The 72,089-nt window shown below is 38.8% G+C and overlaps 2 protein-coding genes across 3 annotated transcripts; one reads left to right on the top strand and one right to left on the bottom strand.

The window, feature by feature from the left end:
* The first annotated feature begins 51,226 nt into the window (after positions 1-51,226).
* Positions 51,227-53,802, top strand: LOC127083936 (U3 small nucleolar RNA-associated protein 18 homolog). Its single transcript, XM_051024307.1, has 2 exons — positions 51,227-51,393; positions 51,941-53,802. Exon 2 carries the CDS (start codon positions 51,955-51,957, stop codon positions 53,620-53,622), a length of 1,668 nt encoding a protein of 555 aa, XP_050880264.1. The 5' UTR covers positions 51,227-51,393; positions 51,941-51,954; the 3' UTR covers positions 53,623-53,802.
* Positions 53,803-57,537: 3,735 nt separating this feature from the next.
* On the bottom strand, positions 57,538-60,216 carry LOC127083919 (probable cinnamyl alcohol dehydrogenase 1). 2 transcript variants are annotated; one of them, XM_051024297.1, is made up of 7 exons: positions 59,970-60,216; positions 59,536-59,631; positions 59,182-59,295; positions 58,855-59,085; positions 58,470-58,755; positions 58,222-58,372; positions 57,538-58,129 (listed from the first exon to the last, which is right to left on the bottom strand). In XM_051024297.1, the coding sequence occupies exons 2-7, from the start codon at positions 59,622-59,624 to the stop codon at positions 57,927-57,929; spliced, it is 1,074 nt and encodes a 357-aa protein (XP_050880254.1). In that variant the 5' UTR covers positions 59,625-59,631; positions 59,970-60,216; the 3' UTR covers positions 57,538-57,926. The 2 variants fall into 2 exon arrangements, with proteins under 2 accessions (XP_050880254.1, XP_050880246.1); XM_051024289.1 differs by lacking the exon at positions 59,970-60,216 and having other exon boundaries at positions 59,536-59,650.
* Positions 60,217-72,089: the final 11,873 nt, after the last annotated feature.

The following is a 72,089-nucleotide window of genomic DNA, read 5'->3' as shown; positions in this document are numbered from 1 at the left end:
GGAGCAGTTGGAACAAGAGAACCAAGGTCTAAGAGAAGAGGTCGCCAGACTTGGCGCTTTGATGGAGCAACTTCTTGCTGCTCAGAATCAGCCTGCTCCACAGCCAGCAACTCCCGTTCAGCGGACGGTTATTTCTGAAGTGGCTACTTCAACGGTGCCAGTCAGTGCCCATCAGCCCAATGCCATGCCTCCCAGTTTTCCTTGGGGGATGCCTCCAGGCTTTATGCCTGATCTGCCAGCTCCTACCTTTGCTCAAATGCCGACATCTAGCCCGGTCCCTGTTCCCGCTCCTCCTGTCGTGCATACCATGCCTAGGGTAGACGACACCATCTATCACTCTGAGGCTTCTGAGGGCTCAGATGTTCATGAAAAGATGGATGCAATGAACGATCAATTCCTTGAGCTGAGAAAGGAATTGAGGACTCTCCGTGGCAAAGATCTCTTCGGCAAGTCAGCAGCCGAACTTTGCCTAGTTCCCGGTGTGAAGATACCAGTCAAATTCAAGGTCCCAGACTTTGAAAAGTACAAAGGGAACACCTGTCCATTGGCTCACCTGGTCATGTACGCCAGGAAGATGTCAACACAAACTGATAATGATCAACTCCTGATCCATTATTTTCAAGACAGTTTGTCTGGTGCCGCGCTCAGATGGTACATGAGCTTGGACAGCGTCAACATCCGGTCTTTCAACGATCTTGGCGAAGCTTTCGTCAAGCAATATAAGTATAATGTTGATATGGCGCCTGACCGAGATCAACTCAGGGCCATGTCCCAGAAAGATAAGGAGTCGTTCAAGGAATACGCCCAGAGATGGCGTGAGCTGGCAGCTCAAATCACTCCACCGTTGGAAGAGAAAGAGATGACCAAGATATTTCTGAAGACTCTTGGTTCATTTTACTATGAACGAATGGTGGCAAGCGCTCCCTCTGATTTCACCGAGATGGTGAACATGGGGATGCGTCTTGAAGAAGGTGTCCGCGAAGGACGGTTAGCTAAAGATGATGGTTCTTCCTCTAAGCGATATGGAGCGTTTAAGAGGAAAGAAGGCGAAGCGCATGCCGTGCAATCTCAGCCGAAACATCGAAAACCCTCTGTTCAGAGGAAGCCTGCACATCGTGCCAGTCATCAGCACCAGGTGGCTCATGTAGCGCCTGTGTTCAAAGATAATGCTCAACAATATCAGCATCAGCAGCAATATCCACAACCGCAATATCAGCAACAACAGCAGCGTCCACAGCAACAGGCTTACCAGCCTCGTGGAAGTACAACCAATCAAGCTAACATGAATTATGATAGGAAGAGGGTCAGCTTCGATCCAATCCCTATGACATATGCAGAGCTTTATCCCTCCTTGTTGGAGAGGAAATTGGTTTCTCCCAAGGATCCTCCTGCTATTCCTGCAAACCCGCAATGGTGGTACAAACCAGACCAGCATTGTATCTACCATTCCGGTGCTCCGGGCCACAATGTAGAGAACTGTTTCCCGCTGAAGAATAAGGTTCAAGACCTTATGAGAAGTGGAATCCTGAGTTTTGAGGACTCGAACCCGAACGTCACCAAGAACCCATTGCCTGCGCATGGGAAATCTGTCAATATGATTCAGGAATGCCTTGGGAAATACAAGGTTAAGTATGTCAGCCACATCAGGCAGTCGTTGGTTGATTTACATAAGATGTTATGTCAGTACAGCTATTTGGAGCATAACCACGACAAGTGCCGCGTTTGTTCGGTTAATCGCTTGGGTTGTGACCGGGTCCGCCGAGAGCTTCAACAGTTGTTGAACGAAGGTATCATTGAGATTCTCCAGAATCGCAATGTTGATATAGTTGAACCTGAAGTGAATGTCATCTCGCCGGTGTTCAAGCTACCAGAGCCCGTTATTATTCGCTACAATAGCAACAAGCCCAAGGCTTCACCTTCTTTGATCATTAAACCGGCAGGCCCTGTGCCTTATTCATCTGATCGAGCTGTGCCATTCCGGTACAATCCTGTTGCTGTCCAGGATGGGGTCGAAGTGCCTTTGCCTTCAACTTCTGTAACCACTATTGCTGATGTTAGTGGGTTGACCCGAAGCGGTCGTGTGTTTTCTGCGCCTGCTAAGGCTACTGTTTCTGATACTGTGGAGCGCCCTGTGGGAACCGCTGTGAATGTTCATAATCCGGCACTTGATGTTGCCAAACCCTCCTCATCCGTACAAAAGACTCCTGTTTCTTCAGGTGGCCCAAGCGGCATTGTTGATGAAGAATCTGATGAGATGCTGAGGCTCATCAGAAAGAGTGAGTACAATATTGTAGACCAGCTTCTACACACGCCCTCCAAGATTTCTATCCTTTCTTTACTGCTGAATTCAGAACCTCATTGGGAGTCTCTGCAGAAGGTCTTGGACTTGGCGTATGTTGATCATGACGTCACCCTTGAGCAATTTGATAGTATTGTTGCAAACATTACCGCCTGCAACACTTTGAGCTTTTGTGACGCTGATCTCCCTGAGGAGGGAAGAGACCACAACATGGCTTTACATATCTCAATGAACTGCAAATCTGATGCAATGTCCAATGTATTGGTGGACACTGGATCGTCTCTTAATGTATTGCCAAAATCCACACTCTCTCGACTGGCATATCAGGGTCCTCCTATGAGGCAGAGTGGGGTTGTTGTAAAAGCTTTTGATGGGTCGCGCAAGACCGTGATTGGGGAAGTTGATCTCCCAATCAAAATAGGACCAAGTGATTTCCAAGTTACTTTCCAAGTAATGGATATCCACCCATCATACAGCTGTCTCTTAGGCAGACCATGGATTCACGAGGCTGGCGCCGTGACATCCACCCTACACCAGAAGTTGAAGTTTGTCAAAAACAAGAAACTGGTTGTAGTAGGGGGAGAAAAGGCTCTCCTGGTCAGCCATCTGTCTTCTTTCTCGTACATTGACGCAGAGGATGAAGTTGGAACTCAGTTTCAAGCTTTATCTATTGACGAACCAATCGAGAAGAAGTCTCCTTCATTCACTTCCTACCGTGATGCAAAGCTGGCCATTGAATGTGGTGCAGTTGCTGGATTAGGGAAAGTGCTTGAACTTGAAGACAATCGATCCCGGGCTGGCATTGGCTATGGTTCTGGGGCATGCAATGAGCAAGGTTTGTTCACGAGTGGAGGATTCATCCATGCTGATCAACCTGCAGAAGAGGAAGCTGCTGCTATCATTGAAGAAGAAGATGCAGAAGATCTGAACAATTTTGTTATTCCTGGTGGTGTCTGCCACAATTGGGTCGCTGTGGATGTTCCTACAGTTATCCATAGATCAGAGTAATTGTTCACTTTGTTTGAAACCCTTCTCCCATGCCAAAAGGAGAAGTGATGACATTGTTGGCAAAGCATATATACAATGATGTTTTCATTCAATTTTTGCATTGTTAAACATTTGTTTTTCCTTTGTTTTCACTTTTTGCTTTTCTTTATGAAATCAGTGATCACAAAAAACCATAAAAACAAAAACAAAAATAAAAGCAAACATTTTTCATCTGCATAATGATTTGCTTGTTCAAATTCTGAAATTTTTCTTAACTAAAATCATTATGCAGGTTGATCCTAAAACCCATTGAACATAATGATCCAACGCCATCTCCCAATTTTGAATTCCCTGTATTTGAGGCAGAGGAAGATGATGTTGAAGGGGATTCCTGATGAGATTACCCGCCTTCTTGAGCACCAAAGGAGCTCATTCAGCTGTATCATGAGAATCAGCAAAACAGTCAAACTGGGGCGTTGCAAATGCAATCAATCAAAAAAAAAAAAAAAAAAAAAAAAAAAAAAAAAAGGGGAGGGTGAAAAAGAATGAAAAATCAAAAATCAGAAAAAAATTTCAAGATTTTTCAAAAGAAAAAAGAAAAAGTATACCCTCAAAGTCCCTAGTTGACTGATGCTGAATGGATTCAGAGTCGTTATGACCAGTTGAATTTGATCAAAGAGAAAAGAGATTGACTGCCATGTGTCATGGTCAATTATATCAGCAGAGAATGAAGAAAGCATTCGATAAGAAGGTCAAGCCTCGTGTGTTCCGAGAAGGTGACCTTGTGCTCAAGAAAGTTTTGTCTTTCGCGCCCGATTCCAGGGGCAAGTGGACTCCAAACTACGAGGGTCCATATGTTGTTAAGAGAGCCTTTTCAGGCGGTGCTTTAATGCTTACAATAATGGATGGGGAGGATTTCACTCGTCCTGTGAATTCAGATGCAGTCAAGAGATACTTTGCATAAAAAAAAAAGTATATGCAAATGAAAAAAAAACAAATAAAAAAAAACAGAATAGCTCGCTAAGTTGAAAACCCGAAAGGGCGGCTTAGGCAAAAATGAGCGTCTCGGTGGAGAACCCGCAAGGGTAATCCAGGCAAAAATTAGAGACTTGAAAAAAGAAAATATTTGCATCCCGCTAGATTGAGTACCTCACCCTGGGGCAATCTAGGCAAAAATTAGGGATTTGGCAAGTAACTGCATCCTGACAAGACTTTCTGTTCATCAGTCGTCATTTCGTCAGAAGATTCTCGATTCGTCGTCAACTGAAGCTTCGGATACATCGAGATTCAAATTGGTAGAGAAAGGATCATTATGTTCAATGTAGCCCTCTTCCAATATATATCACTGATTTCAAATTTGTACAGATCTATGAAGTCTTGCCATTTGCAGACTACCATTCCATCAAATCAATTTGAGCTTTTTATCCAATTATTTGCACTCTTATTTGTTTCAATTCAACAAATGTTTTGCATGTTTTAAATTGATAAAATGTCATTGTTTTAAAATCAAAATTTTCAAAATTTGTTGTTTTAAACAAAGTGAACATTCACAAGATTGAAAGGATACTCAAGAATATCTCAGTGCTCTCCCGAGGGTGGCATGATTCCCAACAGGTAAGACATTCGTTCATTTTCCTGGTTTGGTTGTATCTTCTTTCTCCAGATCTTTGTTGAGGTTGTTCCTCCAACAAAGTTGTTGGTGGGGTTGTTCCCCAGTATAGTCGCAAGCAGAGTGTTGTTGAAGACTTCGTTTTCTCCAGCAGCAGTTCCCCCAGCATGGGTGTTTTCTTGTAGAAGTTTCGGTGGTTGATGGTTTGTCATCTTGGTGCCCCGTCACTTTCTCCAGTGGGTCATATCCCCAGACTTTATTTGTCTCCTCAGCGCAGTCATGAATATAACTGATTGATTGATATTCCCCTCTGAGTCGCAAGTAGAGTTGTTATTAACATCCCCACCAGGGTCGTGAGTAGAGATGTTATTGATATCCCCATCAGATTCGCGAGCAGAGTGGTTGTCACTCTTCCCAGTGCAGTCGCCAGCGGAGCTGTCTGTTTCCTCAGCACAGTTGCTTTCTTTTTTTTGAAGACCCGGTAAGTCAGTAGTTTGATACCCAGTACTTTACCTTTTCCCCGGCGAAGTCGTCTGCGGATTTGTTGCTATCTCTCCATCAGAGTTTTTCTCTTCAGCAGAGCAGGATTTATTTTCCTACTCAGTGGTTGATTCGGGTTGACATCCCAGTATTTGCAACCATCTTTTCCTCAGCTTAGTCTGCAGAGTATTTGTTGTGGCAAGTTTGCCTGCTGATTGCTCCTTCAATCCCCAGTATGGTCGGATGATGGCTCTAGCCTCCAGTGAACGGATTGATTTCCTGACTGTTTGTGATCCCCAGTAGAGTGGCTTTTATTGCAGAATCTACTTGTTGCGATCAGTTTGCTATGTATATTCTCCCCAAGTGGAGTGGTTCGTTGCAGAATCTACTCGTTTGATCTGTCCTCCCTCAGTGGTTTGTTCCCAAGAGAGTAGCCGACAGTTTTCCCAGTAGAGTTGCTTATGCAGTTAAATTCTATTTGGATGATATCATTCTCCCTCAGTGGGTTATTCCCCCAGCGGAGTTGTGTGGATTTGCTTCTACAGCAGTTCGTGCTTGCTTATGCACCTTTGTTTCTCAGTTGACACTGGGATCTCCTACAGATACTTTGGGACTTCTCTTGTTCCCTTACAGATTCATCTTGGTGGTTGTTTTGCCCGTTGTGACTTTCTGTACCCCCGATTGGGTTGTTTCCTGATATCTTTGATCCTCTGCTTCTTCAGCAGTACCCGCAGATCTTTGCTTTACAGCATGTGGATCTCCGCAGATTGGCTCTCCAGCTGGTTTTTCCCCTGGAAGTATAATACCGGGCGTTTAGTTCCTGAACCTGTTTGTGTTAGAATTGTCTGTTTTGTCAGCATTCATCAAACATAAATCACGCATATTCATGCATATTCATAAACATTCAGATATTCATGTTGCATTTCTTGCCATATATCTTTTGTTTGTCGTGTCTCCTGCTATGGTGATATAGATCTCTTTACAGATCTCCCCAAGCAGATGTCGGGTGTTATAAATCTCTCCATATAGAGTCAACCCCATAAGCAGAAAATGTTGTCTTTCCTTCTGCAGTTCCCCACCGAGATATATCCTCGTGGATGACGGTTTCTTCCGTTTCCTCCCAACACATATATTGGGATGGATTTTCCTATTTGAGTTATATCCTCATTAGGATGAGTCTTGATTCAGTCTGCCTTTTCGGATTATTCCCGAATTGGCTATTTGTCAAATGTCTTGTGCTTCCCAGTGGGTTGTTCCCCAGCGGAATGTTTTTGGGCCTCTACCCTCATAACCGGTAGTTATAAGTCCTACTTTTCCTGGCTTTCTTGACAGAATTTGTGGTTATACACCTTTTATTCTCCAGCCAGAGTTTTGGTTTTCTACCTACTACCCGGTAGTTGCAAATCCTATTTTCCTGCTCTTCAGCAGTTTGTGGTTTGTTATAAACCCTATTTTGGTTTCCCGTGTGGATTTGTGATTTGTTCTATCCCCACGCAGAGTTGTTGGTCTTCTACCCCGTATTCGGTAGATGTAAACCCTAATTTTGTGGTTATCTTCATCTAGTTCTTGATGTTGATTTTCCTTTGCTCGGATAAGTTGCTCAGATCAGCACTTATATCCCTAGCAAGTTTTTTGTGGATAATTGCCGTATGCTAGAAATTTTATCCCCAGTGGGTCTTTTCACCGTTTGCTAGTGATTTTGTTCCCCGGATCATTGATTGTTCATCAATGCATCCCCAGCTAGTCCCTGTGGATAATTGCCGGATGCTTGCAAATTATCCTCAGCAGATCGCCTTTCATTTACCCTTTTGTTGGTAATGTCTGTTGCTCCTTTTGATTGGTCATCATTATATACCTAGTTTGGTATCCCGATGCCTTTCTTTTCGGTTGATTTATCCTTTATTAACCCAGTAACCGGTTGTGGATAATCTTCCATGCGAGTATATTATTCACGGTCTGCCGGTAATGAATAATATATCTCATGCACTCTTCAGTCGAAGCCTTTCGTGTTTCCCTGGTCGAGTAAGATTCGTTATTTCCCTTTGTGGAGTCGAATATTTCTTGTTGTTGGATAATTGCCGGATGCTTGCAATTTATCCCTTTGAGTTGTCTTTCGTTTACCCGGATGCTTGGTATCGATTGTCTCTCTGTTTTGGATAGTCACCTATTATATACCCAGTAACCGGTATCTCTGGTGTCTTTTCCTTTCGAGTGTATTATTCACGGTCTGCCGGTAATGAATAATATATCTCATGCGCTCTTTAGTTGGAATCCTTTGTTGATTTTCCCCAACTGAGCAAGATTCGTATTCTTTGTAGAATCGAATATCCATCCTTTAACCAGTTTGTGTTTTGGATGATGAGTGTTTTGGAAGTGAAATCCAATTCACGTTTTCGGTAGATCACCTATTATATACCCAGTAACCGGTATCTCTGGTGTTTCTTACCATGCGAGTTTATTATCTACGTTCTGACGGTAATAGATAATATATCTCATGCGAGTATCTTATCCACGGTCTGCCGGTAATGGATATTATATCTCATGCACTCTTTGGGTTTGTGTCCCCATTTGAGTAAGATTCGTTTTCCCGTTATGGATTCGAATGCCCATCCTGTAAGTCGATTTGCTTTTTCAAGCCCTCCTTTCGGATGATGAGTGTTTTGGAAGTGAAAACCAATTCACGATTTCGGATCTTGTCCTTAAACAACCCAGTAACCGGTTCAGGATAATTTTCCATGCGAGTATATTATTCACGGTCTGCCGGTAATGAATAATATGTCTCATGCGCTCTTTGGTTGGAGTCCTTTGTTGATCTTCCCCAGTCGAGTAAGATTCATATTCCTTGTGGAATTGAATATCCATCCTTAAACAAGTCTGCTGTTCTAGCTTTCTTCAGGGTGATGAGTGTTTTGGAACACACACCAATTCACGTTTTTTGTCCATCCTTTTAACAAGTCTGCTGTTCTAGCTTTCTTCAGGGTGATGAGTGTTTTGGAACACACACCAATTCACGCTTTTTGTCCATCCTTTTAACAAGTCTGCTGTTCTAGCTTTCTTCAGGGTGATGAGTGTTTTGGAACACACACCAATTCACGTTTTTTGTCCATCCTTAAACAAGTCTGCTGTTCTAGCTTTCTTCAGGGTGATGAGTGTTTTGGAACACACACCAATTCACGTTTTTTTTCAGCCATCCTTTAAACAAGTTTGCTTTTCTAGCTTTCTTCAGGGTGATGAGTGTTTTGGAACACACACCAATTCACGTTTTTTGTCCATCCTTAAACAAGTCTGCTGTTCTAGCTTTCTTCAGGGTGATGAGTGTTTTGGAACACACACCAATTCACGTTTTTTGTCCATCCTTTAAACAAGTTTGCTTTCGCTCTCTTCAGGATGATGAGTGTCTTGGAACACAAACCAATTCACGATTTCGGATCTTATCCTATAAACAACCCAGTAACCGGTTCAGGATAATTTTCCTTTCGAGTATATTATTCACGGTCTGCCGGTAATGAATAATATGTCTTGTTCACTCTTGGGTCAATCCTTTGTTGCTTTCCCCTCAGAGTAAGATTCGTATTCTTTGTAGAATCGAATATCCATCCTATAAACAAGTTTGCTTTTCTAGCTCTCTTCAGGATGATGAGTGTTTTGGAAGTGAAATCCAATTCACGCTTTGGTCGGTCACCTATTATATACCCAGTAACCGGTATCCTTGGTGTTCCCTCCTTTCTGCTCCCTATTATGACCTCGGTCCCCCTGTGGAGTCAGATTTTCCTGAGTTTGTTACCCTTATGCCTGGTAACATCTCATTTTGTTTGGTGCTTCCTCAGTGAAGTTTTCTTGTTGCTTCTCCCCCAGGAGTCAGCTTGTGTCTCTCCAATGGATTTATTTTCCATTTGGAAACCTTTTCCCCAGTTTGAGTCCTTCACTCCCCAGTGAGTTCTCCAGTCTGTTTTCTGTTGTTTCCTAATCAGAGTCGTGTCTTGTTCACGCTGTGTCAGTTTTGTTTATTCCCAACTAGAGTCTTGTTAGAGTCTCTGTTCCTGGTGAATGTACTACTCCGATGGATCGTCTTTTCTTCTGTGTGAATCATATTCTCCCACAGAATTTGTGTCTTTTGCATGCATACATTTGCATCATGAGGTCTCTTAGGAACCAAAATTTGTCTCATTACTGTTATTTAAGCCCATTCTATCGCGTCGAGATGAAGATTTCTAAACTTCACTTCTCCGGATAGAATGACCTTAAATAGGGGCATCTGTAAGACCCCAATTTTGGGCCCTAAGATCCCTCATGGCCCATATCATATCATATCATGGCCTCAAGGATCATTGCATGCCCTGGTTTCCCTCCTAGTGGGTAGGTTGCTTTGTGAGTTTGGTTCTTGATCACCAAGCATGCCTTGCACTTGTATATCTTTGCTTTTCATATGTTTACTAACCAAAAAGTACAAAAATATTGTCAGTCTAACCTTGTTGCTTGCAGTTGAAGCAATCATCAGCAATTAGGTCAAAGACAGTCAACAGTCAGTCAAAGCAATGGATGGTGGCCATTCTTGCAGAATTTGGGCACCATGATCAATAATCAAGAGTTCATATAACTTGGGACATCATTTGGAATCAAGATCTCAAAGAATTAGGGTTTGGAATTCATCAGAAGTGGTTCAATCATCCAAAACCTTAGAAAAGTCAAACTTGGTCAACTGTGGATTTAATCAGTGATTTGATGGATAGAATTGATTTGAAGGAGCTCATTCATGCTTATACAAGCCTCATATATCATGTCCAACCTCATCATGGAAGAATTTGAAGCAAAATCAGAAATTTCCCAAAATAGAAAGTGGACCTGTAATTTCAACTGCCAAAAATAGTAACTTCTTGATCCTCAACTTGCATCATGATACAAGCTTCAAATGAATTTTTGCCCAACATGAAAGTTGAAGATCTTGTTCTCCCATTTTCAAAAAGTCCAAGAACTCCCAAATCCCATGTGTGGTTTGCAAGATATAATCAATTCATTTTCACCAATTTTTGAACTTCAAATGAGCATATCTCATGATTCCTTTGGCCAAATTTGGTGGGATTTTTTCCTACACACTCCATTTAACACCCTCTTTCCAAAAATTCATTCATCATCCTCCAAAACCCTACCATTCAAAATGGCATTTTTGGCCTTGACTTTATTCATTTCAAGTTTGACCAACCATTGACTTTTTGAATTAAGACTTTTCACACCATTTGGCCAATTGGGATTTGTTTCATATGGTATTTGCAATTTGCTCCAAGCCTAAAATCATGCTCGTGCTATCATCATACTACTATTTTGACCAAAGGTGCAAAGTTGGCAAATTTTGCAAATGACTTCCTTTCAAACAAGGCAATGTTAGCAATTCAAGAGCAGACCAAAAACAGCATACACAAATGTTACTGGCAGCCTGTTTGAGGCCCATTCGTGCAGCCATACACCCTCCATATGCCTTGTGTCAAAATTAGCAACTTTTGCAAATCACTTCATTTAGCATAAACAAGTTTAGCACTTCCTAAACCAATGCTAAACAGAAGTATAAGAGCATATTTTCTGCTCATTTTCAACCCTAGAGAATAGCAGCAGCCGACCAGAAAACTCTTTTCTCTCATTTTGCATTTTGGCCATTTTGAATTTTTCTGCTCAAAGCTTCAAAGTGTTCGAGCAACCCTTGATCCCTTCATCATCTAATCAACATTTGGGAGCATATTGAACCAGAAAACCTCACCTGTGCCGCCTCTCCAAGTTCTGTTTTCTTCAAGAACCAACAATGGCCATTCGAGCTGTGAAGGCTTCCAAGTACCATTAAGCTTACTTACCTCAAGTTTTCATCATTTCAAGGCATTGTGAACTCCTGTTTCGAGCTGCATCCATCAGAACAACACTGTTTCAATTTTTCTTCAAAACCAAGTAAAGTTTCGAATTCCTTCTTTCTCTAAATTATGCTATGTTTATGAAAGGTCTTTTGATGCTGATTCTAAGGAACTATGCCTTGCTTGAAATGGTTGTGTTATGATGGAGAAATCTGGATTTCATTTCTTGTACTCAAATGTATTTTTGCTCGGTTTGCCATGCTTGCAGTGATTTAATGAAATTTGATGTTATATTTGTGATGCTTGATGTATGCTGATGCTTTTGATATGCTTACATTTAAATCCTTGTGCATGAATTGAACTTGATGGATGATATAAACATGAGACCAAGGATGTTTGCTCTTGTTTGATGTTAATTTGATGTTGGATGGTGGATACCTTGCTGTTTTAACTTTTTTCTTGCTTTGGGACCCTAGGCTTGGCCTAGTGGTCTAGTTGCTAACATTTGCTTGATTTTTCAGGATCAAAAAAGCAATGTACATGGAGAATGATACAAGTTGATTTTAATTGATGTTGTGGATGTTTGTACACTAACATAACATTGTTTTGTAGGTGTTGGAGCTTGGGCTTAAGCCTTGAGCTTGCTTTGTGTTGTATTGTTTAAACTGTTTGATTGTTTGCTGTACAATTTGTCTGATTGAATACTGACTGAGTTTGATTGTTTCCAGGTACTTTAGTTGCTCAGTTCCTTGTGAACTATTGCTTTGCTTTGCTTTGCATAAGCAATTTGCATTGAGGTAACTTCTTAAAACTTCATGTAGTCTGGAGACCCGGCTGTTACCGGGCCGGGCAAATTGTCTGAAGTCCTCCTTAAGAGGCAATGATTGTGGTTGTTTATTTTTAAGCCCAAGCAGGTGAAAGCCCTTCAAGTAAGGCAATTGGTGGAAGGTAGGGACAAGCAACCTGTCCCCCACTATTCAGTTGAGTCTTCTCCTTGCTCCCATTACATGGTTGTAGCATTGAGATCAAAAGCCCAAGATCTGTTGTGTCAGAGTCATCGAGTATAGAAGGGTTCCCCTATTCTGGACCCATGCTCATTTGTCAGCTCTCCCTGGTTAGGGATAAGAGCTGTGAGGTCTGATCCTCACTTCATCCTTTCATCTGCTTCACCTTAGCCTCGTAATGGCAAGGTTAAGAGCAAACCCAGCCTGTACAGACGACTCGCTTCGGCGGTCAAACCCCATTGATTGAGCTTCTTGTTTGGTTATAGCGTGTGATATGTGGATATCTGATTGACATGCTTGTTTGAGATGCCTGTTCTCATTTGATGTATGATCTGATTGTATGCTTGTGTGTTAGCTTCTTTCCTGGTTAGGTTAGTTTGCTTATGCAAGTAGGATAGAAAACCAAACTTAGGGTTAACGATGCATGACAACATTAGGCTCGAGTCTCAGCTCCCTAGTCGTGTATCTTTCCCCGGTTTCTGGTTAGCAATTTAGTCCCTTTCAGGGGAACTACATCGCCCTGATCCTCGTTCCAGACGAGGTATGTAGGCAGGTGGTCGTGCGAGACCACTCCGGGCAACCTTTTTCTTTTTTGCGTGTGTTTACCTGTTATCTGATTGTGTTTGGTTCGGATGCCGACGTAAGCCCAGTGATTGGCTGTCGGGCTCCACGTTTGCCGTTTTGAGTGTGTTTTGGTTCGGATGCCGACGTAATTCCATCAATTGGTTGTCGGGCTCCATGTTTGCCACCCTTGCTTGTTTGTGCGTTTTGGTGTTGTTTGGCGTGTGTAAGCCGAACTACAGTGGCTCTGATTCTTGTTCCAGACAAGATATGTAGGCATAAGGTGCGATACCTTATCGAGCCCGTTCCTCTTAACCCCACATGCGTTCCCCTGTGTGTGTGTGTGATGTTTAGCAACCTTTTCTTTATTCTAGGACGTGGATCCCTAGGAGTACCTAGGACGTGAGGGGTGCTAATACCTTCCCCTTGCGTAACCGACTCCCTTACCCTTTCTCTCTGGTCGCGAGACCATGTCTTTCCAGGTTTCTCTGAGCGTTTCCTTTCCCTATCTTGGGATAAATAACGTTTAGTGGCGGCTCTGTGTGTTTTATTTTTGAGTCTCGCCGGTTGATTTTTCGCAGGATGAGACAGAACCAACAATGGCCATTCGAGCTGTGAAGGCTTCCAAGTACCATTAAGCTTACTCACCTCAAGTTTTCATCATTTCAAGGCATTGTGAACTCCTGTTTCGAGCTGCATCCATCAGAACAACATTGTTTCAATTTTTCTTCAAAACCAAGTAAAGTTTTGAATTCCTTCTTTCTCTAAATTATGCTATGTTTATGAAAGGTCTTTTGATGCTGATTCTAAGGAACTATGCCTTGCTTGAAATGGTTGTGTTATGATGGAGAAATCTGGATTTCATTTCTTGTACTCAAATGTATTTTTGCTCGGTTTGCCATGCTTGCAGTGATTTAATGAAATTTGATGTTATATTTGTGATGCTTGATGTATGCTGATGCTTTTGATATGCTTACATTTAAATCCTGGGCATTTTGAATTTTCGAGTTGCATGAAGGTGATGAAGATCATGCTGTTTTGAAAACCCTATTATTTTTTCCCAGAAAACCCAGCTTCATATATGCGTGTGTGTTGGTTGTTTTTGCTGCATGATATCACCTCATCAATGCCCTGTTGTGTGAGTTTTTTCTTTTGGAAATTTGTTGTTGGATGATGAACATGAATATGCCCTGCTGTTCATGAACTCTTTGAATCCGCCCAGAAATCTGCTTGACCAATGTTTGGTTTACTGTTTATTTGGTTGCTGTATGAACACTACTATCTAACTGCCATGCTGCTTGTATGATGGTGTTTGATTTTGTTTTGATGTTGGTAATAACATGATGCTGCCTTGCCATTTCAAAAACCCTAAGTCTTCAAAACCCTAGCATGCTCTGAAACACGAATTTCAATTGGCTGTTGTTGGTGGTTTTCTGCGCGTGTACTGTTCCATTGGCCATCAGCCAATAGGAACATTTCATTTCCCCTGCTTAAACACCGCGTTTTGATAAGTGGTGCATGTAATTTCAAATATGCCACTGGTCAACCTTGGTTGACTCTCCATGCCATGTTATGTATTCATGTTTGTTCCAATTGTTTCATCAACTTGCAAAATTCATTTCTCTCTCATTTTAACTCCAAAAATCATGCAATTTTTTCCATCATGTTCATGAGAATGTCTACTATTTAATCATGATTTTTATTGAATTTTTGATTGGCTGGATTTTAAATGGTATGAGTTTTCTTGTCATGTATGCTCATTTGATACCTTTGGCCATTCCTTTTGTGAAATGATGAGGATGTATCCAATGCCCCTGAAATTTTTTGTGGTGTAACTAGACTCCTTCATCTTTGTTTTGATGTAGAGATTGTGCATTTATCATTTGTGGTTTGCTAGATATGAATTTTTGAACTAGGGTGTGACAATTTGTGTCACACCATTGATATGCTAATTCATGATTTTTGTTCACCTGCTTCCTGGCTTCCAAATAACTTGAAATTTTGCATGAATGATCTATTACATGTCTAGTTTGTGTGTGATTTTTCTTGGATTTAATGGTGCAATTTCCCATTTGTTTGTGAATTTTCTTCCTTGCCTAGTCAATTGTTGACTTTGTGTGATACATGTTTCCAAATCCTTTGTGAAATTCTCATATCTTATTGTATGATCATGAAATTTCATATGTGCATACTAGACACCTTGAGCTTTGCATTGGTGTTAATCTCATTCATTTCTCTTCTGTTTTCAATTTGATATGATTTTTTGAAGTTGACCCATGTTTGTTGACCTTCATTGTGCATGCTTGAATCTGGTTTGACTTCTTGATTTTAATTGACTGCCTTCCTCTCATCCAAATGCAATGAAATTTGACATGCTTACCATGCTAGATGTTAGGATTGAATGTGATTTATTTGATATTTTTTTGGGATTGTTTGGGTTGACTTTTGAATGAAGTCTTGCTGTTGACTTCTATATGCTTTCCTTTGCCATGCTTTGCATTCTTTTGTTTATGAAATGACATTGATGCATGATATGAGTGTGGATCCAATTGAGATAGCTTCTTAAATGTTTGAACATGAATTGGGTTGACTCTTCTTTGCTGTTTTGACCTTTTCTTTCATCTTTGACCCTAGGCTAGTCCTAGTGGTCTTTTGAGCTTACAATTGAGTTAATGTTTCAGGTTAAGCACCAATGCCTCAAAGATCATTCAAATTTGATTGAGTTGGATTATATATCATGTGCTAACCCTTGTTTTGTAGGTGTGACTCATATAGTTGAGTCTTGTGCTTTGCACATTGGTCCCTCTGTGGTTGACTGTTGTTTATCCATTCCTTTTGTTTTGAACTGTTGACTTGTTTACTAATGAGTTTGACTTTTTCAGGTACACTTTAGTTGCTTTAGTTGCTTGCTTTGCTTTTTAGCAATTGCTTTTGAGGTATAATTACTTCTTCTTCATGTAGTCTGGAGACCCGGTCTGTTATTTGACCGGGCAAACTGTCTGAAGTCCTCCTTAAGAGGCAATGCCTGTGTGTGTTTAAAATTGTCCCAAGCAGGAAAAGTCCTTCAAGTAAGGCAATTGGTGGAAGGTAGGGATAAGCAACCTATCCCCTACTATTCAGTGAGTCCTCTCCTTGCTCCCATTACATGGTTGAAGCATTGAGATAAAAACCCAAGATCTAATCGAGTCAATAATGTGGAAAGAGCTCCATCTTTCTGAGCTCCCACACTTTCTTATATGCTCTCCCTGATCAGGGATAGAAGCAATGAGGCACACCCCTCATCTCCTTTTCATCTGCTTCACCTTAGCCTCTCAATGGCAAGGTTAAGAGCGACATTTACCTATTACAGTGGACTTTCATAGTCAAACCCTCTTGTGTGAGCCCCCTTGTTTTGGCTATAGAGTGTGCTGTTTTGATATTCATTGGTTGACTGATTGCTTCATATGCACTTGCTTGCTTGTATGTTATGCATTTATCATCATCAATTGTCATTAATGCATGATCATCTCATTTATCTTTGTGATGCTATCATTGTTGCTTACCCATTGAGGACAATTGTAAGTCCATTGCTTTGGCATTTGCTCCTATGATATGGAAGGATAGAGTGTAAGACCTCATTGGTCACTCATATCTTCTGTTATTTGGTTTATTTGTATGTGAGGATACAGTTATAAGTCCCGATAAGTTGGCATCTGTTGTCCTGTGATCATAATTTGATCTGTTTGATTTGTATGTGAGGTTGCAACTGTAAGTCCCTGCATGTTGGCATTTGCTTTCCTATGATCACTTGTTGCTTTGTCTGTTTGTATGTGAGGATACAACTGTAAGTCCCTGCAAGTTGGCATTTGTATTCCTAGGACCATACAGTGGAGGTTAGAGTAAGCCCAGACAGATTGACATCTGACTTCCATGGTTTTGTTTTTCTTTGTTTATGTGAGGTTGCAACTGTAAGTCCCTGCTAGTTGGCATTTGCTTTCCTATGATCATATGTTGGATATTGGTATAAGTCCAGACAGATTGGCATCCGGTATCCAAGTTTCATTTTGTTTTAGGAGATTAGTGTAAGACCATTGAGTGGCATCTGATATCCATTTCTGTTTTAGGAGACTGGTGTAAATCCATCTATTGGTATCCGGTATCCGCCTTTTATTTCTTTGTTTGAGGAGATTAGTGTAAGACCATTGAGTGGCATCTGATATCCAGTTTTATTTTAGGAGATTGGTATAAGCCCAGTGATTGGCATCCGATATCCGCTTTTGTTGACTTTCTTTGTTTGTCTATTATTATCCATTGCTATTCCAAAGGACACACTTGAATCATCTCCTATATGATCTCAAGAAATGAACCTTCTAAGAAGTTTTATAATCCATTCTCATCCATTCATTCATTATGTCCTAAACCTTTTCACACTTTGATTTCAAACTTGACATAGTTATTGTGCAAACATCTTCATGTTTTCTAACTAAAAACCTGGACCCAAGTCCTTGACTTTTTTCAAACTCATTTCATAACACTTCTTTTGAATCAATCTTAATCATACTTTGACTCCTTTCATAATCACAATCAATTAACTTCACTCATTCACTTGTTTTGGCTTTGTCCATTGTTAATCTTTTCACATTAGCCATAGGTTTCAATTATCATTGTGGTTGATGTAAATCTTGCCTATCCTTAGTGAGTCGACAGTAAGACTTCCGTACTGAAAACAGGGCTAACCCCTCTTGTACGTCGAAGCTATCCTCGCATGGTGGATGTTGTTTTTTGGTCGAGTGTTCTCCCATTGATAATGAAAAGCCTCAGTGCTTGTGTTTAAAACTGAATCCACCAACTTTTGGAAATCTTTTAGCCGAACTACGGCGTTTTGATCCTTACCTTTGATGGAAGGTACGTAGGCAGCGGGTTCATCCGTTCAAACCCAATAACACAAAAATAATTAACTTGTATATTCTTTTCTCATCATCCCAATCATGTTTGCACAATATTTATGTCATAACAAATAACAATCTTTTACAACAAGTGTGAAAAGGGCTCCCTAGGAGTACCTAGGACGTAGTGGGTGCCTAACACCTTCCCATTGCGTAATTTACCCCTTACCCAGACTCTCTGATCTTTTTATTAGTTTTCTACGTGTAAAACTTCTTAGGCTTTTGTTCGCTTTTTAGCCAGTCCTTTGGATAAATAAAAGTGCGGTGGCGACTCGAAATTTCATTGTATCTCTTAGCTTATGATTCAATCGATAGATCATATAGCGACGAATACACCGCTACATCGGCGTTGGGAGGATCCATCAGTTTGGATTTGTTGCCCCTAGCAGGATATCTGAGCAAACGAGCTATGCGCACCGGTTGACACCTACAAAACAGCAAATGGGTTAATATGCATGAATGCAACATCTACCCATATGAGGAAGATTCCGTCCTTTGATTCTGGTTTCATCGAGACAGATAATAATCCGGCATCCACATTCTGAAATTCAAGATGTCTCTCAACCAGAATCTCAATCCATAATACTCCCCATATGGCTAGACGTAGGTTTGATGCAGATGAATGCAAAATGAGAATGATGCAGATGTATGCAATGCACTGGGCCATCCTCCAAGTCATCTGATCATCTGTTGCTCTGAATCACAACCCTGATTTCCGAACCGATCACAACCATCTGAAGTCTGATTAACCGTAAATCCGACTCAAGGATTCCGAAATAAACGGAAGATACATCATCATCATCATCACTGAGATCCACTGAATAGATAACCCATAACCATCTCAATCGGCCCGGGGAATCCTGAAATAAACGGATCCCCACTGATAAATACCACGGACAGCATTCCGGCGTCTTGGCAATAAATGACCATAAATCCGACTTATAAATACGGCTCTGATCCACGGAACAAATAGTCACCATCTGATCATACATCTGAACATGCATCTGAAAGAATCACCCTCCCCTCACAGGTAAATTCTAATCAGGTCACCCTAAGGCGGATAATAGTCTCGACAATCGGGCAGAGATACTCAATGGGTTTGCCCTTTCGGGTGTGCCATTGTAGCTCCCTTAAGATCGTCTAAACCAAAGATCCGGGAAATGATCGGTCACCAGAGTCAACAGCTCAGATGAAGTAACTCAACCAAAGTGGAGTACCCCACAGAGGAAAGCACTATCAAATGAACCTCGTCTGGCTTGTGGTATGTCACGTTGCAACAATATGCTGATAAAGCAAATGAGGAACGCGAGACCACACTAATCCTAGGTGTATACTCGGGCCTGGGTTTTAGCCCCACTCAGAACACCCACCCCAAACAGATGAACCACCTGCACAGAGGACGGCAACAACATGATAGTATGATGCATGCAGATATTAATGCAAATATATACAATGGTTAGAATAATAAATGCAATAAATAAAGCACCACAAGCAACCTAAACTATCCTAGAACGCTAGGAAGGACTCGCTTAGGGACAATGGACCAGCACAGGTCAACATCTATTAGAATCCCCAGCAGAGTCGCCAGCTGTCGCATCCGCGAAAAAACAACCGGCGGGACTCAAATAAAAACACAACACAGAGCCGCCACTGCGCGTTATTTATCCCAAGATAGGGAAAGGAAACGCTCAGAGAAACCTGGAAAGGAAATGGTCTCGCGAAAACCAAAGAGAAAGGGTAAGGGAGTCGGTTACGCAAGGGGAAGGTATTAGCACCCCTCACGTCCGTCGTACTCGACGGGATCCACGTTCTAAGAAAATAAAAGGTTGCTAAACATCACACACACACACAGGGGAACGCAGGTGGGGTTAAGAGAAGGGAGCTCGATAGGACATCGCGTCCTATGCCTACATATCTCGTCTGGAACGAGAATCAGAGCCACTGTAGTTCGGCTTACGCACGCCAAACAACACAAAACGCACAAACAGATGGCAAACATGGAGCCCGACAACCACTTGATGGAATTACGTCAGCATCCGAACCAAAACACACTCAAAAGGGCAAACGTGGAGCCCGACAGCCAATCATTGGGCTTACGTCGGCATCCGAACCAAACACGCAATCAGATAACAAGTAAACACACACAAAAAAGAAAAAGGTTGCCCGGAGTGGTCTCGCACGACCACCTGCCTACATACCTCGTCTGGAACAAGGATCAGGGCGATGTAGTTCCCCCGAAAGGGACTGAATTACTAGCCAGAAACCAGGGGAAGACACACTACCAGGGAGCTGGACTCGAGCCTAGTGTTGTCATGCATCGTTACCCTAAGTTCAGTTTTCTATCCTACTTGCATAAGCAAACTACTCCTATCCAGGAAAGAAGCAAGCATACAAGCATACAAAATAATTCAAGCATACATCAAATGAGAACAAGCATCTCAAACAGATATCCACATAGCACGCACTATAACCAAACAAGTGGGCTCACACAATAGGTTTGACTGCCTCAGCAAGTCATCTGTACGGGCTGTGTTTGCTCTTAACCTTGCCATTACGAGGCTAAGGTGAAGCAGATGAAAGGTGAAGTGAGGATCAGACCTCACAGCTCTTATCCCTGACCAGGGAGAGCTTCTGACAAAGGAGCGTGGGTCCAGAATGGGGGGACCCTTCTACGCTCAAAGACTCTGACTCGATTGTGCAACAGCACGAGATCTTGGGTTTGTGTCCCAATGTATCAACACACAGCCGTGTGAGCAGAGGGACGACACACAGAATAGTGGGGGATAGATTGCATATCCCTACCTTCCACCAATTGCCTTGATTAAGGACTTTACCTGCTTAGGCACAATATTAAACAATCACAAACATCGCCTCTTAAGGAGGACTTCAGACAGTTTGCCCGGTCAAATAACAGACCGGGTCTCCAGACTACATGAAGAATAGAAGTCCTACCTCAAGTGGTTTTCACAACCAAGCAGCAGCAAGCAAGTTCAATATGAACTATAAGCAACTAAATGTACCTGAAAACAATCAAGTATCATCAGTACTCAGACAGACAAACATAAACAGCAAATGTTAATCAGTTAGACTATACAAACTAATGCACAACAAAGCAAGCTCAAAGCTCAAGCTCAAGCTTCATAACCTATAAAACCAAGTCATGTTAGTGTACAGACATCAACCAAACTCATTTGAATTAACTTGATTCAATCTCCATAAGCATTGTGCTTTTCATCCTGAAAAATCAATCAAATGTTAGAAACTAGACCACTAGGCCAAGCCTAGGGTCCAAAGATGACAAAAATGTCTAAACAGCAAGGGATCTCCAACCAAAGTCAAATTAACGTCAAACAAAAGCCAACACAATTAGTCCCATGCTCATACCATTCATTATATTCATTTCATGCACAAAACAATTCAATTTAGGTCAAATGGAACACCAAACATTCAAACAGAACTATTGCATTCAATTCCATGTCAAAACAATTCCAAAAATCCTCAAATAATTTACACCTAAACAGGACATGTTCAAGGTATGGCATGTCAAATTTTAGCTCAATTGGACAAAGGGAACCATGTCAATGAAAATCAACAAAAACAGACACAATTATATGAGCCAAATCACAACATCAACACATGCATTCACTTCAAAAATTCATAAGTCAATGAAAACAATAAAGAAATGAATGGGACCAAAACAGGGATGTCCTTCAATGTGTCTACAACCAACATACCAAATTTCATGTTCATTCAATACAATATGAGCATTTCACAACAAATTTCACAACATGTGTCACATGGACTTGCATATTTGACCAACAGAGATGAAAAATAGCAATCAAATTGAAAATGCAATGGAAAAATCCAGAAAAATTCACATAGCATCTTAACATGTTAATGAACAATCATGCAAAATTTCACTTCATTTCAACAAGCCTAGGTCATGAAAATAAATCCAGAAAGATGACCTAACTAGGTGTGACACAAATTGTCACACCTAGATTCAAAAATTCATAACTCAATCCACAGGTATCCAAAATTCACAAAATTTACATGTAAATCACCATTGATGTGTCTAGAATCACCACAAAAATTTTCAAGCATTTATTTCAAGGCATGAGTATTTCACAATAGGAATGGCAAAATGTGTCAAAAATACATACATGTCAAACAACCCTAAGTCAAACCTAATTTCCACCAAGCACAACTTCCAACAATAGGTCAACAAAATTCTAGAGAGAATTAGGAAGTCAACAAAAAAATCCACACATTTTTCTGACTTTTAAACAATTTTTTATGAATTTTTTAAGGTGATTATGAATTTTTTACAATTTATTTGAATTAATATAATTAATTGGATTTCATTAATGGCATAGTTGTAAATATTGAAACGCGGGCGCGGCAAACTTCCAATTCAAAAGTTCAAACGCAGAAGTGGATCAAACAGCTCATATTTCCAGAAATCATCTCCTTCTTCCCCAGAATTTTCCAGAATCTCACGAACACCAAGAACATCGAACCATTACCAAAATTCACGTGCGTATAGTCAATGGAACGGTCTCAACACGTAGAATCCAAATATCATCCTTATTTCACCTAAATGTTCCTAAATCTCACGGATCGATGAAGTTAGGGTTTGCTCTCAAAACTTAAATTCCAGATTACTTCCTCTACAGTTCACCATTTCCTAAACTAATCACATCACTATGATCTATGTTCTTCACTCTACAAAACGCCTACAAGCAATTGAAGAATCATGACATTCGAATTTTTGATTACCTGGAATGGCAGTGATGATTTTGATTCTCTTTGCGCATGGAAGTCCAAAACAGTTGTAGTAGAAGCTCCAAAAAGTCGAATGCTAGGTTCAGGTTCGATTGATCTCACTCCTAGTGCACGAATTCTTGATTCACCATAATCGAGCTTCACTTGGACAGTCTTGCTTTGGTGTGCAATTGATGATGAGATCCGAAAACAGATGTAGAAGAAGTTGAATAGAGATTGGATCAACAAGAATTTTCGAATTCCATGGAGAATCGGCAGAGATTTCTTGATTTTTGTGTGATGTGTTCTTGAGTGTTCTTGAGAAATTGGAGGGAATTTTGATCTGATTTTTGAGGATTGTGAAATTCTGTTATGATTTAGTTGTGATTAGGAATATATATGCCAGCTTAATCCATGCTTAATCACACTAATTAATCAATTGGAATGTGTTTAGCATAATTGTCATTTTCACACCAAGGGCAAAAATGTAACTTCATATGCCAGCTCATTGCCAGCTCATGGACAGCTCACACACTCTCAAAATGACATGTGTGAGCTGTTGCAACTTGGCTTATGTTGATTGGATGCATATTTCTCATTTTCACTATGTGATGGCTTATGTGTTCATTTTCAAGTCCATTTCAAAAGCCAATTTCCAAACCATGAAGCCTAGCCATGTTATGAATATTCCAACAAGTTTCAAATGCCATTTATGAAGTGTTGCAAAAATCCCCATCCAAAAATTCCAATTATTTCACAAGTTGGACAATTTTGCCCCTGGTTCATTTAACTGTCCAGTTGAAATTTGACTTTTTGCATTGACCATTTTTGAAGAAATCCAATTATGCACCATGAAAGTACATGTCAAATGGAGTTTGTGCATATAAAGAACATTCAATTTGGACAATCCATGTGGAAGTTATGGCCTCCTGATTATGGGTCATTTTTGAAATTCACTGAGCAATAATTTGCCAACCATACATGGGATTTTCAAGTTCTTGGACTTTTTGGAAAGGTGAGAACAAGATCTACAACTTTCATGTTGAACAAATTTTCATTTGAAGCATTCTTGGACACGTGGTCTTGAGGTCAAAAACTTTCCATTTTTGGAAACTTCCATTACAAGTCACTTTCTATTTTTGGCAGTTTTTGTCCGGACCTGATTTTCTCCATTCTTAAGCTTTGAGATGTCAAATAACACTTGTTCCAACATGAATGAAGTATATCCAACTCATTTCCACCTCCCAATTCATCAGATCATGTACAGTTGACCACAGTTGACTTTTCAACTGATAGATGAATTTGTCAATGCATAGATCAATCTGAGCTCCCATCTCCTGATGAAATGGCTCAAGGGTGAAACCCTAGCCCCAATAATCTCCATATAATCATAAAATGAACCCCATATCCATCATAGACCCCATCTCCTGATCATGCCCTGATTGGCCCAATGCAACTGATTAGGGTTGACTAGTGGTCAAAACCCTAATCTCAAGGAATGTGCTTCAACCACTTGATGACATCCAACCCTGATGATGATGATGTATCATTGCAATCAAGATGAAGGCCAATCTCCATTGAGAATCATAAAACCCTAATTCACAGCCCAATCCTCAGATGGCCAATGATCAGTCAATAAAACCCTAGGCCTGCACTTTGACTTCCTCATCTTCTGATCAAGACTTGGGAGAATGGCTTGCACAATGTAACCACATGATATGCAATATGCAATGCCTAATGACCTAAAAATGATATGCAATATGTTAATGCTAGTCCCAAGAGAGGAGGGCAAATTTTGAGGTGTTACAGCCGTCGACTTCACTAGGGAGTTAGAATGGGTCATACGCCGCTGGGGATAACAGATCAGAATGGATCATACGCTAGATCGTATCTGAGTTGCAGAATGGGCCGTCTGTTAGGCTGTATCTGACGAAAAGTAGTCGTACGCTAGACTACACCTTGGGATGTACCGTACGCTAGGTAGTATCTGAGGAATGAAGATCCGAATGGGTCGTACGCTAGACCGTATCGGACTTGTTGGGGGAGTAATACGTTGTGCCGAATCAAAATGAGATAAGAATCCGAATGAGTCATACACTGCTGGGGATAAAGGATCAGAATGGATCGTACGCTAGATCGTATCTGAGTTGCGGAACGAGTCGTCCGTTAGGCTGTATCGTTACTGGGGGTGAAGGATCAGAATGGATCGTATGCTAGATCGTATCTGAGTTGTAGACTGAGCCGTCCGTTAGGCTGTACCTGGTGATGAAGGGGGGTAGTCATACGCCAGATTACACTTCAGAATGTACCGTACGCTAGGTAACATTTGAGGCCTTGAAGGTCCAAATGGGTCGTATGCTAGACCGTATTGGAGTTGTTGAAGGTCGGAATGGATCGTACGTTAGATCGCATCTGAGTTGAAAGAGTCATATGTTGAGCTGAATCAGAATGAACCGTACGCTAGGCTATATCTGATAGTATTTGTATATGTTGTATTTGCAGTAAATGTCTGGGATGGGCTTATAGATGCCATCGTTAGGAGGATGTCGGAATGAATGTTGACATGGAGTATATCTGAAAGATGTAGTTGAATCCTGAACGTAATTGATGAGGATGTCCGTCTGAATGGACCTTCGTTTTGACTGTATCAGGGGAATAATTAACCTGAAAAATAAAGTTAGCTTCATGCCATGTCATGATGCATGAGATGTTTTATGCTTTCGAAAATAACTGCGAACGATGTATGCATGCGTATGCTGTGAAATGATGTAATGAATGAATTATGCATCTGAAATAAATGCGAACATTTGTATGCGTGTATATGTTATGAAATGAATGAATTATGTGTCAGGGGACTCTACTGGGGAAATAAATCTCAGTCTTCTGGTCGGAGATATTTGTATTGATGACCCTTTCTTAGCCGGGGATGCTTGATTTCTGTCTGATGGTAGAAATGTTCAATAGAAGCCTGGCTGGGGGTGGAAGAGATGACCCATTTGTCTAGTAATGCCAATCTCTTCTGGGAATGACTGGCTTTGCTGGGGAATAGGATTAGCAACGGATTCATTGGAAAGCATGATTAGACCTTCTCCTCGATCCTGAAGCCTAGTAGTAATCGCTATTTCTATTTTATGTACGCATTTTTGGTAAACATCGATCATATCCAAATGCATATATTAATTCGAATTAAATCAATGGACGTTTATGCAAACAAAACAGAGAAAGTAAAACAAGAGCATTTTTTTTTTTTGAAACTAAAATTATATTGATTTCGAAAGAGGGCCTATAAACAGGCAATTTGTGTACAAGGAGACAAAAATCCTAGTAAGAGGAAATTGTCAAGAAAACAAAGAGAAAGCTATGCCGAAAACGTCCTATTGACTTTAATTCCACTACTGCCATTATGTCTTCAAGCCTCTCATCTCCTGCTGTCGGATAGAAGTGATTAGCTTGTTCAGTCCTTTGAACTTGGATGAAGCTGTCTGAGAACGGGACATAGTCATACGCTTTAATCCCTAATTTTTGCCTGGACCGTCTTTTCAGGTTTTCAATCCACCAGGATACCCCTTTTTGCCCAAGCCGCCTTTTCAGGTTTTCGACTTGCCGGGTGCACATTTTTTATGTTTATCCCTAATTTTTGCCCGAACCTTTTTGGTTCGCCGGGATGCCCTTACTTTTGCCTAGGTACGTCGACCTAGCAGGTCTCTTTTATGCGTAGTATTTTTTGACTATGTCTGCGTTCACGGGATGCGGGAAGTCTTCGCCGTCCATTGTAGTAAGCATCATGGCTCCACCAGAGAATGCCTTCTTAACTACAAATGGCCCTTCGTATGTGGGAGTCCATTTACCTCTGGGATCACCTTGTGGTAGAGTGATGCGCTTTACCACCAAATCACCAATATGGTACACCTGTCTCCTGACTCTTTTGTTAAATGCCTGGGTCATGCGCTTCTGATATATCTGTCCATGACAAACAGCCGCAAGTCTCTTCTCATCGATCAAGTTTATCTGGTCGAGTCGAGTCTGAATCCATTCATCTTCATCTAAGCCCGCCTCTTTCATGATTCTTAGAGAGGGAATCTGGACTTCCACTGGTAAAACGGCTTCCATTCCGTAGACTAAAGAAAAAGGAGTTGCTCCTGTCGAAGTGCGTACTAAAGTGCGATAGCCATGAAGAGCAAACGGTAACATCTCATGCCAGTCTTTGTACGTCACCGTCATCTTTTGTATGATCTTCTTGATATTCTTATTAGCAGCTTCTACAGCGCCATTCATCTTTGGTCGGTACGGAGAAGAGTTATGGTGCTTTACGTTGAACTGCGTGCAGAGTTCAGTAATCATCTTGTTGTTCAAATTAGTACCATTGTCAGTGATAATTCTTTCAGGGATGCCATACCGACAAATGAGACTATTCTTGATAAACCGTGCCACCACATTCTTGGTGACAGAAGCAAATGAGGCCGCCTCTACCCACTTTGTAAAGTAATCAATAGCGACAAGGATGAAGCGATGTCCATTAGAAGCAGTAGGTTTAATCTCCCCAATCATATCAATGCCCCACATTGCAAAGGGCCAAGGTGCGGTCAACACGTTCAATGGAGCAGGAGGTACATGTACTTTATCCGCATATATCTGGCACTTGTGACAGGTTCTGGAGTGATGGTGGCAATCAGCTTCCATGGTAGACCAATAATACCCTGATCTCAGAATCTTCTTGGCCATCGTATGTCCACTAGAATGAGTCCCAAAAATACCGTCGTGCATATCTCCCATAATCTTTTCTGCTTCCTTTTTATCCATACAGCGAAGCAAAGTCGAATCGTGGTTACGTTTGTATAATACTCCATTACTCAGAAAGAACTTAGCGGAGAACTTCCTCAGGAATTTTTTGTCATTGATGGATGCCCCTTCAGGGTATTCCTGAGCTTCTAAATATCTTTTTACTTCGTGGAACCAGGGTTTTTCCCGTACTCCCTCAGTGTTAAGTTCATAACAGTATGCCGGTTCATCTAGTCGCTCAATGGTGATCCTGGGAGCTTCATTGTCCCATCTGACTCTGAACATAGATGACATGGTAGCTAATGCGTCTGCCAACTGATTCTCTTCTCGTGGGATATGTTCGAATGTAATCTCTTCAAAGTATGGGATTAATGTCATCACCCGTTCTCGGTAAGGGATGAGATTCGGATGCTTAGTGTCCCATTCTCCTTTGATCTGACTGATTACTAATGCTGAGTCTCCGTACACACTCAAAAACTTGACCCGCCGGTCTATAGCAGCCTTGAGTCCCAAAATACATGCTTCATACTCAGCCATATTATTGGTACAATGAAAACATAGTCTAGCAGTGAAAGGCGTATGGTAACCCTCGGGAGAAATGATTACCACACCAACACCATTGCCCAATGCATTAGAAGACCCATCGAAAACCATAGTCCATCGGGATCCTAGTTCGGGTCCTTCATCCGGTCCAGGTTCTTCATAATCAGTAACAAGCATGACATCCTCATCTGGGAACTCAAAATTCATAGATTGGTAATCATCCACTGCTTGATGAGCCAAATGATCGGCTAGCACGCTTCCTTTGATTGCTTTCTGGGTAGTATACTGGATGTCGTACTCTGTTAGAATCATCTGCCATCTTGCTATTCTTCCGGAGAGAGCGGGTTTCTCAAATATGTATTTGATAGGATCCATCTTAGAAATCAATAAAGTGGTATGATTCAACATGTATTGTCTTAGTCGGCGAGCAGCCCAGGCCAGAGCACAGCAAGTTCTCTCGAGCAGTGAGTATCTTGTTTCACAGTCGGTAAACTTTTTGCTAAGGTAGTATATGGCATGCTCTTTTCGACCAGACTCGTCATGTTGCCCCAACACACACCCCATTGAATTTTCTAACACGGTCAAATACATGATTAGAGGTCTTCCTTCAACCGGTGGCATCAGGATCGGAGGTTCCTGGAGATACTTCTTGATTTTGTCAAAAGCTTCTTGACATTCCTCATTCCATATCATCTCTTGATTTTTCCTCAGTAGCTTGAAGAGGGGTTTGCAGGTGGCGGTCAAATGAGAGATAAATCGGGCAATGTAATTCAAGCGTCCCAAGAAACCTCTGACTTCTTTATATGTACTGGGAACTGGCATTTCTTGAATAGCTCTCACCTTGGCTGGGTCAACCTCGATTCCTCTGCCACTGACAATAAATCCCAAGAGTTTACCGAATCTTACTCCAAAGGTGCATTTGTTCGGGTTCAATCTCAACTTGTATTTCTTCAACCTCTCGAACAGTTTGTATAAATGATCGAGATGTTCCTCCTCAGTATGAGATCTGGCTATCATGTCATCCACATATACTTCTATTTCATGATGGATCATATCATGGAACAAAACCACCATAGCACGCTGGTACGTTGCCCCTGCATTCTTTAAACCAAATGGCATTACTTTATAACAGAACGTGCCCCATTGCGTCACAAACGTAGTTTTCTCCATGTCCTCAGGCGCCATCTTAATCTGGTTGTAACCTGAGAATCCATCCATGAATGAGAACACCTTGTGTTGTGCGGTGTTATCTACCAGAACATCAATGTGCGGGAGTGGAAAGTCATCCTTGGGACTCGCTTTATTCAGGTCTCGGTAATCTACACACATTCGCACCTTACCATCCTTCTTTGGCACTGGTACCACATTAGCAACCCATTGAGGATAAGAAGTAACAGCCAGAAAACCTGCATCAAATTGTTTCATCACCTCGGCTTTGATCTTCTCAGACATTTCAGGACGCATGCGACGAACCTTTTGCTTAACAGGACGACATTCTTCCCTCGTTGGCAGCCGATGTACTACTATATCAGTATCCAGTCCTGGCATGTCGTCATAAGACCAAGCAAAAATCTCTACATAGTCATGTAACATCTGAATCAACCTTCTTTTGACACTGTTTTCCAAGCCTGCTCCTATTTTGACTTCTTTCTTGTCTACTTCGGTACCCAGATTTACAATCTCAACTGACTCCTCGTGCGGCCGTATAGTCCTCTCTTCCTGCAGTAACAGTCTGGCAAGTTCTCCAGGTACTTCACAATCTTCCACACTTCCATCCTCGGCTTGGTAGATCGGATTTTCAAAGTCATAATGAACAGTAGTAGAACTATTATCAACAGGATCCAGAGTGGGTATGGATCTGCAATTCGTTATGTGAGTGTGTGTAAGAAAACATAGCTTGTTTGGAAGATGACAGAAAAGACAAAGAGCGCAATATTTGAATGCAAAAAGTCCATTGATTTATTGAATATGAATATGCTTATGAAAATGACAAAACCCTTAACAAATTAGCTATTGTGCCCCGGGCATAGACACAACGCTTGGAGAAGTTCAATTGTAAAAAAACAAAAATTTGCAACACCAAAATAGACAATAACAATTACTCCTGACTAAAGGAAATCGGGATAGTGTCTTCAGCCTTCCAATTATTGAGTCCGTCGCCAATTGTTGGGAAAATCCAGCTATCCAGGTCGCAATCGCTGTCAGCGTCTTCTACAGCATTAATTTGACTCTTGTCAGAGCTGAACCCCAGGCCAAATTTGTCAGACTTGTACGGTACGTCGATCAATTGACCCCATCCAGTACGACCACCATCTTCGACCACGGCTTGAGCGTCCTTCAGAGAAATCATAGCAGGAGGAGCACGAATAACCTTGGGTACACAGGAAGTTGGCTTAAGGACAGGATTGGTCGGAGGAACTACTTCAAATGACTGACAAGGAGTCTCAATGAATTCACCATCCATCTCGACGTATCTGAAGGTATGCACACTACTGACAATGTACTCTTCTTCTCCACACACGGTGACAATTTTGCCCTTTGTGGGATACCTCAACTTTTGATGGAGAGACGAGGCTACAGCGCCTGCCCCATGAATCCAAGGGCGTCCCAGTAAGCAGGAATAGGCAGGACGAATGTTCATTACATGGAAGGTAGTGTTGAAGACTTGAGGTCCTATCTTGATAGGAATGACTACTTCGCCATGGACAACACTCTTCGCACCATCGTAAGCACGTACCACAATGTCACTAGGTTTCAGTTCAATGCTTTTACAATCCAGCTTATCCAGCACAGCTGTCGGCAGCACATTCAAGGAAGAGCCATTATCGATCAACACATGAGACAAAGTGATTCCCCTACACTCAGTGGAGATATGCAGGGCTTTATTGTGATTCTTTCCCGCTGGTGTCAGGTCAGCATCGGAAAAGCCTAGGCCATTGTCAACAGCCAAGTGAGCAACATAATGTTCGAACTGATCGACAGATGTCTCCTGAGGTACATGAGCGGTCTTCAAGAATTTTATCAATGCATTGGCATGAGGTTCAGAAGATAACAGCAAGGATAACATCGAGATCTTAGACGGGGTATGCCCCAACTGTTCTACAACATCAAAATCACTCTTGCGAATGATTTTCAGCACTTCTTCCATTTCTTGTTTGGCAACATCTTCGGGAGTAACTTCGACCGGTGTCTCTGACTGAGAAGGATTGACTGGTTCCTTTCCTCGAGTTTCAAGGACAGGAGGTGAGATTTCTAGAGAGAAGATCCTTCCGCTTCGAGTAATTTTACTAGTCCCAACAATGCCACTAGTACTAGCAGCATTATCCACTTGCTTCACGCCATGTACGTAAACATCACCGCCATAGTTCCACGGAATAGCTTTGCTTGAGGAATACGGGATCGGGCCAGGTGCAGTAATGATTAGGGGAGCAACCCTGGGCTCAACAGTAATCTTCACAGGCGCCCTGGTAGCGGTAATCTTCACTGGAACTTTGGACCTAGCAATCACAGATATTTCTTCAATAGGGTTTTCCGCCTTAGGAATCCTTTCGAAGAGAACTGTACGATCGTCCATCAGCCGTTGAATACCATTCTTCAATTTCAAACAGTCCTCGGGCCGGAGTATGCAGAGATTGCAATCTTCAGCACAACCTGGAAATAAACCAGCTTGCAATAAATTCCTCTTTATGATCGGGAGAGGAGATGTTAAGTCCGCCACATTGGGAATGTGAGAATCGTCATCCATAGCATTAACAGTCTTGTCATGGTTAGGCATAGGAGCAGTGATGACATTAGGAGTCTCCGGAGGCTCAAACTCAATTTCTCCAGCTTCGATCATATCCTGAATCTTATTCTTCAATGACCAGCAATCGTTTGTATCATGCCCGGGGCTATCGGAGTGATATGCACACCTGGCATTGGGATTATAACGAGAAGAGGTAGTGTTGGGATTTGTAGGAGGATCTTTAAGGGTGATCAAATTTGCCTTTAGCATTCCCTGCAGTGCCTGTGCCAAAGTCATATTGATCCTGGTGAACTGCCTTCTTGGTCTGTCTTGTTTGGGCTGGAAGTTTTGAGATGGTGGTGCTGCAATCGTAACTGCTCCAATGTCGTGGTCACGGTTTTTCTTGTTATGACCTTTTTGACCGTACACAACATTTGATTCGTTCCTCCCCTGATAGGACCTTTTGGTGCTTGCAGAGGTAGCCGCCTGTATCTTTCCACTTCGGATGCCGCTTTCAACATGTTCACCTGTTAATATAAGTTCAGTGAAACCTGATGAAGAACTTCCCAGTAGATGGCTGTAGAATGGGCCGGTCAGTGTGCCCATGAACATGTCCACCAACTCTCTGTCAGTCATAGGGGGTTTGACTCTGCCAGCCAAATCTCTCCACTTTTGAGCATATTCTTTAAAGCTTTCTTTAGATCCCATAGTCATATTCTGCAACTGTAGCGGGGTAGGTGCTAGTTCAGAGTTATACTGGTACTGTTTATAGAAAGCTGTTGCTAAATCAGTCCAGGTGCGGATGTCAGAGCTCTCGAGCTGATAATACCATTCCAACTGTGTGCCAGACAGGCTCTCTTGGAAGAAATGGATCCATAGCTTCCTGTCAGTGGTATGCGGCTGAATCTTTCTTACATAAGCTCTCAGATGCATCTGAGGACAAGACGCACCATCGTACTTAGTGAAAGTGGGGATTTTGAATTTGCGAGGAATGGTCACATCGGAGACCAGACCCAAACTTTCGAAATCCAGACCGGGCGCCTTCTGACCCTCCATAGCTAGCATACGTTCTTCCAGCAACTTGTACTTATCATCTCTTGGAGAGTACTGTTCATTTTCATAATCTTCATCGTCGTCCTCAGGGTTGAAGAGATCGACATTCTCCTCTTCTGAATCATTCTCTGTCTCCTCTTCTAGACCATTCGGGATCCCAAACTTGACTCCTGCGGCCTGTCCTTTACGCCTTCTTCCCGGGTTAATGAAACTCACAGCTTTCTTGTCTTTCTTCTTTTCGAGCAAAAGAGCCTTCAGTTCCTCCTGCCCCTTGGATAAGCTTAGCATCATCTCCTTGAATTGAGCATTCTGATTCTGGAGATCTTTGACAGTTTGTTCGAGATCCATTTTTCTGTTTGTAATGAAGACCGTGAGAACATTGAACTTGTAGAATACCTGTTATGCAGTGTTATGTTATGCTATGCAATGTATGAAATGTTTTCAAGGACTTTTTGGAATTTAACTTTGCGTAAATCACCAACAAGAGAGAAATGTTTATTGCTAATTTCTTTGATCAATGCTCATTACAAAAGGAATAATAATAAAAATACAATGAAAGCTCAAGTCTCCCAGGGGCGACTTCTTTTTGGGCGAAGATACGCATTGAGTCTTCGTTCCTCATTAAGCTGACTGGTAAGTTCTAACACTTTCTTCCTTTCTGCGACGAACTGAGTCTCGAAAGTATCCCTTTCTTCTCTCAACTGGATCCAGGATCTCTTTAGTTCCTCAACGTTGGTAGGCATATCTGGATAAGGAATGATCTGAGGAGCACCTCCTTCAGCTTCAGGTTCGACAATCTGAGGTCCGATTGCAAGATATGGCATGACAAGTTCACGAGCTCTGGCGCGTACCCATCTGAGATAAGGTTCCATAGGAATAGAATTTTTCTGTCCTAACGTACCTCTCTTCACCATGCCCCAAGCTCGTACAAATCTTTGATGGAGGCCTTGGGAATCATTGTCATAGTCGAACATAATGCCTTCGATGATCATTTCATGTGGACCATCTCTTCGAGCACAACCAAACTGTCGCAGAGCTAAAGCAGGATTGTAAGTAATACCTCCTCTTATTCCTAGGAGTGGTACATTAGGGAACTCGCCACAACGGTCAATGATGGTAACATTTTCCTTGAACTGAGGACACCAACAGATGTCTGGGTGGGAGAGCGACATTATCCTTTGAGACCATTTCAAATTCTGCTCGTTCTTCAAGACTGATTGAGGAAGGTGCGAAATAAACCACCTAGACAACAAAGGTATGCAGCACATGAGAGTCCCTTGCTTCTTCATGGTACGAGTGTGGAGGGAATGCAAAATGTCTCCCAGCAAGGTAGGTACAGGGTTATGAGTGAGAAATATCTTAATAGCATTCATGTCTATGAATTGGTCTGGATTAGGGAATAACACCAAGCCATAGATTAGCAATGCCAGGATGTCTTCGAAAGCACGGACATTCATAACTTTTAAGAATTCTCGGGCCTTATTTGTCAGGAATTTGGCAAGTAAACCCTTAACTCCACTCCTTGTTACCCAATTAGCTTCAATGTCGAACTTCGTCATGTGTAAAGCTGCGGCAACTTCTTCAGACTTCGGAACCTTTTCTAAACCACTGAACGGTAGTTGATCAAGGATAGGTATCCCAAGCAGTCTGGAGAATTCTTCCAATGTGGGTACCAACTGATAATCCGGGAAGGTGAAGCAATGATGTTTAGGGTCGAAGAACTGGAATAAAACTCTCATCATATCTTCCTTGAAACCGGTGGTAACTAAGTTGAGGAGACAACCATGTTTCTTGATGAACTGAGCCTGATCAGGAAGTTCTGACACTAAATTCTTCAGTTGAGGAGAGATTGCTACAAAATTGATCCGGATAGTCTTCCTGAAAGCCATAGCCCTGTTACAGAGCAAAGCTAAATCCCTAAGTCCTTGAAATGGTTAGTACAATGTCATGATGTTATGATGTCATGATGTTATGATGTTATGATGTTATGCAAATAAGAAGCATAAACAAATCACACAATCATTCCTAGGTTTTAAGGCTTGCATGAGTTCCATAGGTAAATACCCTCCCCACTGAAGTTTGGTTGGTTCAACCTGTCCTAGAATAGTAACCGGGTTCTAGAAGGATCTCAAATCATTGACCTTTCCTTAAGTCCACTTCAGTGCAACACCAAGTGGTTGACCGAAGCTTCCCTAAAGTCCAATCTCAAAGAGTGTAGTATCGAGTCTCAACCAACCTCAGTCGGAACCGAAGTCAGTTATCTCACTACTTTCTAATGGCTAGGATGAGTCAATTAGGGTTCTAAAGGTCTGGTTAATGCTTTAATGACACCACGCGGAAGCCAAATTTTTCCTCAAGTGAACATGAGGAACATCAGGACATCCAAAGTGTCGCATTAACCGTAGCCATCATTTTAACCATTCCAGTATACGCCGGATAGTCGCGATGATCTATTACTACTTACCTAAGGTACACTAGATCCGGGTGTAGGATCTTTCACTCAAAAATACCCAAGCAATCCCTTAAAAGTAAATCAGACAATTTGGAATAAGTGATCTTGTTTTTAAGGTAACCTCTCTTTTTAAAGTGTCCCCAGCAGAGTCGCCAGTTCTGTCATACGGTGAACTGACTTGGGGTGTTTTGCTTTTTATCGCAATGTCGCGGATAGCAAGAGTCGCCACCGACTTTTCTTTTATCCAATAAGGAAAGGTGGAAAAGAACAGGAAAGACCTCAATAGATTTTGGGTTCGGGAGGTACATTATACAAAGGGAAGGTATTAGCACCCTTTGTATCCATGGTTATCCATGGGCTCTTAATTGCTGGATCACTTATATTTTTGTCTGAAAAGTGTTCGTGAATTGTTTAAAAATGTTTCGAAAAGAGAGTTTAACTTTGTAATGATTCTCGTATGAATGTATACAAAGTATTTATCTCGTTTGATTTTGAAAACGGTTTAGAAAAATGTAACTTGGTAATGATTCTAGTATGAATGTATACCAAGTGGTGATTTTCTAGGATTTGCAAAGTGTGAGGGGTGGGAAATGTTTTAGGTTATGATCCAGCAATTGAGAGTTATACCTTCCTAAGGTCGTTATGAACGTTTCCTATCCTTATGAGGGTAAAACTGTCCTTACTATTGAGAAGTAAGTAATTTTACCCTTTGGATGTTTAAGGGTCATCGTAGGGTCATCGATAGGTCATTGAAGGCAACAGTTGTAAGGATACCTTAGCATTCGAAGGGACGATCATCATTTAACCGTAGGCTACACCGGAGGGTCATCGAGGGACGAAATCATATATTCAAAGGCAACATCCGAGGGACTATGATTTATTTTATGATGATTTAATCGAAGGGCCATTGCTAAGTGTATCCCCACATTCGCGGGACATGACCGTTATACCGTAATACCGTAGGGCAGCAAAGAGAGGTCCAAAATCACATATTCAAAGGCCGTATTTTAAAGTCAATTAGGTGATTAGGATGAATCTCCACATTAAAATCAATACATTAAAATTAATACATTAAAATTAATACATTAAAATTAATTAAGCAATTTAGGGTGGATCTTCATGAGGGTATCCCACAAATAAAGTGGAAGGCCTAAACAACACTCTTTTCCTGGGATATGTGAACCTTTACAAAATTCAGCAAACGGGTTAGAATACCAATCAGGGTGCAATCGAGGATTACACCGCAAAAGAAAACACAGCAGCATGAATGTCAGGCAAAACAGTGCATAATTAACATAGAATAGATCAGGTTACGCATAGGACATAACAAATATCAGCGGCTGTCCCGTTCGCCTCTGCCTCGCCTAGCGAGGGCCTAGCGAATGCTCGCTACATGCTCGCTTAGCGATGTGCTAGCGAGCGACTGCGGGTTTTGAATTTCAGAACAGTATGATCTCAGCATGCTGCATGCCTTATTGCATTCAATTACAGAAATAATATGGTCAAACACTCAGGATATTCAGGCGTACTGGAATTCACATGCAAAGTCTAATTACATATCCAAATATTCAATCATGATGCATTATGTATTTAGAGATTTACAAATTGGAAGCATAAAACAATAATGATACACAAACCTGTTTGCAATGGAGTGGTAATGCTGAATTGGCAAGTCACTTTTGGTATCGGGTTGAGTTGGGCGGCGGTAACTTCGGTGCGGATGAGCGGTCGTCAGGGTTTCTTCACTCCGACTTCTCTGGGCTACTCTCCGGGGTTTCTATGCCAGGGTTTCTGGCCGTCTCCGTCTCGGTTTTTCGTTCTCTTTTTCGTTCTGGAGTTGGGGTATTTATAATACTCCTTTGATGACCTAATGGGCTCAGAATGAAGCCCGAAATTTTCTGTTGTCTGTCAGCTTCGCTAGGCGAGCGTGTAGCGAACGTGTAGCGAACGTTCGCTAGGCGAGCGTGTAGCGAACGTGTAGCGAACAGGCCAGTTTGGGCCATTTTCTGGATTGGGCCATTCGTGAGCTGGGCCTTCGTTCCTTTAAGATCAGTGTCATAAAAATGAGTCGGAGTGCCCTGAAAAATGTCTTAAAATATTAATGGGCAAATTTTGGGGTATGACATTGTCGCCCCGATGTGTTTCTTAAATCCTAAACCCAAAACTCTATAAATACTTCTCGCCCGTTAGAAGAAAAGAGATCATAACTCATACACTTATACACAAGCAGTCAACATATACATAAAACCTCTCACTTCACGTGAGCAAGTCTTCTAAACCACCATAAACATCATCGTACATGACTTCTCACAACGGTGGAGAATCCCTACCCATCACCATTTATTATACACTTATTAAGGCATCTGAGTGCATATTCCCTTCAAAGGTATCATGCACATTTGTACTTTTTGACCGATACAAATCTATTTCATATTAAATATTTCAAATAATTAATTTTACATATTTTTTAAATAGACAACATGCATTTTATATATTATTCAACTTTTTTTCTAATATATATATATATATATATATATATATATATATATATATATATATATATATATATATATATATATATATATATATATATGTATATATAAATCAATTTATAAAATTTCATATACTTTTTTAATAGCTAAAATTTGATTTATTTAATTAAATAGGTTTTAAAAAAAGTTTAAACATAGTCTTTTTATCAAATAGACTAGGCTAGAGCATACATAAATAGAGAAAAATTTACTTCATACCCCTACGTTTAGCCTCATACCCCTACAATTTTTTAAAAATATCAATTTTACCCTTAACTGGTTTTAACTAATTTACCATTTTATTTTTACCATTCAGTTGAAACTTTCAAAAATTACACATTCCACCCTCGCACCGGAACTCCTGGAAAAAGACTTCCGGTATGTATTTTTTCCAAACCGGAAGACTGCACAAAACACATCTGAAACACACCAAGTAGTAAACCGGAAGACTTCAAGAAAGAGTTTTTGTTCTTTAATAAAAAAACACACGTTCCAGAACACTTATTGAAAGAGTTCCGGTAAACAAAGTGACACATACCAGAACTCTTTGAAGAAGTCTTCCGGTTTGTGTTTTATGTATTCCGGAACTCTTTTTTGAAGACTTCCGGTATGCAATTTTTTTTTTTTGATTTTTTTTTAAAAATTTAATTGTGCAGGAATGGAAAATCTTCCCCAAATATGTGTAGATACTTTTGATGCATTTATAACGACTGAAAGATTTGGTACACGAAAAGAGGTGATAAGATGGATTCACTACAACAAACAAGACCTTAGACAGCGCTTTTTTTAGCCTTAGACAGCGCTTTAAAGCGCTGTCTAAACCTCCGCTGCTAAAGGTTTAGACAGCGCTTTTTTAAATCTTAAAAGCGCTGTCTAAGCCCCCCCCCCCCCTTAGACAGCGCTTTGGCCAAAAGCGCTTTCTAAGACCCTCCTATTTTAATTTTTTTAGGTATACCTTAGACAGCGCTTTTCAAAAAGCGCTGTCTAAGCCCCCCCCCTTAGACAACGCTTTTGCCTAAAGCGCTTTCTAATCCCCCCCTTAGCACAGCGCTTTTTACAAAAGCGCTGTCTAATGTATACGAAAATTTTTGAAGCTTTTGTTTTAAACCACATTTTTTCCAGGTTTATAAACCAGAATTTCTACCTGTTTTCAACCAGATTTTGACAAACAATTATCACATTTTATACATGCCATTTTGGCCTTTTTTCTACCAATTTTTGGCTAACAAATATATATATATACCAATTCAAACCAAATTTGCCTTAAATGTATCAAAATATATACAAATTTATGTACACATTTACAAGTCATTACATATACTACAAATGTACACATTAATTACACAAATTTATGAAAAAACATTGAGCTCTATCATGAATTGACACCACTCCTCTTTGATTTCGTCCACTTGATCCTTTGTATAAAATGCACACTTGAATTCCTCAAAGTACTACATAATAATATAACATATTTTGAATTAATTCCAACTATTTAATTATATGAGATATGTGTAAATATAAAAATAACTCATAAGTTAGAAATACATACATCGGTGGGAATCACTAATCGGCCCAAAGCAAGAGTATCTCGCATAAACCTCAACATGAAATACCCGCAATCTATTTGATTACGTTGTTGAGGACACTACATATGAAAAAAAAATATGGATTATAAATCCTAAGTTTTATCAAGTGTCATCACTAATATAATAAAAAATGTGGTAATTAAAAATATACCGCCATTTTAATCCATGTAATGCAGTTGGCGCCCCTCCTTGAGGTTTGGATATCTCGTTGGGCCCGAAAAGCTTGTAGGACGCTAATAAAATAAAAATGAAGCAATTAGAACAATTCACATAAACTAAGAATTTTTTTGAACATTCTCACTTACGTGTCAATTAGGACCTTCATATCCGGGTATGTTGTCCAATCATTTCCTAACGAGTCAAGATAATACACAATTTCTCGGATAGGATTGATTGCGAGCAACAACCAATGTCCACTGTAATGATTAGGCAAATGTTAGATGGTAACTTGGAAAATAATTATAATAGATGAATTTAGAATGAAATGCTAACCCGATATTAAACGGTATAAAAAACAACTTCTCCGCATCTTTATTGTCCATGAGGATCCGAAGAACATACTCCGTCACGGTATGCGGTCTACTTAAGATTAAACCTAAGTTGACGGTCGCGGGTGCTAAGAATCCGAATGACTCGTCCAAATCATTGGGGCGCATCAATTTGTCATACAAAAACCTAATATAAAAACATCATTAACACCTCTTTTGAAACATAAAGTAAACCGGATTAACATAAAGTAAACATCATTAACATAAGTTGTTTAATTAATAAAACAAAGTAGACCGGATTTACCTAATATATGTATTGACAACGTTGACGCCGATTTCTTCATGACCAAAAACTTGCATGAAGTCTTCATTACCAATCATTTGGTCGTAATCAAAGCCGAAAATCCCTACCTCCATATGTACATTCCGAACACCTCCGGTCGGTATATCGGTCATCTCTAGAAATGTCCTGAGGCACGACCTATACTTGGTGGTAGGTTTTTTCCTAGCTACGGTCTTCTTAGCACCAGAACTTTTTACCCGTGCGGAGGCGTTGCTAACCTCCTTTTTTTGTTGTGCGGAGGCATTGCTAACCTCATTTTCTTTTTATTTGGATTTTGTGGGAGTCTATTTAACATAACCAAGGAAAATATGTAAGTAAAATTTTAAGCATAAATTTTAAACTTTGAATATACACATTAAAGTTAACATAAGTTTTAAGCATAACTCATATCCTACGCATATGAGGTTTGTCGGCCATGCAACAAACGAACCTACTGCTTCGTGCACCGTTGTTGCATCCGAATCATCGCTAGGATATGGTAATGCTGCATTCGGCTCAACTGCAATATCAACTGATACCTTCAAACATCCAGCAGGGAGCTCTCTAGTGTGGAGTAATACTCCGCTAACGTTATGCACTTTTCCCTTGCCAACCATCTGATAGTATGGTGACGACAAATACAGCTGACAATGGGAAATGCCCTAAAACCAATAATAACAAGAAATCGTTAATGTGTATATATGTCAAATACATAATTTAAGCAAATAGTTCAATTTAAGACAATTATATGTAATTACCTCTGGAATGTTCGGCTGAAAGGTACAATTGATACTGTTTTTGTCCGAAGCATCTCTGTATACTGTTGAGGCGCTAGCCTCTCTTTCTCTCCTCAATGCATCAAGCTCAGCTTGCATGGCTTCCAGTCTTGCATGAAGCTCCCGATTACTAGGAGCCTTTCCTTTTTTAACACTCAGGGAGGTCGGAGTGACTCCAAATCCCTTACCCCTCACCCGACCAGAATACTCAGGGACATCTAATGCCCGACTAAGTATGCCCTTAGTATCATCGGGAGATAAAGACTGAGATAGCTCCTCCTGAAAAATCAGATGAATATCGTATACTTGTCAAATATTTGTGTATAAAAATGTTATTCAATTAATGAAAAAATGTTATACTTACACATTTCTGGTATACGTGTAAAACTTCTTCTTGAGGAACTCCAGATTTGCCCACACGGGCTTCCTTCCACAAAACATGTGCAGGAAGAGATGTTTCTGAACTTTCCTCCTTCTGCAGCTACACATTAAGTCATACAATTTGATCAGATAAAACTAATATATGATGAACAAATTTGTTATCGCAATTTATAAATACTTACCATGGATTGTTCTAAGCGTCCATATCCGACACGTCCTTTTCGGTACGGATATGCGGGACTTGATGCTCTTTCCCGATTTGTAGCACTTATTCTTTGAAAAACCGGGTCTTGTCTTTTGGATTTGAAAGCTTCCCATTCTTCAGCCGATATCAAACTTTCATATTTTTTAGGAAGCTCCGCATCCACAAAATTACCATCCGCATCCTTAAGGAACTTGGATGATAAAAATGTCCGAAACCCTCTTAGAAGCTTTCCGGCCAATTTCATACAAAAACCTCTTCTTTCTTCTTCGATGTTAAAACATCGCTAAGAAAAACATACAGATTGATAGTTAGTATCGGTAATTGAAAAAACATAATTGATACCGTATAATTAAGGGCCAAATGATTGTACCTTTATCTCACTCCAAATTTTTTCTTTCGACTCATTCAGCTCTTTGTTTCTCCAATCATCACATGTAATGGGAATTTCATTCCTTACTAGTGCACCGATAAAACTAGTTAAGGTATGTCCATTAGGTTCTATAAGCTGTCCCTGGTTGTTCCAACAGACATCTAGTATGATGCCTCGAGATCTTCCTTGGACCACCCTCCTCATTACTGTGATGCCTCTTCGAATTTCTTCTTCCGCGGATACTTTTTTACTAACTTCCTCCTGTTGGTCATCAGCCATGTCTAACCTGTAATAAACCAAGGAAACCATCAAATATCAAATATAACTTATAATCAAAGCAATTGAAAACAAAAAAATAAAGAAATCATGCATTATCAGATATAACTTATAATCAAAGCAATTGAAAACAAAAATATAATGAAATCATGCATTATCACATATAACTTATAATCAAAACAATTGAAAAAAATAAATAAAGAAACCATGGATAATTTACCTAAGTCACTAACATCTCTTTCTTTTCTTTGTTGGAATATTAATCACTTGTTTCTTAGCAATGCGTACGGATGAATTGATCCAAATTCCCTCATTATTATCGTTTCTTATATATGACTCATCCGGTATAAGATCCTCAACTTCATCATTTCTATTCAACTCATTCCGTCTAATGCATGACTCATTCTCAACATCAATATCACATTGATCGACACCGCTATCATCAGTCACTTTGTTAGAGAAAAGCACTATAGACCATTTTGTACTCTTCGGGTCATTCACATAGAACACTTGTTTAGCTTGAGATGCTAGAATAAAAGGTTCATCTTTGTACCCCACCCTAGTAAGATCAACTTGCAAAAATCCAGACTTATCCATTCGTATGCCACTACTATTCACCCACTTGCAACCAAAGATGGGAATCTGAAACTTCTCGTAATCAAATACCCAAATGTGCTCAATAACTCCAAAATATGACAAATTTGCATATTTGGGGTTTAAGTCCTTCATACTTGATATATGCATTGCTTCAGCTAGCACGGTGACACCACTATTTTGCATAGTACTCTTATCATCTTGTTCTTTGGTATAAAATGTGTATCCATTAATTGAATATGCGCTATGAGAAAACACATGCAAACTTGGACCATATGCCAAACATCTCAACATTTCTGTTACCGAAGAAGGATCTGAAGAGCGCTTCAAATAAATATGATCCTTCAACCATTGTATGAAACTTTGATTGTGCTATATAACTATCCAATTTTCATTTCTGTTCGGATTTAACCTTCGGAGTACATCCTTGTGCATTTCAACATATGGCTCAACCTCATTATTATTGTGCAGAACATACAAATGAACTTGATCCCGTTCATCTCTTGATATTGTCACAATTTTATTCCCAATTAATTTTTTACCTTCCATTTTGTCGAAAATCTGAGCTCTGGGGAGTCCAATCGATTGAACGTTAGACAAATATTCAGTACAAAACTCAACAGCTTCTTCAACAATGTATCGTTCAACAATACAACCCTCTGGTCGACTTCGGGATTTCACGTACCCTTTTAATATTTTCATATACCGTTCAGCAGGGTACATCCATCTCATATAAGCTGGTCCACACAACTGTGTCTCTTTCACAAGATGAACAACTAAATGAACCATTATGTCAAAAAAAGACGGAGGAAAATACATTTCAAGCTCACACAAGGTAATTACAATCTCTTTTTGTAGTGTTGGTAAGATCTCGGGATCGATCACCTTACTACAAATTGACCTAAAGAAAAAACATAATTTAGTTATGGCACTTCTTACTTTTTCTGGCAAAATAGAACGTATACCTATCGGTAGAAAATGTTCCATTATAACATGGCAATCATGTGTCTTCAAATTCTTCAACTTGAGGTCTTTCATAGAAACAAGTCTTCTGATATCAGATGAGTATCCTTCTGGAACCTTAACTTCACTCAGAGACTTACACAATTTTTTTTTCTCCTTTCTAGATAAAGTAAAAGCAGCAGGTGGTAGATATGTTCGTCTTCCTTTCTTCACGGGTGCTAATTCAGTTCTCATTCCCATTTTTAACATGTCCTCCCTTGCTTTAAGGCCATCCTTAGACTTGCCTTTTATATTGAGTAATGTACCGATAACACTTTCAAATACGTTTTTTTCAATATGCATAACATCGAGAAAATGTCTCACGTACAAAGACTTCCAATATGGCAATTCAAAAAATATCGACCTTTTCTTCCACCCACCTTTCACAATCTTATGTGCAAAAGGCTTGCCAAACTCAGTACGCACATCTTTCACCTTTTCAAAAACTTGTTCACCTGACAATGCGGGTGGAGCTCTACGATGTTCGGTGTCTCCATTGAATGCTTTTCTCCACCCACGGTAGTGATGTTTAGAATGTAAGAATCTACGATGACCGAGAAACACATTCTTCTGGCAAAGTTCCAATCGAATCGTATCGGTTCCGTCTTCACAAACAGGACACGCACGTTGACCTTTAATGCTATACCCAGATAGATTCCCGTATGCTGGAAAATCATTAATTGTGCCAAACAACATCGCCCTCAAATTGAAACTTTCTTTCCTATATCCATCATAAACCTCCACACCGTTCTCCCACAAAATCTTTAAATCTTCGATTAGAGGTGTCAAGTATACGTCTATGTCATTCCCTGGTTGTTTAGGCCCAGAGATTAACATAGATAACATCATGTACTTACGCTTCATACATAGCCACGGAGGTAGGTTATAAATCATAAGAATCACAGGCCATGTAGTATGTGAGATACTTTGAAGACCATGTGGGTTCATTCCATCAGTAGATAATGCCAATCGAAGGTTTCTTGCTTCTGATCCAAACTCAGGATAATCATTATCAATCTTCGACCACTGTGGTGAATCAGCCGGATGCCGATACATTCCATCAATAATTCTTTCATCTGCATGCCAAGTAAGATGTCTTGCATCGGTTTCACTACGAAACATGCGCCTAAATCTCGGAATTATCGGAAAATACCATAAGACTTTTGCGGGAGATAATCTTTTCTTATATCGAGACAAACCGCATTTAGGGCACTCAGTTAACATTGCATATTCGTTACGAAACAAAATGCAATCGTTAGGACAAGCATGTATCTTATCATAGCTCATGCCAATAGAGCACAACATTTTTTTTGCCTCATAGGTTCGATTAGGAAGAACATTATCATCCGGTAGCATTTCTCTCATAAGGGCCAACAACTCTGTGAAACTTTTATCCGACCATCCATTGCCCGCCTTTAAGTTGTACAACTTTAATACCGCAGAAAGTCTTGAGAATTTAGTGCAACCTTTGTACAACGGTTTCTCTGCATCGCTTACCATCCTCTCAAACATTTCAGGACAATCATGAAGATCTTCTTCCAGTGCTTCTACAATCTCTTCAACTCGATCACAATCGTATGTTTCCGTGTCTTTGTCGTATGAAGCATAGGTCGTATTACTTTTTCCACTCGATTCAACATTCTCGTTAATTTTCTCACCATGAAATATCCAACACTGATAACTTTGATCAATTCCATGCCTCAGCAAATGCGATTTCAATCCATGTGCGTCAACCTTACCAATATAACAACAACGCAAGCAAGGACAATGCATTCGTCTGGGGTTTTCAGCGTGTTGAACAACATACTTAACGAATTCCGCAACCCCACTCTCGTACTCTTTGGTCATTCGATCGGCACAGATCCATGTTTTATCCATGGTTTTCCTACTTATTAAAGTAAACAATTAATCCAGACGAAAATACATAACTAAGGTAGTATCTTTGAATATCCTAACAATTATAAAGTTTAATAACGTATCTGATACGCCAATATACCAACTTTAATTACCTCATCACTTTCATTTTTTATATTACAAGAATCAAACTTTTTCTATTATAATATACCTATAAGTATACCTATAACTATATTAGAGTTCGTTCAATCATTTTATGGGAGAAATCTTGTTCCTTTAGAATGAAAGTGAGATGAACAACACTTTCACAGTTGAAAAGAAAAAAAACTACCTATTCAATCTTCAAGTATAATCACTAAGGAAACATGAAGTTTGAACAATATTGAACATCTAAATCCAAGCCTAGTCATGACAGCCCCAACATGCAATGCATTTCAAAATTCATCATGCATACCAAGCAAGTATAAAGAAAATCAAATTGCATACACATATACATACACAATTCAATATACATACATACACAAACTAACAACTCCCAAATCACCAACTATCATTAAACATTGCATTTGTAACACCAGCAACTAACCGATTAGCATAGCATTTTCAACAAACAGTTAACCATAATTATCATAATTATAAATTTCAATGAAGAAACATGTACACCAAAGCATTAGTACATAGCATTACATGGCAAACTTCGTGCACATTAACATAACATACTTTTACTTCTATGACAGTTGCAGACCAAATTTACATAACAAGACCAAGCAATACATATTTTTCAACCAGCATACATCAATTCACGTGCAATCCATTAACACCATTTCAAAAGGGGGCATGAATGCATTGCTAACAATCATTTCCTACAGTAACAACCCTATTAATCATCTTAACAATGGCAGTTGTGGTGGATAGTAAAAATTTGATCAAGATTGCAACAGGGCAATGGACAAACCACAAGCATTGAATGTAGATTCAAACAGGGCAGCCATATGCTAACACCAACCCATACACATACGTTCAGCCATGGATCTAATTGCACACATACAAGGATATAATAAACAACAACGGGTCCATTCAAGCAGAGCAATTAACATAGGCAAAACATACAAGTGCAACAAGTATAAAAGAAAGAAACTATTGCAGTAACAATCCAAGTTATTTGAACTCATGGCATTACAATCAAACAAGCACATTTTTAACACCAACATTTCAGTTCAAGCCAAAGTCAAACAAGCAGGCGTTGTGGCATTGCATAACTAGTAAGCTAGCTAACTAACAGAATAGCTCAGTTAGCATCATTGACAAATCCAAGAACACTCCAACATTCTAACTTCATTCTATGACAGAAATCCCACTGAGTTCATTAATTTTTCTTATTGTAATTGACAATGGAAATCGACTGTGATAACATCATAAGCATAACTAAACTAACTCTATTCTAAGCCAAGCTAATTATTTAACCATATTGACTAACATCTAACAAGTTAGCATTATGTTAGCATTAGAGCAGAACGTACCGTATTCAACTTCAAAAGATGGAAGAAGAGGAAGAGCATTAGAGCAGAACGTACCGTATTCAAGTGATATCCTTGCGCTGCAACCTTCGATTGTTTGGGTGACGGCGGAGGTTCGGAGGTGAGAGGCGAGTGCGGCGGTCGACTGTTTCGGTGACGGCGGAGGGACCCTCGAAGGCGGAAAATAGGGTGATATGGGGATGTCGTGTTTTGGAGTGTCTGCGTGATGTTGTGTGAGTTGAGAAGAAGGTTATGGCTGATGGAGATTGAGGGGAAGAGGAAATGGCGGAAGTTTGTGAGGTGAGTGAAGAAGAGGGAAAACAAAAGAACAGAGAACGAAAGCGCTTTTGTGGTCTGAAACTTTATTTTAATTAGACCTTAGACAGCGCTTTGGCCAAAAGCGCTTTCTAAGGTATGCCTTAGACAGCGCTTCCCAAAAGCGCTTTCTAAACCCCCCCTTAGACAGCGCTTTTGGTTTTAATTTTTTTTTTTAATTTAAAGACTTTAGACAGCGCTTTATCAAAAGCGCTGTCTAAAGTCTATATTTAAAAGCGCTTTCTAAAAGCGCTGTCTAAGGGGGGGTCTTAGACAGCGCTTTTAGAAAGCGCTGTCTAAGACCCCCCCTTAGACAGCGCTTTCACTATTTTCTTGGAACATTTTCCGTGTTTTATTTTAATTTTAACCTTAGACAGCGCTTTCTTTTAAAAGCGCTGTCTAAGATGCGCTGTTAAAAGTCATTTTTGGCGTAGTGATTAAAGAGATTGAAATCGATAATAAAGTAACTGTTATTATCAGTCGTTAAGATACTGAAACAAGGAAAAGAGGGAGAAGTAACAAATTAATATTTGGTTATGATAAAGGTGAGAAACACAAGAGTACTGATAGTGGAACCCAAAGTGCGTCAAAGAAATGTGGATGCCCATTTAAAATCAGGTCGACTCCGGCGAAAGATGGGTCTGGTTGGAAGATTGATGTAAAATGTGGGTTACATAATCATGGTTTACCTGATAGATTAGAAAATCATTCCTTTATTGGTAGGTTGACCACAGATGAGAAACAACATGTCGCTGATTTGACAAAAAGACGTGTACCATCTAGACACATATTGCTTTCCTTGCAAGACCGAGATCCTGAGAACGTCACTCGGATTACGCAAGTATACAAGCATAAGAATGTGATACAAAAAGAGATAAGAGGTCCTAGAAGTGAGATACAACATTTGTTTAAGCTTATTGAGGATGCATGCTATGTGTATTGGAGTAGAAAAAAGGATGACTCGGAAGTTGTGAGAAATATATTTTGGGCCCATCCTGATTCAGTTAAGTTGTTGAATATTTTTCCGATTGTGTTAGTTATGGATAACACCTACAAGACAAACAAATATAGACAACCTTTGTTTGAATTGTTGGCATGACATCAACCGAGTTGACTTTTGCTGTTGCATTTGTGTATATGGAGCCTGAGCAGACAGAGAATTTTTGCTGGGTATTGGAGAAACTAAATATTTTACAGTTATCAATGATTTAAGCGTACGAACAACTCACAACAAATAGGAACAGAAACGGAATTTCAAGCCAACCCAGTTATCAACAACAAGTTCAAGTGTCAATGATTTAAGGCAAAGCTAAGTGTTTAAGATTTCATTATCAGGCGCAGTATATTTTAAAGGGAAAGAGGACTACATAAATTTTTTAGGTGAAAAGTCTCTTGTCCTTGCTCTGTATTTTTCGTGTGCTATGTTTTGATTTAAATTTCCTCCCCCAATATCTTTTAGTCGTTTGTGTGTTGTTGTTGGTTATGTTGTGGAATTGATGTTGATACTGGTGTAAGGTTATAGCTCAGCTTTACTCTGAGTTTTGATGAGAAACATTGAGATGCTTTGGATGTATAGAGCTTTAGGTATAGGTTTTGTATGAATTTCTGCAGAGTTTTGGTGTAATTTTTTTTGTGTTTGTGAATCAGTATTGACTCTAATTTATAGGAAAAGAATTTGGGATATGGTACGTGTGAAATTTGTCAGAATTTCTGTTGACTCGTGTAGGAATTTGTTTTTGAGGATGATGAGTTATGATATGGATAGAATCAAATTGTTATGAATTTTTTCTCAATCTCTGATTTTGTGGAGTTTTCTTGAGTGATATGAAACACAATTTTTTGAGGTACTTGAAATATTACTTTTTGTTTTCAATTTCATTATGTGGGTGTTTATGTATGTTATAGTATGTGACAATGTCACTGCTTCTGATTCTTGATGTGTGATGGTCATGGTACCACTTTTGCAATGTATATGTTGTTGCTATGCTGCTTTTTGCTTTGAATGTAGGCTGATGTTATTTCATTGTTTTTGCATCATGTATATATGAGTAATATGCTTGCTTGAAGGGTCTCATTTGATTGTTTTTTCATGTATGTCATGCTTGCTGAATGATGCTGAATATTGATCATGTCATGTGGTTTTTGATGCTTATGACAATGTGTTGATTTTTGTAAGGTGAAGATGTTTCATGGAGAGGAGCACATGGAAATGGTAATGACATGATGAAAAGAGATTTGCACGATAAAGCTTCAAAGAATGACCAAATTATTTGCACTTTTATTTTCTTTTTGTGTAACAAAATACCATGTAGCAACATTGATATACCATAAACAAACATGTACTTTTAATCTTATTTTATTTTTTAAAGACCTAAAATATACTAAGTAGTTTTATTTAAATGTAACATGCATATTTATATTATATTACAAAAGGTACCATGACCATCACACATCAAGAGTCACAAGCAACGACATTGTCACATACTATAACATACATAAACATCCACATAATGAAATTGAAAACAAAAAGTAATATTTCAAGTACCTCAGAAAATGTGTTTCATATCACTCAAGAAAACTCCACAAAACCAGAGATTGAGAAAGAATTCATAACAATTTGATTCTATCCATATCATAACTCATCATCCTCAAAAACAAATTCCTACACGAGTCAACCGAAATTTTGATAAATTTCACATGTACCATATCCCAAAATTTTTTCCTATAAATTGGAGTCAATACTGATTCACAAACACACACAAAATTTACACCAAAACTCTACAGAAATTCATACAAAACCTATACCTAAAGCTCTATACACCCAAAGCATCTCAATGTTTCTCATCAAAACTCGGAGTAAAGCTGAGCTATAACCTTACACCAGTATCAACATCAATTCCACGACATAACCAACTACAACACACAAATGACTCAAAGATATTGGGGGAGGAAATTTAAATCAAAACAAAGCACACGAAAAATACAGAGCAAGGACAAGAGACTTTTCACCTGAAAAATTTATGTAGTCCTCTTTCCCTTTAAAATACACTGCGCCTGATAATGAAATCTTAAACACTTAGTTTTGCCTTAAATCATTGACACTTGAACTTGTTGTTGATAACTGGGTTGGCTTGAAATTCCGTTTTTGTTCCTATTTGTTGTGAGTTGTTCGTACGCTTAAATCATTGATAACTGTTGAGTTTTGTAACGATAGACTAGAAGGTTCGTATGTCCCGTTATAACCTTCTGATCTATCAGGTAAACCATGGTTATGGACTCCATATTTTACATCAACCTTCCATCCAGACCCATCTTTCGCAGGAGTCGATTTGATTTTAAATAGACATCCATATTTTTTGGTCACACTTTGGATTCCATTATCAATATCTTTGTATTTTCCACCTTTATCACAACCAAATATTAATTTGTTACTTCTCCCTCTTTGACCTGTTTTAGTATCTGAACCTCTTTAATTAACCTTATCACCTCTTTTCGTGTACCAAATCTTTGAGTAGTTGAAAAAACATCAGAAGTATCTACACATATTTAGGGAAGCATTTCCATACCTGTACAATAAAAAAATTGTCTAAAAAAATTTAACACAAATCAGAAGTCTTCATAAAAGAGTTACGGGACACAAAAATAACAAACCGGAAATCTTTAGGAAAAAATTCAGGTATATATTAATGTGTTAATCGAAACACCTATGTTAAGTGTTCCGGAACGATAATTTTTTATACTAAATCAGAACTCTTCTAAACAGTGTTCCGGAACACGTTTTACAATAAACCGAATGTTTTTTTCAACGTGTTCTGGTACGAGTTTGAAGGGTGCAATTTTAGAAAGTTTCAATTGAAAAAATTAAAAATGAAATGATAAATTGATTAAAAATAAACAAAGGTAAAATTGACATTTTAAACAAAATATAGGGGTATAAGTATAACGGTAAGATTATGAGATAAAATTTTCTATATAAAAATACAAGTAAGCCCAAAAGAAAGCCGAATCCAAGCCCAACAGTATCTAATCGCTAAACCCTTTTCGACTATGGTGTTGCTTCTCACTCTCTCGCCTAAACCCTTCCGTAGACAGAGCGGGAGAGACTCAGCCACCATCCATATACCTTCGCTCCGTGAAGTGTTTCTTCCCAATCATTATTAAGGTATTCATTTTCCACACTTTCAATTTTGTTTTCCCTTTAATCATGTTTATCAATTTCAATATGCTGAATCTAACTCAGATATTTATTCACTAGAATACTTAATTAACACAATCGATTTAGGTGTAAATTATTTTCTGTTTTCTCTATTGTGTACTGCACGAATGTTTTTTCCTGTTACTGAATGCTGCTGAGATGGTTAAGTTATTGATGATTTGAAATGTATAAATGAAATGAATTCAATTCAAGCTTTTCATATGACTCATGATTTGAGTTTATGAAACATTATGCCACCTATTTGTGAATTCAAGTTTATTCATTTTGGTGTTTTGTCAATTGAATTTTGGGTTGGATCAAAGCATGAAACACGACAAGAAATGTAATCACAAGTGTCTGTGTGGTGTCGGTCGCAGACACACCTTTTTTCAAGACGTATCAGTGCTATAGTTGGTCTAATTCAACTGTTGCTTGTGTTGTATTTCGGTTTCCAACTTTTATATTGGATTAGATGAAATGTTTCATCTGAGTTGTGGGTTTATTTATTTTTCAGGTTTGTTTGAAAATATGAGTTTGATATCTCAAAATGCCCTATCTAAAAATGAGACCAAAATGGGGGAAGATATTAAAGAAAAAGAGATTGAAGATGGTAAAGAGGATGATGTTGATGCCTTGGAAGTGAAAAAGAGGAAGCGGGATGAAAAGGAAGAACAGTTGGCGATGGAACAAGTTAAAGAAATGAAAAAACTAGAGAACTTTTTGTTCGGGTCTCTCTATTCCCCTCTTGAATTTGGAAAGGGGGAGATTGATGATGTGGATGTCGGGATTGCGGCTAAGGCTTCTGATTTGTTTTTCACTGATCGTTCTGCAGATAGTGTCCTCACTGGTTACCAAGAAGATGCCGACTTCTCGGATGGAAGTTATGATAATGATGATAGAAAGCCGGTGTGGGTGGATGAGGAAGAAGAAAAAGTCACTGTAAACATAGCTAAAGTCAACAGATTAAGGAAACTAAGGAAGGAGGAGGACGAGAATTTGATATCTGGTTCAGAGTATGTGTCAAGATTGAGAGCTCAACATGTGAAGCTCAACCGAGGAACTGACTGGGCGCAGCTTGATTCAGGGTCAAAAATGGATGAATCTTCTGATGATGAGTTGACAGATGATGAAAATAAAGCTGTTGTGAGCCGAGGTTATGTGGATGTGGAAGTGGATGATATTCTCAGGACAAATGAAGACCTGGTTGTGAAGAGCAGCTCAAAACTGTTGCCGGGACACATTGAATACTCGAGACTTGTAGATGCAAATATACAAGATCCTTCTAATGGTCCCATAAATTCAGTTCAGTTCCATCGAAATGGTCAGCTGCTTCTCGCCGCTGGATTAGACAGGAAGCTTAGGTTTTTTCAAATTGATGGCAAACGGAACACGAAAATTCAAAGCATCTTCCTCGAAGACTGCCCAATTCGAAAAGCGTCTTTCCTGCCTGATGGATCTCAGGTGATAATATCAGGAAGAAGAAACTTCTTTTATAGTCTTGATTTAGTTAAGGCTAGAGTTGATAAAAGTGGTCCACTGTTGGGTAGGGACGAGAAGAGTTTGGAAGTTTTCGAGGTCTCTCCTGATTCTAAAACGATAGCCTTTGTGGGTAATGAAGGTTATATTTTACTGGTTTCAGCAAAATCAAAGCAATTAATTGGTACTCTAAAGATGAATGGAACAGTTCGAGCATTAGCATTTTCTGAAGACGGGCAAAAATTGTTGAGCACTGGCGGCGATGGTCACATTTACCATTGGGATCTACGAACGAGGACTTGTATACACAAAGGTGTAGATGAAGGCTGTTTAACTGGCACAGCCCTTTGTACTTCTCCAGTAGGGACACATTTTGCAGCTGGTTCAGACAGTGGAATTGTGAATATTTACAATAGTGAGGAATTTCTCGGTGGAAAGAGAAAGCCTATCAAGACCATTGATAATCTGAATTCTACAGTGAATTTCATGAAATATAATCATGATTCTCAAATATTAGCAATCTGTTCAACATTGAGGAAGAGCAGTTTGAAATTAATACATATACCATCCTATACTGTTTTCTCTAACTGGCCGCGGGCAAATACGGGCCTGCATTATCCTCGTTGTATTGATTTTAGTCCAGGTGGGGGTTTTATGGCAGTAGGAAACGCTTCAGGCAGAGTGTTGTTGTATAAGTTGCACCATTATCACCATGCCTAAAGTAAGTTAGAAATACTGGCAAAGTTTTTTTGGTCTTATACTTTAGAGACTTGAGTTGTATTTTATCATTAATTAATGAAACTTCATTTTTCTGGTCAAATAACCAAAACTTCTATGTTGTTATGTCATGTATTTTATTAAGCCTAATATCTCTATATGAAATGGACATGCTTTTCTTTAGAGATAGTGTTATTTGAATATCATAATACAGATAGTGTATGTGGCACTGCGCATATATATTTTTTATTTTCTACGAGTCATATTCATATTTTTAGATGATAAGATCAAGAAGCTACATTTTTTTTTGGTTAAGTACAGTTTTTCAATATTAAGAAATTATATCATAATAAATAATTGGAGTTGCTCTTTTCATGTTTAATGATGAAAAACCACTCTAATGAAACTTGAAATTGTCATTCTAAAATTTGAAAGTATATTTTCGAACTCATCTTAAATACACCACGTTCATAAATAGTCCATACTTTTATATATTTTATAAAAAAAAATTTAGTTTGAAATTCAAAAGTATACTTCCGTGAAAAACATTCTTAAGATTTTGAAATAATTAGTGGCAGTCAATATCCATGTTTTATAAGATTTGAAGTTGTCAATTGCATTTTCTTGCCGTAAACAATTCAAGAGATTAGAAAAATCACATTATAGGGCCACAATTAAATTAATAAATATGATTAATCTTAATGGTTAGTATTAAGAGTGTGTTCCTTTCAAGATTTCATATTTGAATCTTATTAGATAGATTTGTTTTGTCTTTAAACGATATCCAGTTTCTCTGACAAGTGGCCGGTAGGATTGATCTCTTTGAATTAGTCGGTTACAAGATCAAATACCAAAATAAAAAAAAGTAACAAATATACTTTGAAATACCTATTGCTTGATGAGAATTGAATATTAAAATAGGTTTGTCTCATTTAGCAATGATAAGCACATTAGTGAAGTGCAAAAGTAATCACACAAACAAGGAATGACCAAAATTTTAAAAACGTCTCCTACCGAAGTATGCTTTTAGAATTATATGTCTAGACTATTTTTCTTTTTTCAGAATAAAGGTGTGTCTAATGCAGTGTATTTTGAATGTTTGAAAGTATATTTTTGAATTTTAGGGATATTATTAGTATGCCTCCTATCAAGTTTACTTCCAAGAAAACAAGCAAGTTATGGGGGGGAGATGGAAGGTTAGAAAGTCATTGTGCTAATTGATTGTGGAGCCTCTCACAACTTTATTTCAACCCTTTTGGTGGAAGAAATAGGTTTTCCAGTTGTGACGATGCGTGCTTGCATAATGGAAGTAGGGGATGTTCGAAAGATTCCTTGTGAAGGACTTTGTGAGGCTGTCTGTTTGCATATGCATGGCCTTTCCATACAACAAGAATTTTATGTCATTATCAAAAGACAAAAATTGAAAAGTTGGTGGATTATATGCTAAAATCATGGATTATACGTCCAAGTGTAAGTCTTTATTCTAACCCTATCATTCTTGTGAAAAAGAAAGATGGAAGTTGGTGGTTCTATGGAATTATCAGGTTTTGAATAAGATTACAGTTCTATATAAATTTCTTATTTCAATCATTGACGAATTATTAGATGAGTTGTGAGGGGCCACTATTTACAAAACAGGGCATAAAATAAGGATATCATCAAATCCGGATGGACCAAAGGATGTTCCTAAAACAACATTCCAGACTCATGACGACCATTATGAGTTCTTGCCATGTCTTTTGGCTTGACAAATGCTCCATCCACATTTCAAGCACCAATGAATGAAGTCCTCAAGCCTTGTTTACAGAAGTTTGCGTTGGTTTTTTTGATGATATTTTTGGATACAACAAAACTCATAAGGATCATCAATTTCACCTTCAAGGAGAATCAACTCGTAGCCAATTTCAAGAAATGCACTTTTGGCCAGTCTAAACTGGATTATTTAAGGCACATCATTTCAGCCCAAGATTGTAGCAGCAGACCTTTAAAAGATTGAAGCGATGCTTTACTTGGCCAACACCCAAAGATCTCAAGCCCCTAAGAGGTTTGTTGGATTTAACGGGGTATTATCACCGCTTTGTGAAAAATTATGGCAAGTTAGCAAGGCATCTAACTAATTTCTCAAGGAAGATCATTTTCATTGGGATGGGGAAGTGCATACTGCATTTTTTGTTTTGAAGACAGCACTGACCAAATTGTCGGCGTTGACGGTTCCAAATTTCAGTTTTTCCATTTATGAGAAACAAATGTTTCTAACAAAGCTTTAGGTGTTATTTTGACGCAGAATGGTGAACCAGTGACTTTCTTGATTCAACCATTGTTTGATTGTGTTTATGAAAGAGATTTGATGGCCATTGTGATGGAAGTACAAAAATGGCCTCATTACTTGACGGGACAACATTTCATTATGCAAACGAACAAAAAAGTTTGAAGTTTTTGATGGATCAACATATTCTGAGGGAGGGTTAATTTAAATAGACTTCTAAACCCATGAGCTTTGATTTTGATATTGTTTAAAAACCAGGATGTGATAATGGATTTTTACGCAAAATGACTTTTTGTGCTCTCTCCATGGTTCACTTCTCAGAATTGGAGGAGTGGGAAACTAAGGAGCAGGCTGACCAAAGGATTCCAGGTATCATCCAAAATTTGATTCAGAATTCTCAATCATATCCAGATTACATTTTTGTTGATAGAAAGTTGTTCTATAACAGAAAATTGGTGTTGCCCAAGAATTCATCTAAGATACCAATTTCATTGCCCTTGCACATCCTTTCACCACCAAGAGTGTGGATGAATTGTTCCTTCAAGAGATTGTAGGTTTACACGAGTTCCCGACAACAATAGAATCTGGTAGAGACAAGATCTACCTCAGTAATTTTTGGATTGAAATTTTTCGTGGCTAGTACAAAATTGAAGTTTAGCACTACTTATCATCCTCAAATAGAGGTGGTTAACAGGTGTGTGGAGACATATCCCCTTGTCTGTTAGGTACTAAACCGAGGCTATGGTCCAAATGGTTTGGGCGGGCAGACTTCTGATTCAACTCCAATTATAATGTCTCAACTAAAATGTCACGGTTTCGGGCCGTTAATGGTTGTGATACCCTCACCTTATGAAAGGCACATCGGTTCTATCTTCACTTACTAAAGTTACTAGACTAACAGAGTGTGACACCATCTTGAAGGAAGTCCAAGTCAATCTGCTGAAGGCTTATAATCAAATGCAGAAACAAGCAAATAAACATCGTTGTGACATCTCTTTTATGGTTGGTGATTTGGTTTACTTGAAGTTGCAACATTAAGTTTAAAGTCTTTGGCAAGGAAGATTAATGAGAAACTTGATCCTCGGGTTTATGGTCCATATAAGATAACCAAAGTTGTTCGACAAGTTGATTATCAATTGGAACTGTCACCTGGTTTTTCACGTTTCCTTACTTAAGAAGGAGATTTCCCCCAAAATTCAGCTACAACCCCTACCACCTAGGCCTCGATCAAGTTTGTTTATACCAAGTGTGAAGTCAAAAACCTGAGTAATTATAGACACAATTTATATTATTCAATGTCTTTTAAATAGAATAAAGATGGCAATTTATGTTAATTTCAACATTTTGAGTGTTAATTGTGATTGAATATCTAAGTTTTGCAGAAACTGTTTCCCTCGGCAAGTGCACATATACCCAAATATTTGTTTCACAGATCTGGGTTAAAAAAAAGGAAGTGGATAACTATGTATCAATTGGTGGTACTTTAATTTTGAGGTGCGTTATCTATGCCCTTAGACCAACATCACAATGCATATCATTGAGACTCAACAACAGCCACGACGTAAGTCCGCGTAGCTGCTGCAGGGCCTCAACGCTTGTTGTACGCCATTGTATGCAACGAAAGCTTGTTAAAGAAATAAACTGCACTATAGTAGAAAGCAAAAGAAGTTCTATTAGTTGATCCACAGGAAGTCATTTCCCAACATTTTATGCTAACATGCTTATTTTATTGAGTTCTCAATGTCTACTAGATTACTATATCTTAAATATTTCTATAAAGGCTCTCTGAGCTGTTGCATCTGAAGCCTGCCTTAGTTTATTCTCGAAAGTTGAAAATCGAAACCGAACTCATAATTTTTTTGTAGCAATAAAAAGACTAAGTGCTACTACATACGGGTATTTTATTTCCCTGTTTATGACCCTCTCAAGTGCTAGATATATGAAATTTGAATCATCCTGGCCATCATTATGGAACACTGAACATCTCTCTCTCTGCTTCTGGTATGTAATATCAAACAAGGCAGTCCTTCCCTGTCTAGTTCTAATTCAACTTAAGAGAGTTTCCAATGTCTATCACAAACCGATATTGCACGTCCTTATTTATGACTCTTTCAAGAGCTTCGTTCGAGTACCCAATTGGAATCAGTTCTATATCTGGGTGAACCCCGTTTGCAGCACAGAAGTCAATCATCTCCTGTATCTCTTTAGTACCACCTGTAATACTTCCGGAAACAGTTTTTGATCCTGTCAAACAGATGAAAGTTTTTTACGGCTCCAGCGCTATAATCAATGGGTTACATGAAAGAAAATTTACCATCCCAATAGAACTTACGTACCTAAATTAAGGCTTGCAGGGCTGAATTTGACTTCACTTGGGAACCCAACTAAGACCAGAACACCAGATACCTTCAAGAGTGACATGTAAGGATCAAACGGATGATCACCTGATGCCGTGTCAACGATAAAATCCAATGATTTAGCCAATGCCTGCACAAAAAAGTAGAAGCACAAGTCATCGGCATCAATATTGTTTTCATGTTTTGAAGAAAACGATACTGACATAGATTGTTTGTGCAATAATTACCTTCATCTCTTCTTGATTAGATGAAACAACAAAATTGTCCGCGCCAAGTCGGTTCAGCGCCTCCTCTTTCTTGGACACACTAGTGCTGAAAACCGTCACACGCAAACCAAATGCCTTCCCAAATTTTACCGCCATATGACCGAGGCCACCAAGACCAATCACTCCAAGAGACTTACCAGGTTGATTCATCTTATGACGCATCATGGGAGAATAAACTGTGATGCCAGCACAAAGCAAAGGACCTGCTGAAGCTAAAGGGTAGCTTTTAGGTATCAAGAAGCAATACCTGCATATGCAAGACCATATATGGTATCAAATTAAGAACTGAAGCTACAACCTCCTCAGTTGACATAACAAGAAACAACAAGTCGTTCGTTAAGTTTACCTTTCATGTACTACGATGGAAGTGGAGTATCCTCCTTTTGTAACAGTACCATCAAAATCAACACCATTAAATGTGAAAACCGATCCCTTGACACAATGAACTTCTAGTCTATCGTTACAATACTCGCACTCCCTGCATGAGTTGACGTAAGTCCCCACTCCAACATGGTCACCAACCTTGAAACGTTGGACATTAGGACCAACCTTTGCTACAACCCCAGCAATTTCATGTCTGATAAGTAAATAGAAAAAAAAAACACAGATAAATTAGCTTATACTTATAGTATTCTCACCGATACAAACAACAAGAAAAGAGTCAAATACTCACCCCGGCACAACAGGATACTTTGAATCCCTGTGTTTATTCCTTGTCCAAATTACATCAGCATAACAAACGCCACAGTGTGTAATTTTGACATAAACATCTTCACTCCCAAGAGCCCTTATCAAACATCAATATCATATTGTCAATAGCAATCATCAATATCATATTCAGAGCCGTCTTTGAAAACATGCAAGATATGGGTAAATAAATAGGGTCTCATGTCATGCCTAAATCATAACTAAATAAGGCCTCTATTTATTTTGTCACCGTTGAAACATAGCTAACCAACACAGGGCCTCAAAACTCAAGACGGCTCTGATCATATTGTCAAAAACTCAAGATGCATAACATATATACCTGCGATTGAATTTGTAAGGCGACAAAACTCCAGATGCATCTCTTGCCGCCCAAGCAAGGCAATCTTCCCCGACGCCCTCGGAACTCATACTTTTACTACACCAAAATAACATGATTAGTCCTCAGTCTCTATTGCATTGGTTCGGGTGCGTGCCATATCTGGTTCCGGTGCTTTATCTAAAACTGCTTACAAGTACTTCACAGTCCTCAGTTTACTTAGAAGTTTCATTTCATTAAATTAATTATAATTACTCAAACAAGTTAATCGGAATGTTAGAAATAGTGGATTCATGTAACCCTATGAAACTAAAACCATAAGTAGCATTGATGAAAAGTGAAGAAATGATAGATCGGAGAAAGAAAAATGGGTTATTGAAGAGAGAGTTTACAAGAATTATGAAATTTGATGAAAAGAGTTAAAAGAATAGAGTTACCTTTGGAAGGGATTCACGAAGAAGAAGATAGACGAAACAAGTGGGAGGAGATGGTGTCAACTATATAATAATTCAACCTCACTTGCCGGTCAAAATCACTACTCCTTCCTACCAACCTAAATTTAACAACATTCAATTCCTTCCTCCTTTAATTTTATGGAAGATACTCCCTGCATCATTAAAATAGATCAAACAGATCAAAAATATTTAGATTCATTTCAATTGGATTTGTACAATTTTATGATAAAGTATAGATCAAGTCAAATCGATAAACAATATGTTGCTTTGGGTTAAATTATTAAAAAAACAAATGTGCAAAAATATTTTAAAAAATAATTTAATTTAGATTTATTAATTTTTTATAATAATATAAAATTCTTAATTATTTCTCCTTATAATAAATATTATAAATGATATATATTTTTTCTTGAAGTTGAATAACTTATTCTAATGATGATATATGATTTGGGTAGACGAGTCCCAGATCAAATTTTAAAAATCCATTATTTGAACCAATTAACATCGGATTTCATTGATTTGATTTTTTAATTAACTAAAAAATCTTTGAATTGAATTTCATGATTTGATTTGGATTTACGGGAAGCAATGAACACCCCTACCCTCCTATCCAATTTCTTAAAGACAATTTATTTTTAAATATATTGAATTATTATTGTATTTGATATATATATATATATATATATATATATATATATATATATATATATATATATATATATATATATATATATATATATATATATATATATATATATATATATTTTACACAATTGATTCATCACCATCACCCATTTGCATTATTTTATAGATTTTTAAAATAAAAGTCAAATTTGTTTCAACATTCAACGACTATGATTAACTGACAGTGTAAAATCCTTTTATACTTTTAGTGTATTTCAATTAAATCATATATATATATATATTAGATACATTGATTATTCAATATATCTAAAAAATAAATTGCCTCTTATAAATAAGATCTAAAAAATAAATTGCCTCTTATAAATAAGACCAAAAATAATACTAACCAGTAGTCTAAGGGCATTATTTAATGGCTTAAGAATACTTTTTTTTAAATGTGAATATTCAATCTATTGAAAATTGAAATAATTAATTTTGTAAAGAATATTTTCTTTATTTAAAATTATTAAAATATAGGGTTGATGCATCATTTTGATTCTTTAATTCAATTTAATATTTTATTTTGATTCTTTATCTAATAAACGTTACATTTTTGTTTCTGGAAAATTGTTCCGTTTGTCAATTTAGTTCGGTTAGCCTATGATTTTCGAGACTGCACTGAAACCCACTAAACATGGTTTGGAAGAGGCTCAAGAACAAATCCACAAAATTAAAATCACTATTTCTTCAAAACATGTCAAGAATCTCAAAAAGATTCGCAGTGAATTAACATTTTGAAACGAATGTGTGATGTAAAAGTGGTGAGTTCGACTTGTTTTTCAAATGTTTTGGGACTTAGTGTGTTTTGAGGTCAACTAGTCAATTTAGAGACATGTCAACACCACTACGAAGTTCGACAGAGAAACCCCTCGACACGGGTAGTTAAAGGTTGTGAGGACGGTTTTAACAATAAGAGCAGTTAGAGACAGTTCAAAGACCAACACGTAAAAGGATATAAAAAAATAGAAGTTCACGTAATATGATACACGTCGAGTTCTAGGATAGTAATTGTTACCGACGATTATTATTGTATGTAGTATATAAATTCATTTCGTTCATGTAATCAAGGTTCGCAAATTTTACCATTATTCTCTATAGAACTTAAGTATTCAAGTCGCCGAGAGAAAAAAGTTTGTGAGAAAAACATGTATGAATTTGCGTCCCTTTTTTAATTCTGTACTCAAAGTATTTTTGTTTAGATTACTTTTATTGTTTCTTTGTATTATTGTTCTTCCTATGATTTTTTCGAGTTTAATCTTGTAAGTGAACAAAAATTTGTGATTTGATTTGCTTAAAATACCAGGAAACAAGTTCATTATGTTAATTTTTAACTTTAAATATCTTAAGTGAAACAATATTGTTGAGTGTCCATAATAAACTTTATTATTTGTTTAATTTTAACCATTGGATATTTTTAATATTCCTTTGAATTTTAAGGATCTATTAATTATAATTATAGATCATCAACACTTAATTTTGTATATCTATCTTCATCTTCTTCCCCTTCTTCTTCATCATCTTCATCTTATTCATTCATCTTCATTTAAATCCTAAAAAAATTCTAGAATTTTTTTTTTTAAAATGATTAAAATAAATATCAAAATAAGAACCCAATTTTTTTCTCTCAAATTTTTAGGAAACACATAAACCGTTATATATCATATTCTATCTTAGATTTGTTATATATTTTACTAACTTTTTATTATACTCAATAATCAAAATCCGATAAAGTTCGACCTCCTAAATAAATTCCACATGGCAAGTATTTTTTTTCTTGAAATAGACATTATGTAGAAATTTTTACCCAAATAACCCAGTTTTAAAAAAAAATCCCAAAATAACCCAGTTTTCAAAAAAAACTCTCAAACTACCCCTCTTTGAAGAAGAGGCGTCAGATGAATTGGCGTCTACTCTTAAACTTAGAGAGGAGGCGCCAATTGGATTGACTAGTCCACCTTGTGTTGTCAATCCAATTGGCGCATATGTCTTAAGTTTTGAAAAACATTATACATGATAGATAAAGTCGAAATCGGACCAATTCATATTAATATAAATACCCGTTTACACAAAAAAGACTAATGTCGATGACCGAGATCACCTAACCGACCTCCGGTCCCACATCCCCTAACTACCCGAACTCGTGACCCTGACCCACGTTGATGATTCACCCCAGGTGTTTGAGTATCTGAGGGCCCATGAACATCACCACCAACTGCAAGAGATTTCCTGAGATAGTCAGACAAATCAGCGTAGTCTTGTGTATGCATCGAAGGAGTACTGCCATAACTGAGTTCATGACCCATGCCAGAGTAGTTGAGTTGTGTTTGAGTTGTTGGAGGGCGACCAGGACGATTGAAGGGAGACATTGGTGTGGTGTTTGGTAGAGATATGGTTGTTGAAGGTTTTGGTTTTGAGATGTTTGGGCTTCTTGGCTATGGTAGGAGGAGGGACAATTGATGTTAAATGATCGTTGAGTGTTTTGGCTAAGGCGGCTATGATAGGGTGATGTGTTGGGTGCATAGCGATGCTGGATGTCTTGATGATGATCTAGTTGTTGGTGGTGGTACGGGGTATTCTGCACCGTGCATCAGAGGTTTTGCATTCTGCAAACCTATTATTCAAATTGATGGAACATGGTTATACGACAAATACAAGGGTACTTTGCTTATGGCTGTTGCATAAGACGACAACAATAATGTCTTTCCCATTGCCTTTGCTCTGGTTGAAGGTGAAACCGTTGGTGGTTGGGGTTTGTTCTTTCGACATCTCAGAACACATGTCGCTCCACAAGCCAATCTCTATTTGATTTCAGATAGACATGTTGACATTGAGAGTGCTTACAATAACCATGATCACGGATGACACGGTCCTCATTCTACCCATGTCTATTCACACAAAACTTCATGCGTGCAATCAAAGATAAGAACCTTCACAAAAAAATGATGAATGCAGGGTATGCTCTAACTCAACCGTCATTTCAACATTACCGTGATGAAATTAGATTATCTAATACAGATGCAGGAAGCTGGGTGGATAACATACCAGTAGAGTGTCATACGGTGAACTGACTTGGGGTGTGTTGCTTTTTATCGCAATGTCGCGGATAGCAAGAGTCGCCACCGACTTTTCTTTTATCCAATAAGGAAAGGTGGAAAAGAACAGGAAAGACCTCAATAGATTTTGGGTTCGGGAGGTACATTATACAAAGGGAAGGTGTTAGCACCCTTTGTATCCATGGTTATCCATGGGCTCTTAATTGCTGGATCACTTATATTTTTGTCTGAAAAGTGTTTGTGAATTGTTTAAAAAATGTTTCGAAAAGAGAGTTTAACTTTGTAATGATTCTCGTATGAATGTATACAAAGTATTTATCTCGTTTGATTTTGAAAACGGTTTAGAAAAATGTAACTTGGTAATGATTCTAGTATGAATGTATACCAAGAGGTGATTTTCTAGGATTTGCAAAGTGTGAGGGGTGGGAAATGTTTTAGGTTATGATCCAGCAATTGAGAGTTATACCTTTCTAAGGTCGTTATGAACGTTTCCTATCCTTATGAGGGTAAAATTGTCCTTACTATTGAGAAGTAAGTAATTTTACCCTTTGGATGTTTAAGGGTCATCGTAGGGTCATCGATAGGTCATTGAAGGCAACAGTTGTAAGGATACCTTAGCATTCGAAGGGACGATCATCATTTAACTGTAGGCTACACCGAAGGGTCATCGAGGGACAAAATCATATATTCGAAGGCAACATCCGAGGGACTATGATTTATTTTATGATGATTTAATCGAAGGGCCATTGCTAAGTGTATCCCCACATTCGTGGGACATGATCGTGGTAACGTAATATCGTAAGGGTAACAAAGAGAGGTCCAAGATCACTTACTTAAATGCAATGTGTTGTAGTTACTTAGGTAGCCGTAATCAATTAGGTAGTTAGGTCCATATTAAAATCAATACATTAAGATCAATTAAGCCATTAGGGTGGATCTTCGCCATGAAATGAATACATTAAAATCAATTGAGTAATTCAGGGTGAATCTCCATAAGGATCTCCCACACATAAAGTGGGATACCTAGCCGGCCGTTTCCTCGGGAATATGTAAACCTTTGCACAATTCAACACACGGGTTAGAGCATCAAAGTAAAGTACAATTGAAAATTGCACTACAATACAACAGTCATAATCTCAGGCCAAATGATGCAGAATTATAATAAGTCTTGGTTAGATAGACATAAGGCATAATAGAAAAAGAAACAAAGTAGCCACTGTCCCGTTCGCCTCTGCTTCGCCTGGCGAAGGCTCAGCGAATGCTCGCTACAGGCTCGCTTAGCGATGTGCTAGCGAGCGGCCACGGGTTTGGAGTTTGACAGCAGCATGGCCTCCGAAAATCTGAACTTGTATGGCACTTGATTACAGGAATAGCATGGACAAACATTCATGATATTCAAGCATATTTAAATTCGCATGTGAAATCAAATTACACATTCAAAACTTCAATCATGATGCTTTATGTATATAGAGATTACCGATTAAAAGCATAAAACAATAGTGATGCGCAAACCTGCTTGCAACTAAGCTGCTATGTTGAAGAGACTGATCGCTTTTGGTATCGGATGGAGTTGGGCGGCGGTAGCTTTGGAGCGGAGGAGCGGCCTTCAGGGTTTCTTCACTCGAAACTCTCTAAAGTAGCCTCCAGGGTTTCTGTGCCAGGGTTTCCGTCCGTCTTCCTCTGTTTTTCTCCTCCCTTTTTCGTGACTGAAGCTGTGGTATTTATAATACTCTTGTTGTGACCTAATGGGCTCAGAAGGAAGCCCAGAAATTCTGATATTCGCAAGCTTCGCTAGGCGAAGGGATTGCTCGCCTAGCGAGCAAGCTAGTTTGGGCTTTTACTGGATCTGATGCTTCGCTGGGGCGAGTGTCATAACGAGGGGTTCGCTAGGCGAAGGAATTGCTCGCCTAGCGAGCGAGCTAGTTTGGGCCTTTTTCTGGAGTGGGTCCGTTGTGAGCTGGCCTTTGGTTCCTTTAAGATCAATGCCTTGCAGAATAAGTCGGAGTGCCTTGAAAAATGCCTTGTAATATCAACGGGCAAATTTTGGGGTATGACATAGAGCAATGGACAAGGGAATTTGACAGAGGCTGTCAATGAGGCCACATGGCAACAAACCTTGTGGAATGCATGAACGGTGTATGTTGGTGTAAGCCCTAGAGGCCAATACTTGTGGTACTTGTATCGAATTATTTATTAATAATAAAAGGCTTTTTCTTTATTATGTTTGTTTAATAAAGTCCCTGGAATAGCTAGTCCGTTTAATGTATCAAGTATGACTTAATCATGAGATCACATTAAACATAAGGACACTATTCTTAAAGTATCCGTAGTCAAGCTTTATTGTGAAGTGGGATAACATTAAAGCATGAAGACTATTATGTTTATAGACTGATGATCACATCTCATGGATCATGGATAAAGAGTTATCAAGTCTTAAACATAGGTATGAATGTTAAGAGTAATATTTATACGGGATTGACCCGCTATGAGAATACTATATAGAATGTTATGCAAAGTGTCATAAGTTATTCTCATGGTAATAATGGTGTATACCACCCTTCGACCTGAAACCACTATGGACCCTAGATGTAGAGTCGAGTGCTTTATTGCTGATCAAACGTTGTCCGTAATTGGATGACCATAAAGACAGTTGATGGGTACTCCACGACGCATGTTAAGGGACATGAGTGACCTAGATGGAATTTGCCCATCCTGCGTAACAGGATAAATGTCTATGGGCCCAATATTGAATTGGACAAGGATGACACAGTCTATGCCTTGTGTTCAATATAAACATAAGGGCAAAAGGGTAATTATACACATAATTATTATCATAGAAGGATTTGTCAGATCACATGACATTTTCGTGTCTTGGGTAGCAGTGATGTGTTGCTAGATACCGCTCATTGTTTATTATGTTAAATACGTGATTTAATATAATTACCAATGCCGCGAAAACCTATAGGGTCACACACAAAGGACGGATTGATGAGAGATAGAGTAATTAAGGAATACCGTAATGTACGGTGTCCTTAAGTGAATTATAGAACATCGTAAGGTACGATGTACTTAAGTAGAATACGAAATATGGTAAGGTACCACGAGCTTAAGTGATTTTGGCATATTATAAGATATGGGCCATATACATTTAAGTGGGCTTTTTAGCTTGCAGCCCACACAAGTGATTCTATAAATAGAACCCTTGGGTAGAAGCATTGTCACTCTTGCAATTTCGTTTCTCTCTCTCTCTCTCTCACTCTCTCTCTCTCACTCAAAGCCTTCATTCATAACAGCTAGCACTGAGATTGAAGGAATCCGTTCGTGTGGACTGAGTAGAGGCGTTGTCATCGTTCAACGTTCGTGATCGCCACAAGAGGTAACGATTCTATCACTGATCATGCCCATTCGTAAGGATCATTAAAGGAGAAATTTTAAATTCCGCTGCATTTTGGATCTCCATTCTCCTTCAGTGGTATCAGAGCCACTTACAAAACCATGAATCTGATAACTGTTTATTTTCTGTATTAATACAATTAAAGACAGAATGAATCAAAGAATAAACGAGAAATTAAATCGAGATCGATCAAGTTATATATATGATATAAGTAATCCTGATGCAAAATACGGTATATATGATATACTGTTTCTGTTTCATTCATTCAAACACTTAATGGTTGTTTTCCTTTGAGCGATCAATGGTCGTTTTCTTCTTGATCCGAAATTAGTATGGTGAAGCAATGATGTGTTGATCAATCATACTGAATCAACAATCGATATGTGTTTGACGGTCTGAAATTGGTGCATTAGGGTTAGTGACGGCACAAGGGTTGTGTTGTCAAAGAGTTATGCGATTAGGGTTGTGACTGCACAAGAGTTGTGCTTTCTAACAAATTTTCAAACAGTGTTAACCGGTTAACGTATATGGTTAACCGGTTAACGCAAGACGGAATACTGCTTTCTAACAGATTTTCAAACACTGTTAACCGGTTAACGTATTTGGTTAACCGGTTAACGCAAGACGGAATACAATTTTCTAACAGTTTTTCAACAGTGTTATCCGGATAACGCATTTGGTTAACCGATTAACGCAAGACAGAATACACCCGTTCGGCTAACTCTGCGTAGTGTGATCGGTCGTCGAAATTTAATTTGGTTTTAATTAATTAAAAGAATTAAAATTAATAATAATAATAATAATAATAATAATGTGTTTATTATTATTGTCTTGTGGTGATTGGTTATGGCCTTAGTTTTCCTTTATTTTGTTTTGGGTTTTAAAATATGACCTGCGTGTCGTGCCTCTCTTTTAATCTCTCAATGTAACTTCTTTTCTCATCTCACTCCCTCGTATGTAAAACGAGTTTCTTTATGTAATGTAATGTTATGAAGAAAGCAAAGAAATCAGTGCCAAAGGAGGACAACCTTGAAGATCTTGCTTGGAGAAGCTTAGATCGTTATTAGGTTAGCTTAGGTTCTCTCATTGGCTTGGGAGAACAATTGCGCTAGGGGCCATAACTGTTTCATTATATATCTATGTTGATGCATGTGAATGTATGTTGATGCATGTGAGAGACGATTTATATGATAAATAAGCCGGTGAGATCAGAATAATTGCAAATTCCCTCAAATTAAATATTAAGTTTATGCTTTCCAAGTTTTAACACTCATCAAGACTAGTATCAGATAATGTTGGTTTCGCCTACGCGAGGTGCATGTTCTATATTAGTAAGGTGCGATGGGATAATTATAATATCCAATTGTTAAAACAATGGGTCAAACTTAACTAAACAAATTATAATAAGATTATATATGTTTAGAAGCAAGAGTTGGAAATGATCCATTTGATGAATTGGAATAAGGAGTTATTCACCCAACTAAAATATTCGAGAGTTGTATTACATACAATTGGAAGGAGTTCCTACCTAAATAACCTAGTTTTGTGTAATCCGCCTACGCGGACTTAAAACGAAGTGAAATATGGATCTCGATCCACTAGAAAATCTTCCAACGGGATTTTCTGAATCAAATGGTGAGGGTCATTTGTTTTGAGTAAAATAGTGGGAGCATATTTAATTAAAGGCCTAATTAAATATGTCAATGATACTTATATTTTCATTAATTCTTATGTAGATTACCATGACAACAAACACCTCTAACAACATCTTGCGATCAATCCTTGACAAAGAAAAATTGTCTGGGACAAATTTTCTGGATTGGCACCGAAACCTGAGGATTGTCCTCAAACATGATAAAAAGTTGTATGTCTTGGAGAAACCTGTTCCTGAAGAGGAACCTCCTAGTTCTGCACCTAAGGCAGAAAGAGATGCTTATAAGAAGCATGTCGATGATGCCAATGAAACTGCTTGTCTCATGCTAGCTACCATGAACTCAGAATTGCAAAAGCAACATGAGAACATGGCAGCGTTCGATATGATCGAACACCTAAAGATGCTCTATCAAGAGCAAGCAAGGCATGAAAGGTTTGAAGTTTCAAAAGCCTTTTTTCAAGGCAAGTTAGCTGATGGAGCTCCTGTAGGTCCCCATGTGCTCAAGATGATTGGATATGTGGAAAACCTTGAGAGATTGGGCTTTCCCCTCGGAAAGGAACTTGCGACTGATTTGATCTTGCAATCGTTGCCAGATAGATTCAGTCAATTTGTCCTAAATTTCAATATGAATGATATGGACAAATCTCTTCCTGAACTGCTCGCCATGTTAAGAACTGCTGAGCAGAATCTGAAGTCAAAAGGGAAGTCCATTCTGATGATCGGAAATGGAAAGAGACAGAACAAAAGGCCCACCAAGCAGGGTGATAAAGGGAAAGGAAGGGAAGTTGCCAAAACCAAACCCACCGTTGCTGCTTTAAAGCCTAGTGGAGGCATAACAAAAGAAGGCACCTGCTTCCATTGCGGTAAGACCGGACACTGGAAGAGAAACTGCCCAAAGTACCTGGAAGATAAGAAGAATGGAGTAGAGACTTCAACTTCAGGTATTTTTGTTATTGAAATTAATTTATCTACTTTTGCATCATGGGTATTAGATACTGGATGCGGTTCTCACATTTGTAACAATGTGCAGGGACTAAAAAGGAGTAGAGATTTGGCAAAAGGTGAAGTCGGCCTACGAGTTGGCAATGGAGCAAAGGTTGTTGCTTTAGCCGTAGGAACTTATGTATTGACTTTACCTAGATGTTTAATAATTCAGTTAGAGAACTGTTATTATGTACCTGTAATTAACAGGAATATTATTTCCGTTTCTTGTTTGGACAAGTTTGGTTTTTTCGTTTATAATAAAGAACAATTGTTGCTCAATTTATTTGAATGATATATTCTATGCTACTGCACAAATGAACAATGGACTATATGTCCTTGATCTTGAAATGCCTATTTATAACATTAATACTAAAAGGATGAAACCTAATGAGTTAAATCCAACTTACCTTTGGCATTGTCGATTAGGCCACATAAATGAGAAACGCATTTCCAAACTCCATAAAGATGGACTCTTGGACTCTTTTGATTATGAATCATATGAGACATGCAGATCTTGTTTAATTGGAAAGATGACAAAGTCTCCATTCACAGGAAAAGGTGAAAGAGCTAATGATCTTTTGGCCCTCATACATACTGATGTATGTGGACCACTGAACATACCAGCCAGGGGAGGTTTTCAGTACTTCATCACATTTACTGATGATTTCAGTAGATATGGTTATGTGTATTTAATGAAACACAAATCAGAGTCCTTTGAAAAGTTCAAGGAATTCAAGAATGAAGTACAAAACCAACTAGGTAAGAATATTAAAACTCTTCGATCAGATCGAGGTGGTGAATATTTAAGCCTAGAGTTTGATGACCATCTGAAAAAGTGTGGATCCTATCCCAACTTACTCCTCCTGGAACACCCCAATGGAATGGTGTATCTGAGAGAAGAAATCGAACCCTGTTAGACATGGTCCGATCCATGATGAGTCACGCCGATCTTCCAAACTCCTTTTGGGGACATGCATTTTTGACAACAGCTTACACACTTAACCGTGTTCCATCCAAAAAGGTTGAGAAGACACCATATGAGATATGGAGTGGTAAGAAACCACATATGTCTTACATGAAGATTTGGGGTTGCGAAGTTTATGTGAAACGACAAATTTCAACTAAGCTTGAGCCCAAATCTGACAAATGCTTATTTGTGGGGTATCCTAAAGAAACAAGAGGGTATTACTTCTATAATCCTTCTGAGGGAAAAGTGTTTGTCGCTCGAACTGGAGTTTTCCTAGAAAAGGATTTTATTTCCAAAGGAATCAGTGGGAGGAAAGTAGAGCTTGAAGAAATTCAAGAATCACAAAGCATCGATACACCTAGAGCAGGAAACACAAGTAGTTGTGGAAGAGCAACCTACTCAAGTAGAACAAGACCAACGTAGGTCAAGCAGGATACGTCACATACCTAAGAGATATGGATATCTCATAACTGATCAAGGTGATGTATTACTCATGGATCAAGATGAGCCTGTGACCTACCAAGAGGCCATAACTGGTCCCGAGTCTGAGAAGTGGCTAGAAGCCATGAAATCTGAAATGGATTCCGTGTACACAAACCAAGTTTGGACCTTGGTAGAGCCTCCTGTAGGAGTTAACCCTATAGGATGCAAGTGGGTCTTCAAAAAGAAGACTGACATGGATGGTAAGGTACATACCTATAAGGCAAGACTGATTTCAAAAGGATATAAACAAATTCATGGGGTTGACTATGATGAAACCTTTTCACCAGTTGCAATGCTTAAATCTGTTCGGATTTTACTTGCTATCACTGCATATCATGATTATGAAATATGGCAGATGGATGTCAAAACTGCTTTCCTTAATGGGAATCTTCTTGAGGATGTGTACATGACACAACCTGAAGGATTTGACATACCAGAAGAAGCCCAAAAGATATGTAAGTTACAAAGGTCAATCTATGGATTAAAGCAAGCTTCCAGAAGCTGGAATCTTCGTTTTGATGAAACAGTAAAACAATATGGATTCATCAAGAACGAAGATGAACCTTGTGTCTACAAGAAGGTTAGTGAGAGCATGATCGTGTTCCTGGTATTATATGTAGATGACATATTACTCATTAGAAACGATGTCCATACCCTGCAATAAGTAAAGCCTTGGTTGGGGAAATGCTTTTCTATGAAGGACCTAGGTGAAGCAGCCTATATATTAGGAATCAGAATCTATAGAGATAAATTACAAAAACTGCTTGGCCTAAGTCAGAGTACGTACATAGACAAAGTGCTGAGACGCTTTAACATGCATGATTCCAAGAAAGAATTCATACCTATGCAACATGGCCTGTGTCTGTCAAAAACACAATCCCCT

The sequence above is a fragment of the Lathyrus oleraceus genome, chromosome 1 (assembly GCF_024323335.1).
Source record: "Lathyrus oleraceus cultivar Zhongwan6 chromosome 1, CAAS_Psat_ZW6_1.0, whole genome shotgun sequence".
Taxonomy (NCBI): domain Eukaryota; kingdom Viridiplantae; phylum Streptophyta; class Magnoliopsida; order Fabales; family Fabaceae; genus Lathyrus; species Lathyrus oleraceus.
This window is presented reverse-complemented; position numbering and strand designations above follow the sequence as displayed.

Coding starts and splice junctions, on each gene's coding strand:
- LOC127083936 (XM_051024307.1), top strand. CDS start 51,955: ATGAGTTTGATATCTCAAAATGCCCTATCTAAAAATGAGACCAAAATG.
- LOC127083919 (XM_051024289.1), bottom strand. CDS start 59,648: ATGTTATTTTGGTGTAGTAAAAGTATGAGTTCCGAGGGCGTCGGGGAA. Junction 59,086..59,181: donor AAGTATCCTGTTGTGCCGGG/GTGAGTATTTGA, acceptor TTTACTTATCAG/ACATGAAATTGCTGGGGTTG. Junction 58,373..58,469: donor CTAATCAAGAAGAGATGAAG/GTAATTATTGCA, acceptor TTTTTTGTGCAG/GCATTGGCTAAATCATTGGA.